The following is a 70724-nucleotide window of genomic DNA, read 5'->3' on the forward strand; positions in this document are numbered from 1 at the left end:
GGGGGAAGGACTGGCTCTCCCTGGCAGATCATGGTTAAAAATAGGCAGCATCGCAGTCAAGGGAAGATCTGGGCCTCCAGGACTCTCACACCCCTAACACCTGCCTTGTGCTTTGGCCAATCTATCCATGGGCCTGAGGCTGGGAAATAACCAGTGCCCAGCAGTGCCATACTCTCTGCACCAGAGTTCCCCCACCCTACCCTCCAGCCAACCTTTCCAAAGGCTCCAGGACCTCTTACCAGTGCTTGGGGGAGGGTCTCAGATTTTGGAGACTTCCACAGTGAAGTGTCAAGAGAGCCACCTCTCCAGCCAGCAGTGGATGGGTGGAGCATCTAGGCCTTCCAGATGCAGCCATAGCCACACCTGGAAGAATACTGTCACCCAGGTGACACAGGATCAGGGAAGAGCTGAGGGTACCCCCATCTTACAACCTCCAGGTAGTTGTGGGGCCCAAGCCTTCTGTATTCAAACTATATTTCATCCCTGAGTTCTGCACACAGCTCCGTGTTCCTGGGCCACAAGTCGTAAAAAGATTTACAAGAGGATGTTAAACTGGCAGTAAAAACAATTAACTTTAATGGCACCTCAGGTGGGTGGCTGGGTGGGACGGAGGGAGGGCCCAGTGCATCCTCCTTTCCTGACCAGGAAGCCAGGTGAGAGAGAGGACTTGCTGTCCCTTGGCCTTTTGGGTTCAGAGGTTCAAGGTTAAATGGAGAAAAAGGCTGGACTGGGAGGACAGAACTGTCCTGTTTGACAGTTCCTGGTTGAATGATCCTTCACACGCCCCTTAACCACTCTGACACCCAAGCTTCTCATCTATGAAATAGGAATCCCTCGAATGGGAAAATCTTTTCACATGACAATTTGTAAAAATAAAATAAAATAATAATACTGGCATAATAAAATGAAATGATAAATAAAAGCTCCTCGGGGTTGTCAGGGTGGCAAATGATATGTATTTATTTGGAAGCACCTCCCACATACCTGACATGTACATGCATTTAAGAAGCACGTAGATGAGTGTGCTTGTTTAATAAATGTTAGTTTCTGGAGGATCCAGTCTCTTCGGGTATAAAATGAGGGGGAGAAAACAGGCTACTGCAGAAGCCAGAACCCCCTGGTGCAGAATCCTGACTTAGCCAGCATCACTTACATGTAGGTTTCCTGCTAAAATTGACCTGCTTGTCCAGCTAGTGACCTCGGAAGCGACCCCATGCTCAGGCAGGCTGCAGCCCCAGGCCTTGAAACTGACCTGGATTTCTAGAAAGCTGGCAAGGAAATGAGAGTGGCTGGGGGCGGGGGCAAGGTCTCTTTGCCCCGGTCCAATCCGGAAAACTCTAATTCTGCAGGTCTCCCTGGCCTGGAGACAATTAGCTGTCCATTTCAGAGAGAGCTCTGTGTCTGTGTGTGGCCCTCTCAGCCAACTAGGACCAAGGAGAGATGCCTCAGCAAGGGGTCCTCCCATGGGAGGAAAACACCCACTGGCTTGGCTTGTTCTCTGCTTTGGGGAAGCAGTGGAGAAATAGGAGAGGGGGGTTAGGCTCCTTATCCAGTCTCCTCTGCGGGGGGCTATGCTGCAGGAGAGCTGGCCCTGCCTGAGAACTGCACCCCTCTCGAGGACATTTTCGGGCCCCATCCATGAGGCCCTTGTCTCTGTCCCTCTCTGGGCCAGGCACCTAAGGTCACATCACCAGACTCACTTAGCTCGGGAATGAAACCACTCTCATCAGCCTCAAGGAAGCCATCTGTCAGCAGATTGGGCACCCTGCCTTCTTCATCTCTGGGTACCCAATGGCAATTCCATGCCCAATTCCATTTATTTTATACCCCTCTCCCCCAGCAGATATATTTTCCCCTGCTTATTTCCTCTGTTTATCTTAAAAAAAAAAAAGATTAAAAGTTGGGATGATGGAATTCCCATTGTGGCTCAGTGGTTAATGACCCCAGCTAGGATCCATGAGGATGTGGGTTTGATCCCTGACCTTGTTCAGTGGATTAAGGATCCAGTGTTGCCATGAGCTGTGATGTAGGTCTCAGATGCGGCTCGGATCTGGCGTTACTGTGGCTGTGGCATAAGCCGGCGGCTACAGCTTCAATTCGACCCCTAGCCTGGGAACCTTCATATGTGGAGAGCATGGTCCTAAAAAGACAAAAAAAAAAAAAAGTTGGAATGATGATTCAGAGTTAGGTGGAGTGATGGTTAATTTTATGTGTCAACTTGACTAGGCTAAGGGATGCCCAGAGAATGTGTCTATGAGGGTGTTTCTGGAAGAGAAAAATATTTGAATCAGTACTGAGTAAAGCAGATGGCCCTCACCAGTGTGAGTCGGCTTCATCCAATCCATTGACAGCCTGAGTAGAACAAAAAGGTGGAGGAAAGGCAAATTTACTTTTTGTTTGAACTAGAACATCTGTCTTCTCCTGTCCTTGGGCATCAGTGTTTCTGGTTTTTGGGCCTTTGGACTGGACTCGGACTTCCATTACTGGCCCCCCAATTCCCAAACCTTTAGACTTGGCCTGAATCACACCATTGTTGTTCCTGATCGCCACTGAATTGGAGTTTATTCCTTACTGCCCAAAGAAACAAAAAAATTGTAATGGATAACACTTTTTCCATCTCACAGGACTGGGGTCTCCATAGGGTGGCCTTTTCAATAAATAGCCTTTGGCAGAGTTGTTTGGGGTGGGGGATATCTTTCCTCCAGGAACACCCTCTCTCTGTTTTTGCATTGGTTTTCCAGGTCAGCTTTTAGGCCTGGATTCCATTCTAGCAAGTGACACAGGCTATTCTAAGACTAGGTCCTAAAAGACTATTCAGCTTCCATCGGATTCTCTTGTTCCAGGTGGTCAGTCTCAAGATAGTCTGACCTGGAACCCAGTCACCATGGTGTGAGGGATTGCAAACTACAGGAAGTTGCCGTGTGGCGTTGTTCCAGTCACCTGTCCCAGGTGAGTTCTGTCTTTGGGTCATCCAGCTCCAGGGCCGGACATGTGAGTAAAGCAGCCTTAGATACTTCCAGGCCCCAGATGTTCAAATTACTCCCAGTCATTTATGTCTTCTAAGGTGAGGCCTTAGACATCATGGAACAGAAACAGACCATCCCAGCTCTGCCCTGTCCAAATTCCTGACCCACAGAATCTATAAGCATAATAAAGTAATTGTCTTTAGGCCACTAAATTTGAGGTAGCTTGTCTGAGCAATAGATAACCATGTGAAGGTACAATGTCCTTCACCAATTCGAGCCTCAATTTTCCCACCTGCAAAATTGGACATGAACACCTTCCAAAGGTGATCCTGGGAGGGAAGGGGCTCACACAAATAGCAGATGACCAGGCACATAGGCCCATTGGACTCTGGAGGTTAGAACTCTACAGCTCAGACAGAGGCTGGGAGCCCACATGGGGCACCCTGAGATTCTCAACCCCCACATCACCTTCTCTCTCTTGCCATACCCAAAAAAACCCAAACCAGTGCTTCATCTAGATCTCACGTCGTAAAGGAACTCCACACAATATATACACCCTGCCACCATCAACTTCCCTTTCCATGGCAAAGAATTAATTTCCAGAAAGCAAGACTGCCAACAGCAGAAATAAATCATAACTGGGCAGGAGATGAACATTTTCCAAAGAGAAACAATTTAGCAAAAATCTCTCCCCAACACATACGCCCTCCAGACCAATAACAATTTGATTATTCAGCCACCACTATAAATGATGAAGCAGCCACATGGCTTCCCTTGGTGAGAAGGAGGAAAGGAGACAGAAACCAGCCAGAAGGATGTACTGAAAAGCACAAAAAGGGAGCAAAGTGGGGAGGTTGCTTCTCTCCAGGACTGGGGGAAAGAATAATAGCAATCATTGTCATGGTCATGGGCATAACACTTTGTTACATGACGCTCTTCTGTCCATTATTGCACTGGACCCTCTGAGAAAGCTAAAAGTTTGACTGAGATGATATAATCCATCCCCACTGAACAAAAAAATGGCGCTCAGAACAGCATTCAGAGGTGATGGAAAGAGCACCCAATTTGGAGGGAGAAGAAGTTGATTTATTCATTTCTCCCACAAATGTTTTGAAAGCCTATCATGTAGTAGGCACAAGACCAGGTTCTGGGGATATTGATGAAGAAAATAAACAAAAATACCCATGGAGCTTAGATTTTGATATGAAAAGAAATATAATTGAAAAAATAAACACAGTAAGTAAGGACATTAAATGCTTCTGGAAAGGCAACAATGGCTATGATAAAAACAAGATCAAGGCAAGACGAATGGGGAGGAAGAGGGCTGCAGTGTTGGATGGAGTGGACAGCAAGGGCCTCCGTGAGAAGGAAGCCTGTGAGCAAAGGCTTGAAAGATATGAAGGAATGAGTCTCACAGCAGTTGGGGGAAAGAGCATCACTGGGGAAGGAAATAACCAGATCAAAGGGCAGAGGTGGGAGTGTGCCTACAGGTTCTAGGACCAGCAAGGAGGTCAGTGTAACAGAAGCACAGAGAGAGGAAGTAGTAGACAAGATCAGAGAGATCAGAAGGGGCCCAATCAGGCCAATGTCAGGCCTTTTGTGTTTCTTCCAAATGAGATGGGAGCCATGGGGGGATTTAGAGCAGAAGAGGGACCTGCTCTGACATAGGCTTTAGGAGGATCTCTCCAGCTGTTGAGAGCAGCCTAGAGCACGGATACAAGCTAAGAGGCAACTATAGCAAACCATCAAAGAATGACAGTGGATTAAATATCAGTGGCAAAAGTAGGTATACGAAGAAGGGGCTGGACTGTGAATATATGTTTGAAGATAGGTCCAATAGGGCCTCTGCCTGCTCTATCCCAGTACTTAGAACAGTGTCCAGAACCTGATAGATGTTCAGTAAATAGTTGTGGAATAAATTGGGCAGCTGAAAAAGGTTTCCTGAAAGAGACGGGCTCAAAAGCTGAGGTTTACAGGATGAGTAAGAAATAAAGAAAAGGGGATAGGAGGAGTTCCTGCTGTGGCTCAAGGGGTTAAGAATCTTACTGCAGCAGCTTGGGTCCCTGTGGAGGGTTAAAGGAGGTGGAAGCTGTGGCTAGGATTCAGTACCTGGCCTGGGAACTTCTTTATGCCACAGATGCACCCTCCCACCTGAAAAAAGAAAGAAAAGGGGATAGGAAAGCTAAGAAGATGGTGACTCCAGTGATTCTTGCCTCCTGGTATTCACACCATGAGTAAGCCTCCTCCCACATAAGATAGGGCCAACTTGCATTACCAATAGGATATTGCAAAAAGGATGGAGTGTGACTTCCAAGGGTAGGTCATAAAAGATATTATAGCTTCTACCTTGCTCCCTCTAGATTCTCTTACCTAGGAGGAAGCTGGCCCGCTGTCCTAAAGATACTCAAACATCCCACAGAGAGACCCTTGGGGAGAAACTAAGGCTTCCAGCCAACAGCCAGTACCAATTTATCACCTGTGTGATGAGCCATCTTGCAGTTGGATCCCATAACCCTGGTCAAGCCTTCAGATGACTGCAGCCTCAGCCAATATCATAAAGGCAACTTCATGAGATATTGAACCATAGCTTTCCAGCTAAGCCATGCCCAGATGACTTAGCCTTATGTTTGGGATAATTTGTTATGCAGCAATAGCCAACTGATACAATGAACAAAGTTAGGGGGGGAAAAAAAATACCAGGATAGTTTAACCTTTGTGTGTGTGGAAAGAGAAGCAGGAGATAAAGACCAAAGGCTCAGCGAAGACCAAATCATGGAAAGCCTTGCAGGGTACATGGAGGGGTTTAAATTGTACTTTAACTGCCCTGGGAAATCATGGAAGAAATTTTTGTAGGGGAATAACATGACCTAGATTTACATTCTCCCCACTGTGGCTGGTATTCTGAGAATGGAGAGGAGAGAAGCAGAAGGAGAAACCAGGAAACCACAAGGCAGCCAATATCACCACTTACTATCTACGTGACCCTGAGCAAGTTTATCAATAAACCTCAGTCTCCTCATCTGTTACACAGATGTCATGGTCCCTAGACTTGCTAGCAAAGATTATGTGATATATGTCAAGTGTTCCCTGGGGTACCTGGCCGGCAATACATGTTCTGCAAAATCCCAATGCATCCCCACCCCTCCTGCAAATCAAGTTCCATCAGTTACCCCCAAAACATAGAATTGGTGTTCTCATCCTAGGAACTGACAGATTCCAGGACAATCAACAAGACCAGCCATCTCTACCACACTGGGTGCCTTCTAAGTGCTGGGCCCTGTGCCAGACTCTTTCCCTGAGCTGTCTCATCCATCCTTCCCATCATGCTCTGAGGCCAGTAATTACTATCACGGCGTTAACCTCAGAGCCTCTGCGCTCTCAGATTCCCATGATGTCACGTCACAAAGCAGGTCCCAGCTGTCACTTCTAGTCCCCTAGGAAAGAGGTCGTAGATATGCAGGGCGCCCAAGAGACTGCAAGCACTGGAGGAAATCCTGGTCTTAGACACACAGTTCTGCCCCTTGAATGGATACTGGCAAAAGAAGATCCTGCCTGGTGACCTGTCTGAGCTGGATCTCATCACATCTGCACTCCAGTGTCCCCAGCTGGACTCATTGCTCCTGCCACAGGCTGTGGAGCACAGAGGGGAAAAGCATGACATCTAGAAGACAGCTAAACAGCATTTCAAGCACAGCTGGTTAAAAGCACAGCTTTGCCACTTACTAGCATGTATAAATCAGGGAAGTGGTGCAATCTCTCAATGCCTCATTTTCCCCCTCTGTGAAGTGGGGATAATGGCCACACCTCCTTTAAAGAAGTTATGTGTATTTGCAAGATGCTTAGACCATGAAAGCCACTACCCTCTGTGGAGCACAGATTATTCGGAGTAGAGGAAAGGAAGGATGTAACAAAAAAGTGAACTTCCTTTTTTTTTTCTGTCTTTTGTCCTTTTAGGGCCCCCCCTACGGCACATGGAGGTTCCCTGGCTAGAGGTCTAATTGGCACTATAGCCACTGGCCCACACCAGAGACACAGCAACGTGGGATCCGAGCCACATCTGCAACCTACACCACAGCTCACAGCAAAGCCAGGTCCTTAACCCACTGAGCGAGGCCAGGGATTGAACCCGCAACCTCATGGTTCTTAGTCAGATTCATTAACCACTGAGCCACGACGGGAACTCCTCTTTTTTTTAAATGCATTTTTTAATTGAAGTATAGTTGATTTATAATGTCATGCTAGTTTCAAGTGTACAGCAAAGCAATTCAGTTATACATATATATACAGATATATATATATATATATATATATATATATGTATCTATATATATTCTTGTTGAGATTCATTTCCATTATAAGTTATTACAAGGAGTTCCCATCGTGGCGCAGTGGTTAACGAATCCGACTAGGAACCATGAGGTTGCGGGTTCGGTCCCTGCCCTTGCTCAGTGGGTTAACGATCCGGCGTTGCCGTGAGCTGTGGTGTAGGTTGCAGACGCGGCTCGGATCCCGCATTGCTGTGGCTCTGGCGTAGGCCGGTGGCTACAGCTCCAATTCAACCCCTAGCCTGGGAACCTCCATATGCCGTGGGAGCGGCCCAAGAAATAGCAAAAAGACAAAATAATAATAATAATAATGTTATTACAAGATAGTGAGTATAGCTCACTGTGCTTTACAGCAAGTCCTTGTTGTTTGACTATTTTATACACAGTAGTGTGTATATGTTAATCCCAAACTCCTAACTAATCTCCCTCACCCCTGGCAATGAACCTCTGAATGGCAGGAAACACAGGTTGGATCCACACTGTACACAACCTATGTGAGCGAGTGAAGGACAAGGAAGGAGATTTGCCGCCCAGAAAACCAGCCTGTGTGACAGCCAAGAGAGAGCCAGTTCTAGACCTGAGGGATCCTAACTGGTTTTCTTGTTTCCATGCACTGTTTTTCTGGCACACTTGTGGCTAGTATTCCCATAGGACATTGTGATGCTCTACAGCCAGGAGGAGGTCTGAGTGCCTTTGTCCCCCACAGGGAAGCCAGGACAGGCTTCAAAGGAAATCATCCTTGTTATGGGTCACAAAGAGTTGATAATCAGCAGTGTTGTAAGGTGCAACCTCATATAATTTTGGAACTATGAAAACAATAATAATTCTAATAACGTTTGTTATGGGCTGAAGCATGTGTTCCCTGCCACCACCGCCAAATTCATATGTTAAAGCCTTCACCCCCAGGGCCTCAGAATGTGACTGTATCTGGAGACAGGGCCTTTAAAGAGGTGACTAAATTAAATGCCGTCTTCTGGATGGATGCTGATCCAAACTGACTGATGTCCTTAGAAGAAGAGGAGACTGGGACAGCAGGGCGTGTGGGCCCAGCCGTGTAAAAACGTGCCAAGGCAGCCACCTGGAAGCCAAGGAAAGAAGCCTCAGAGGAAACTGACCCAGACATACCTTGATCTTGAACGTCCAGCCTCCAGAACTGTGAGAAAATGAATTTCTGTTATTAAAGACTCCCAGGTTGTGATGTCTTGTTATGGCAGCCCAAGGAAACGAATATGGTAATTTTTTTTTAAAGACAGGATTCTAAAAAGACAGGTATAGGTCTGAGGAGTTATTCCTATGACTGCATGCCAGCCAGTGGGCTTACCCCAGCACCACTTTCTGTTCTTTTTCTTCTTTTCATTTTTGGCCGCCCTGAGGCACATGGAGTTCCCGGGCCAGGGATCAGATCCAAGCCGCCGTCACGACCTAAGCCAAATCTGCAGCAACACCAGATTCTTAATCCACTGTGCCGGAGCCAGTGCTCCCAAGACGCCACAGTCCCATTGCTCCACAGCAGGAACTCTACCACCTTCTGTTTTTTTGTGGTCCCTCTCGTCTCCTGGTTCCTCCGCCATTCAATACGTGGAGCATGGGCCTATCTCAAATAAAAAGAGGACACCCAGGACTCATCTTTAATCATGAGGAGCATCACGGAGGTGGCTCAGGGTTGGTAGCTCTGTTGTCAAAGTCACGTTCAAGGAGTTCCTGCTGTGGCATGGCAGGTTAAGGACCTGGCATTGTCTCTGCAGCAGCTCAGGTCCCTGTGGAGGCATGGGTTCAATGCCTACCACCACACAGTCGATTAAGGATCCACCATTGCTTCACTTGGGGCATAGGTCTCAGCAGCAGCTCAAATTCAATCCCTGGCCCTTGAACTTCCATGTGCCTCTGATGCAGCTGAAAAAATAGTCATGTCCAAATCCAAAGAGCACGGCCCCTGCCTCCTATTGCTTTGCCCTCTTCCACTAGCATGACGTAGATAGTCAGTAAAGGGTTTACCCGAGCCCAGCAAGACCTGGGCTTCCATCTTGGTCCCGCTCTTTCCTATGTGGGTGGCCTTGGGTAAATTCAGCCTCTAAGCCTCTGTTTCTAGATCGGCACAGAAGGCATGGACATATCAACCTCCCAAAGCTCTGTGAAAATTAAAAACCAAAGATATCAAAAGCCTATCACAATGCACAACACATGGAAAGGGTCCTGTGATTTGTGAAATCCATTATTTGTTATTTTGTGCTTCTCCAAGTTGGTAAAAGAATACCCCCATTAGGCCCTCTCTTGTTTTCTCTGATACACGTTGTCTGTCCTCTGTGATGGAAGAAGAAGGAAGAGGAGATAAAGGAGAAAAAAAGAAACTACCATTCTCTGTATGCTTAATAGGCATGTGGCATTGTTCTGAATACTATACACAGACGTTCATCTTCAGTTCTCAATATAATCCCCCATTTTACAGATGAAAATACTGAGACCCAGAGAGGTCACACAACATCCTGAAAGTCACACAGCGATTGATAATAAGATCAGCAAATTAAGCAAATAAGCACTACCTTTAAAATAAGACTCCCATTCGAGGGGGACTGGAGAGTGGCTGGGAGACACACACACTCCAAATTCCTCTCCAAGTGCGACAGCAACACACTTGAGGCTATCTGGGTGCTGACAGGTGGAGAGAGTGTTCTGTGCAGGGCTCGGCGAGCACGCGGCAGTTCCAGGAAATTCCCAGTGCACCTACTGAAAGGCACCCAAGAGTCCCCTTTCTTTGATGAAAACAGTCTCAAGGTCACTGGATGTGTTCCCAGTCAGAGGGTCCAAAAGGACAGAGGTGGGTCAAAATCTGTGTCCCTTATTCTCTACTCTCTGCCCTGCCACACACAGAGATGCATGCTGCATCTTCTCTGCTCTCCCTGGTACCCAGGGTGATCCCTGCAGATACATCACCAGCTCCTTGTCCTCTGGCTTCCGGCTGGGCTCAGTTTATGGGCAGCACCAGCAGCTGATAGGAGGCAGAGTGGATTAAGAGGATATGCCAGGGTATGTATTCCCTGCCCTGCCCTGAAAGTGACCCACCATGACTGAAGCTCATGCTGGAAAGCCCAGCTCCATGGTCCCAGCCCTCGATGGCTCCATACACCTCCTCCTGGTACCTGAAGCCCTAAGTGTTGTGATGGCTCCCACTGTCGCCAGCCCCAGAGAACCTCAGCATCCCTTGTTGGTTTCACTAACCCTACTCATCCCCCATAAATAGCTCTTATATTAAACTCCCCCTGGTTGCATCATCTGGGATGAATTCTGTTTCCAACAAGGACCTTGTCTGATCTAAAGTCAGAGGTGGAACAGAACAGAAAAGGTCCTGGTTTCTAACTGTCTCCCGCAAACCAGATTCTGGCAAAGGTAAAACAGAAGTCAAAGGATCTTACATCAGAGTTCCCTTGTGATGTAGTGGGTTAAGAATCTGGAACTGTCACTGTAGCGACTTGGGTCGCTACCTTTGTGTGGGTTCAAGTCCTTGGCCTGGAAACTTCCACATGCCGCGGGCACAGCCAAAAAAAAAAAAAAAAGATCTCGGAATTCCCATAATTCCCATCAAGGAGCAGTGGAAATGAACATTGAGGTTGCGGGTTCCATCCCTGGCCTCATTCAGTGGGTTAAGAATCCAACGTTGCTATGAGCTGTGGTGTAGGTCGCAGACCCGGCTCAGATCTGGCATTGCTGTGGCTGTGGCCATGGCCGGCAACTGCAGCTCTGGTTTGACTCCTGAGCCTCCATATGCCTCAGGTGCGGCCCTAAAAAGCAAAAAACAAAAAAAAAACAATAACATTAGGATTGCTTCATGGTTCGTGAAGGACTTCCATGGCTGCTATTCATCCATTCAGGGGAGTTGAAACTCTTAGAGGTGAAAGGACACAGCTTACAAGTGTCTCCAGCCAACTGGATCAAGAGCATGAGGCATCAGCATTTAGACACAAGGCCAGAAAAATCAGGATTTCTGAAACCAGAAACACCTCCAGTATCCACTCTGATAGGTTTGTTACTCAAGGCTCTGAAACAAACCACCCAAAATGTAACTGCATCAAAGAAGCCCAGCCTGTTATTTCTGGTGGGTGGCTGGGGGCAAAGGGTCTGAGAGATGAGGTTCCCCAAAAGAGCCTCCTCCATACATGGGGAGCTTGGCAGTAACAGCTAAAGGCTGAGACCTACCTGTCTCCTTCACACGCGTTCTCAAAAGTCAGCAGTCAAGTCAGAGCTTCTTTCCGTGGCTCCTGGAACATAGAACAGAACTCTCTGAGTGTCCAGCCTCAGAGGGCCTGCAGCATCACGTCCACTCATCCTACCGGTCAAAACAAGTCACAGGGTCAGCCCAAGTCCAAGGGGAGGGAAAATATTCCCCATCCTCTTGGGGAGGAGGAGGAGCAAAAACACAATGCAAAGAACTGTGAGGGGAATTTTTGCAGCCATCCTTGAAACCCACCAATCCATCTTCCAGTCCTCGAACCAGCCTGGCATCCCCACTTTGCTGTCCCTCACTGATTGCCTCAGTTCGCTGCAAAGTTTCCTCTTGGATGCACTTCTGAAGGCCATTGGCTCACATGGACAATGTGGCAGTTCAGCCTACAGTCTAACCTAAATCCATCCTCGGCATCACACAACAAACAATATTTCTCAGTCACCCAGGGGAGGTAAAACTTCCAAGCAAACAGGCTTTTGAGCCAGGAACCATTCAGTCCATTGTACCCAACTCCCTTCATTTGTAGATCAGGAAACCACTGCCCAGAAAGGTTGAATGACTTTCCTTAAATCATGAAGAGAAAAAGAGAAATTGAACCCAGACCATGGTGACTAGTCCCTTTCTCCCCTCCCTTTAAGCACTTGATACTCAGGAAATCACAGTTTTCTGTTTGTTTTTGTCTTGTTTTGTTTTTTGCTTTTTAGGGCCACACCTACAGCATATGGAAGTTCCCAAGCTAGGGGTCGAATAGGAGCTGCAGCTGCCAGCCTACACCACAGCCACAGTGACACAGGCTCCAAGTGACCTACACCACAGCTCACTGCAATGCCAGATCCTTAACCCACTGAGCGAGGCCAGGGATCGAACCCACACCCTCATGGATACTAGTCAGGTTCGTTACCCCTGAGCCGTGACAGGAAATCACAGTTCTAACACTGGTCCTCCCATGGGGAGCCTCAGTTTCCCCCATCTGGCTGGTGACGTTGGTCCCCACCTCACGCCACACCTTTCCCCCAGGTGTGCTGTGAGCACTCATGAGTTAACGTGCCTAAGAGCCTACAGAACCTCGCAGGAGATATAATTACAGAGAATTACCGTCCACAGTCTTCTGGGAAGGGTTTTGTCAGGGAGTAGGTAAATAAATTATATCCTGTGGTTCTCCCTTCCCACGGGCTGATTAACTCTTCCGGAGAACGTTCCCCAGTGGCCGAGGTGATGGGGCTCCTTTGCCAGCCCAGCCTTCCACAATTCAGGGCTCCCTTCTGCCTCCAAAGACTCCCCGCAGTCAGCCAAGAAACACATCTCCTCTCCCATCTGCTTCTCCTCAGGATGCATCCAACCCCCTTGTTGGAAGCCTGCGTGGGTGCCCTCTAGCTCCAGCCCCAGGTGAGCAGGTTTCTAAGGGTTAACCATCCTCTGCAGAATTCCTGGGCAAATACCATCCAGGCTGCCAGATTTATTGCCTTTTAATGTCTCCCGTGTGGTTCCATTAGCCTTCCTCTGATACCTCTATCTTTTCCATCTGACTTCTCCCCACCCATACTCCACAACCCCGGGTTATGGATTTTCCCATACCCGGTCTGGGCATTAAAAAAAAAAAAAAAAAATCATTGGGCTCCCCCATCCCCCACCCCTCCCCCCACCCCCGCATCGAAATATTTACTTAGATCCTCCTTATCTTTTCCCGAGCATCTCACTGCTTCTCTCATTTTCTCCCCCAAGTTGTCACTCTCTCCTCTCCCGCTTCTGAGAACTTCTCAGGAGAGCTGTTGACTGCTAGTTAAATTGACTTCTCACAGAGCTGAGTCCTCACCTCCTGCCCTGAACCTCCTTTTTTTGTTTGTTTCAGTTTAGCCAGTGCATGTCCTAAGCTACTACTGTTCCTAACCTAGTTCCCACAGGTTCCTTGGCTGGCCGCTGTGCTCCACAAACCTTCTGTGATTTGCCTTTGACCAAGAACACCTTCTTGATGCCTAAGGCCAGTGTTCCCTAGGCTGCTGCAGGATTGTCTAAGGGCTTAGATGCAGAGTCTGGCTGCATTCGAATCCCAAACCTGCCACTTCTTCCCCTTATGCCTTTGGTAAGTTATTCGACCTCTCTGTGCTTTAGTTTCCTGATCTGTAAAATGGGTGGATGACAGTACCAACTTCCTGGATGGTGGAAGTAGGCGAGGCTAAGGCCAGAGTCATACTGTGTGTCAGGTGTTTGACACAGCTCAGGTTATGTCCTTGATTTATTGTAAGGCTCCATAAACGTTAATCCTCCTTACTCACCAAGCAGCCAGGCACTCACGCCCTCACCCTTCCTGGTTCATAGCGTCAAGCAATTCACCATCCTCTAAACACTTTCATGGTCTTGCCCACCTTTCTATGTGCCATAGCCTCTGTCTTGAATATCTCCCTTCCCCACCAATCTGACCTGGGGAATTCAATGCATCTATATGGTCCAGTTCAAAAGCTCCCTTCCCTGCAAAGCATTCTCAGTGCCCCAAAGTTCAACATCCCCTCCTCCTAATCTCCACAACTATAGCTGACTCTTAGCCCTGCTTATCTTCTGACACTGGAATCTTCAAGACTCAGCCCAAGGAGCATCCAGCACTCTAGCATGTGGCAGATACTGAGGGTTTGGCATGTACTTGAATGAATGAATGCTAAATGCGACCAAACTAATCTTATTTTGGTCTCTACCCTAGATTCTCCCCTACTTGATTTCAGCCATCTTTGTTGAGATAACTGCTATGTACGAATTTTCTTTTATTCATTTCATGTCTTTATTCTTTCCTTCTATACTGGTCTTTTAGACCATATCAGCTGTTCATCTTAGATTTACAATATTCATTCATTGACTCATTCAATAAAATGTATTGAGGAGTTCCTGTCGTGGCACAGTGCTTAACGAATCTGGCTAGGAACCATGAGGTTGCGGGTTCAATCCCTGGCCTTGCTCAGTAGGTTAAGGATCCGGCGTTGCCGTGAGCTGTGGTGTAGGTTGCAGGTGCGGGCCGGATCCCACATTGCTGTGGCTGTGGCATAGGCCGGCAGCTACAGCTCTGATTAGACCCCTAGCCTGGGAACCTCCATATGCCGCGGGAGCGGCCCTAGAAAAGGCAAAAAGACAAAAAAAAATTTATTGAGTATCTATGATATGCCTGGAAAGGCTCTGTGCTAGGAACTGTGAATCAAACAAAAACATTTCTGAGCTCGTGGAGGTTTAGAGGGGAAGACAGATAACGACTGAACAATTCCATAAAGGTACAACTCTAATAAGGCCTTAAAGAGTGTATAATAGAAAGTTTATACCTAACCTGCAGGGTCAAAAAAGGCTTCTCAAGAAAAGTGAGCTTTGAGCAAAGATCTGAAGGATGAACAGAGGTTACTCAGGTGATACAGAGGGCAACACCTGAGGCCTGTGGCAAAGGAAGTGTGGCAAGAAGGAGTGATGAAAATCAAGGTATCTTGTATCAGTCAGCTACTGCTCTGAAACAAGCAACCTCAAAACCTGAGCAGCATCACCAAGAAGCATTGGTTTCTCATGTGTTTTCAGGTTGGCTGATCTTGGCAGAGCTCAACTAGGCTTCTCTGCCTGAAGCCGACAGTCTGAGAGGACTTAGCTCCCAAACACAGGTGGGGTTCCTTCAGCTCCATCCATGTGTGTTCTGTGTTGAGTGTGGCTGAAAGGGCAGTAGGTATTCAGGGAAAGCTCTTCCATCATCAGTAACAAACATGCAAGAGGACAAGTAGAAACGTGTGGTGACTCTTAAGCCCTGGGGTCAGAATTGGCCATTGTCATTGCCCGCTTTTGATGGACTGAGGTTGGCCACATGACCAAACCCAAAACCAAGGTCACGGAAGTTACCTTAACCTTAAGTGAATGAAACTGCCAAGATACAAGGTAAAAGGCATGAATAGAGGGGTGTGAAGGTTTGGAGTCCAATCATTCAGTCTACCACAAGGCAAGAGCAGAAACAAATGACTGAGAACTTGAGACAGATTGAGCTGCAGAAGACCTCACAGGTCTACTGAAAATTTTTGGCCTTTCTCTTAAGAACAGTGAAAGCTATGAGACATATATATAGCGTGGTAGTGGATATTGATTTGATTTGGATTCTAAAGGCATCCTCTGGCTGCTGTAAGGAAGCAGATTGGACAAGGGCACAGAGATAAAAATTCCATGTGCCCTATAGCTCTCAATTCTCTATGTGTTTGTGTGTCAGTGTGTGTTTATGCCTCCACATTCACACACCCCGTTCTTCCTCAGTGAAAGTGACACCCTAGGATTTATCTTTCCACACATCTAACGAGCATCTTATCTGTACATTGGCTGGAACAACAACAATTCTATTGCTCCATCTCTCCAGCTCCCTGAGATCCGCACGTATACAGCACGGGAAGATTTCCCATGTTTTACAAATGCCGATACATCTTACTCCCAAGAGGTATCTCGCTTATTATTGTCATGGCTGTCATAACAATACCAGCTTCCAAACATGCTGTGCTTAAAGTTTGTTGAGGATTTTATCTATGGGCCCCAGGAGATAGAACAGGAAGCTTCAACCCCATTTGATTGATAGATGCTGAGGGTTGGAGAGGTTGTCTGGCTGATGTGTTCACAACATCAGGAATAGAGGCATCTGAAACCAGTTAGTTATCTGCACTCAAAACCCATAACTAGTTTCTCAGCCACCTTGCCTGTCCAACCTGGTTATGATATTCCAATCAGTCAGGCCAGCTGATGCTGTTTTCCTAGGACTGTTTGACCAGGTGGACTATCCTAAAAGGTAGGCTCAGAAATGGATCTCTACTCAAGTCACCTACGAACTTTTCCTGGCTTCCCTCCATTGATGAAAACATCCATCTGAAGGGTAATCAGCCAGAAAAACCTCTTGCTGACAAAATTTCACCATTTTCCACAAAGACACAGACAGAGAGGGGCTGTGTGATTTGAATGGCCACCAGCCTGAGTGGCAAGAAATACAATCTGACTTCGTTCCATCACTAAGATTCGATGGCCAAGGACTACACCAGGCCACCTCGGAGGAGAAGCAAGAGGGCGAGAAGGATCACGCATCATTGAACACAGGGAAACAAGGCCGACACAGCAGGATTGCAGGTTTGCGAGGCCGGGGTGAAAACTCAAGCTGTTTCTCTCTTGTCAGCCTTTTTGAATGAGAGGGAAAGATTTACTGTTAGCATCGGGTGGATGGCCTTTTACAGCCATCACAAATGGATTTGAGACAGCAGAGCCAGAGGCTGCACTGACCGTGGAGGGACTCTAGAAGGGTCGTTTTAAGACCTGTCCAACATCACAGGCGCAAGAAAGTGGTGCTCCTTGCCAGCGAAGAGCACACGGGAGGATTCAGCTGGAGCCTTCGGGGGCCAGCGCACTTGAACACGTAGTCAAATTGCTGAGGGTTTCAAGATGTAAATGTTTTCAGTACACTTGCTCAGCCTGGCAGTTTCTGTCCATTTAGCAAGGTCTGCTTGCAGTGTAGGCAAAAGTCTTGAGGTCCAGTTGATGGGGGACTGCATTTATTATTGATAAAGGCGAAAGAAAAATGGCTTACGTCTGGGTAACACCTGGACCAACCTGTTTACGTAGCAGATATTTGTAATTTACCCCGAGCTGCCATGTGCTATACCCTTTCCCCATGGATTGCCCATTTTTGTCTTAGTTTCTCTTCTTTGATAAGGATGTTTCCTTACATGTTGAATGAAATATAAATTATTAAAAGACATTCCACATATCTTAATGAATTTAAAAAGTAATCCTGAAAAAATACATTCTGGCATGAATAACATATTTCCAAAAGTAAAAGAAAGTGATGTATCAGGCAAAACTATATATATGTTTGAATATACCCACATTAATATTAATATTAGCAGGATGGGTGTTGTTATCCATGGTCAGTTCTAAAGAGAGGAAGTAGGAGAGAATTATGGGAGAGAGAATTATTTTTCACTCAACCATTTTGTATCTCTTAGATTTGATGCCCTGTACACACAAGCTGCTCCAAAGGAAAGCATGTTTTTATTTTAACTATACGCATAGAGAGGGGGAAAAGGAAAGCAATTATTATTAGAGTTGTTACTAAGTTTTTCTATATCTTTTATTTATTTATTTATTTATTTATCTTTTAAGGGCCTAACATGAAGCATATGGAGGTTCCCAGGCCAGGGGTCAAATTGAAGCTGTAGCCGCTGGCCTATACCGCAGCCACAGCAACACCAAATGTGAGCTGCGTCTATGACTTACAACAGAGCTCATGGCAACGCTGGATCCTTAACCCACTGAGTGAAGCCAGGAGTCAAAGCTGTGTCCTCATGGATGCTAGTCAGATTCATTTCTGCTGAGCCATGATAGGAATCCCTAAGTTTTTCTATAGATTTCAGGTTTAAACCATGAACATATTTTATTTATTTTTGGCCACATCCACAGCATATTCCCAGCCCAGGGACTGAATCTGAGCTGCAACTGTAACCTATGCTATAGCTGTGGCGTCCTTTACACTGTGCCAGGCCAGGGATCAAATCCTCGCCTCTGAGCTGCTGCAGTCAAATTCTTAACTCACCAAACCACAATGGGAATGTACATATGTAATTATTTATCAAAAAAAATAAAAGTCAAAACATGTGCCTCTTTGCTTCTTTATCAATGGGTAATGGAGCCATAGATTCCAAGATTCCAAATAGTTTACGGTTAAAAGTAGGTTCACCTCCAGTTCCGGTTTCCAAGTTCAGTTCTCCATAGGAAACCAGTATCTCTAGATAAATATTTATGTGCAAATAATACGTAGGTTTTTATTTTCTAAATCATGGGTCCAGAGTGTCAATTGGGGAAATATGGTGATTAGATGTCTATAGGAAAAGGGGGGAGTACATGTGTGAGGAGGTGAGGATGAGACCAGAGGAAACATATGATAGTACTTTCAGTGCTTAAAGGTGGTTCAGGCCTGCAGATCTGCACAGCCAGGCAGTCCCCTGGGGACCAACATCCACTGCTCTACAACCAGGACAAAGTAAGTGGAGGGATCCTGGGAATAGAGGGCTGGGTGGTGGCGATGGTAGTGGTGAGAGGGCTTTGCCTGGGAGGGAACCCAAGACTGACCAGCCCCCACTGTCTTCCTTCTAGTTTTTTTTTTTTTTTCCTTCCCCCTCCATAAACAAGTGATTAATGCCTTGCAAAAAGGCACAGACACACCTTCCCCACAGCAAGGGAGCCCCTGCCAGATTCCCCAGCCTTAATTCTGCTGTTAACACCCCTCAGGGGGAGGGGTGAAGAGTAAATCCCCTCCTGCAAGAAGCAGACCTTCGGGCAATGTGGTTTGTTTAAAGTCTCTGAGCTGAGCGACCGACCTCCCATTTGCTCTGATGAAGTGAGTACTTCAAAAAGAAAAAGAAAAAAACAAAAAAAAACCCAACTCATCTTTACCTAAAGCAGCACCCAGTTTGTAAATGTCTCTGCATAGGACCCTCCCAAATGGACATGACCATGGCAGAATTTTCCCTTCCTTCTCCCAGCGCCAATGAACAGAGGGGGGAGCTCCATGAATCAACATTTTCAGAGAGTTTCACAGGCTCCTTTTTCCATTGGGTTTGCAAGGGGCATCTTGACGGAATTAAGAAATAAATTCCTGACGAACTTGTGCACACTTTTGGACAATGAACGAACTGACCACTGAGTGCAGGAAGAAATCTTAGGCACATTTATTTATTTATTATTTATTTTTTATTTATTTATTTATTTATTTTTTGTCTTTTTGTCTTTTCTAGGGCCTCTCCCTTGGCACATGGAGGTTCCCAGGCTAGGGGTCCAATCGGAGCTGTAGCTGCCGGTCTACGCCACAGCCACGGCAACATGGGATCCAAGCCGTATCTGCAACCTACACCACAGCTCACGGCAACACCGGATCCTTAACCCACTGAGCAAGGCCAAGGATCGAACCCGCAACCTCATGGTTCCTAGTCGGATTCATTAACCACTGAGCCACAACGCGAACTCCTATTTTTTTAATTTACTTTTTATTAGGGTAAGAGTTGATTTACAGTGTTGAGTCAATTTATGCTGCATAGCATAGTGACCCAGTCATACATACATATTCTTTTTCTCATATTATCTTCCATCATAGTCTATCCCAAGAGACTGTGTATAGTTCCCTGTGCTATACAGTAGGACCTCATTGCTTATCCATTCTCAGTGTAATAGTTTGCATCTACCAAAACGTTATCTCTTTTTGTTTCTATTTGCATGCAGTTAAATTATATATCATATGTCAAATTCAACAGAAGAGGTATATCTTTTAGAAACGTGAATATGTAAGTATAGCTATTGGACAGTGTCTGCTCAGATCTTAGTGTTTAACGGTATGGTGTCCTCTGGAGAAATTCAGGTGTATTCCACATCATCAGTGAAGAGGAAATGAAAGAAATGAAATACCACTGTTGTGCAAACCACTAAGGAAATAGTGGATCCAATCATGAAAATGCTTACCAGCAGCTGCTCACAAACCAAAAAGAAAGATAAATTATATGGTGGATCTCCTGAGATCAGTACACACCACCATCCATGAAGCAGTTTTGCCAAAAGGATCAACTGTGAATCTCATCAGACATCTTGTTCTAACCACTAGGTGATAGGAAATACAGGGGACAGAGAAACATAATGAATGACACTTATAGGGATGCTAATGCAAGAGCCCTAGCGATTCCATTATTTCCATTTACAGTATTTTCCAGGGGGGAAAAAATAGCACGTGGATGTAAGTGATATATAATAAAAAACAGTGTAGACACATTGTCTGCTTCCCAATCAGAACAAACCAACTGTAATAAAATAAGAAGAATAGAGATGATTGGGGAACAATGAGTATGAACTGGAAATTTCAGAATATTGCCCAAATCATTGCTTTTGAGGTGTGTATTAATAACAGTCTTGTGGTGTTTTTTTTGGTGGTGGTGGTGGTGTTTTGGTTTTGGTTTGGTTTTTGGCCATGCCTGAGACATGTGGAAGTTCCTGGGCCAGGGACTGAACCTGTGCCACAGCAGTGACCAGAGAGCCACAGCTGTGACAACACCAGATCCTTAACCCACTGAGCCACCAATCCTTATAGTTGTCTTTAAAGTTTTTAAATCTTATCTTTTGGAGACACACATTGCAGCATTTACAAACGAAATGATAGAGTGTCTGGGTTTGCTTTAAAAGAATCCACGGAGGGGAGTTCCCATCATGGTGCAGCGGAAACGAATCCAACTAGGAACCGTGAGGTTTCAGGTTGGATCCCTGGCCTCGCTCAGTGGGTTAAGGATCTGGTGTTGCCGTGAGCTGTGGTGTAGGTCACAGACGTGGCTCAGATCCCACGTTGCTGTGGCTGTGGTGTAGGCTGGTGACTACAGCTCCAATTGGATCCCTAGCCTGGGAACCTCCACATGCCGCAGGTGTCGCCCTAAAAAAAGACCCAAAAAAAAGACAAAAATAAAATAAAGTAATCCACTGAGGGTATAGAAATGAAACAAGATGGGCCATGAGTTGATGATTATTGAAGCTGGGTGATAGCTATATGGGAGTTGCTTCTACCAGTCTCTCTACTTTTTTTTTTATGTTGGAAATATTTCATGTAAAAATTAGTGTGAGGAGTTCCCATTGTGGCTCAGCAGTAGCAAACCTGGCTAGTATCCATGAGGAGGTGGGTTCGATCCCTGACCTTGCTCGGTGAGCTAAGGATCCAGCGTTACCGCGAGCTGTGTATGTTGCAGACATGGCTCGGATCCTGAATTGCTGTGGCATGGTGTAGGCCAGCAGCTGTAGCTCCATTTCGACTCCTAGCCTGGGATCCTCCATATGCCACAGGTGCCACCCTAAAAAAAAGTTTGGGAGTTCCCATCGTGGTGCAGTGGTTAACAAACCCGACTAGGAACCATGAGGTTGCGGGTTCGATCCCTGGCCTTTGCTCAGTGGGTTAAGGATCCGGCGTTGCCGTGAGCTGTGGTATACGTCATAGACATGGCTCGAATCCTGAGTTGCTGTGGCTCTGGCATAGGCTGGTGGCTACAGCTCCGATTCAACCCCTACCCTGGGAACCTCCATATGCCGTGGGAGCGGCCCCAGAAAAAGCAAAAAGACAAAAAAAAAAAAGTTTGGAAACCATTAGCCTAGACCATGAAAACCAGTAGACATTTAATCCCTGCTCTGGACCAAATGTAGCCAAAGAGCAGGTTGGCCAAAGAGGAGCGATGAAATCTAACATTTACTGGGCACCAGTTCTGTGGCAAGGATTAGAATAAATTCTCTCTCCTGAGTGATCTTGTCTTTCCTGTTCATCAGCTGTGAGAGACTGATAGGACTGGCTCCATTTTTATGGATAAGGAAACTGAGGCCCCGAGAGGCACGATCTGGTGCCAAGACAAGAACAGTCACTGATGAGCTAAGACATCTTGCTATTAGGAGTTTTTTCTCTGTGACCTTGGAACAATTACTTTTCCTCTCTGAGCCTTAGTCTCCCCAGTCTTAGAGGACTGGGCTAAGGATTCATTGGGTCCATTGTAACTCTTTGGTCTTCATCCCCCTCCTCCATGACCTTCCTGTTGCTTCCTTTCTTCTGTCTTCCCAGGAATGTGTCAGAGGCAGCCTGGTATGGCAGAAAGAGAACCTGAGTACTGAGTTCCAATTCTAATCCTGTCTTATGCAGACCTTGGTGAATCACTTAACCTCTCTGAGCCTCGCTTTCCCCGACAATAAAATGGGGAGGAAAAGAAGAACTACCTTTGAGCATTGCTGGGATGATAGAGTCGATGAATGGAGTGCCCAGTCCAGCAGGCGCGATATAGCAGGTGTTCAAGTAAAGGTGCATTCTCTGCACTGCTTTCTCTCAACTTCCCCAGTCACCCCCATGGCTTGGTTCATCCCCCTTCCCCAGGCTCGGCTGAAATGTCACCTTCTCAGTGAGGCCTCCTCTGACCACCTTTAAAACTAAATGCCTTTGGGGTTGGTAGATGCAACCTGTTGCATTTGGAGTGGATGGGCAATGAGACCCTGCTGTAAAGCACAGGAAACTATATCTAGTCACTTGCAATGAAGCATGATGGAGGATAATGTGAGAAAAAGAATGTGTGTGTGTGTGTGTGTGTGTGTGTGTGTGTGTATGACTGGGTCACTTTGCTGAACCACAGAAATTGACAGAACATTGTAAATCAACTAGAATAGAAAACAATAAAAATCTTTAAAAAAATAAATAAATAAAACTAAACCCTACGATCCCCCATTCACAACTCCATTTTCTGATTTACTTTTTCCTGTGAGACTCATCACCACCAAACATTTATTTTTCCTGTTTATTGTGTTTCTCATTATTCTCTCCCCTCCTGGAAAGTCCTTGGGAATCAGTCATTTTTACATGCCTGGCTTGCTGCTGTTTTCTTAGCCTAAGAGACATAGTGGGTCCTTGGTAGATATTTGCTGAATGAAAATGAGATGAATGAATGAATATTTTATCTGGTAATGATACCTTCAGATAATGCAGGAAAAGCACAGGGCATCGGTCTTGCACAGAGTAGCTGGGCCATAAATGCTCTTGTTCTTGTTTTATTGGGACCCCAGAATCCGCTGAAGTTACCCTGTTCAACTTTAGGCTATACTCAATTTACCTGAGGATGTTTCAACAGTTTCCAGCTTTCTTATTTCTAGTTATCCCCTAAACAGGCCTCCAAGTGCCTGTCCCAGTAGCTCAGAGTTCTCTAAGCTGTATTTCACCAAAGGCTGTAACTGTTACTGTCCCAGGGCCATTTGCAACTTCCCTTCCCTGAGCACAGAGGTTTGACTAAGTGCTTTGTTTAAAGGCAGAAAATGCATCAGCTCCCTGTCTTAATCTTTTTGAAGCGGTTACCCAGAGCTAAGGTCGGGCTTGTCTACAGATGCTTTGTGCCAAAAGAGTGCCACAGGTATTATGGTGTCGGTGAAGAAGAAAAAGCAGTCATTCTTTAGGTGGGAATGAATTCTTTATGTTTCAGAGGGGGCAGAGCTGCCCAGAACATCACCCCAGTGGTGGAGCATGGGCGTGTTAGGATGGGGGTACTGACAGACACTTTGGGGAGAAACTTGCCCTCTCTGAGCCAAACCATCCCAAGCCAGACCTTGCTCCCCTCTGGGCCTGCTGAGAAATATTCCTTGAAACGTTGTTGATAATGGCTTTCCTCTCTGTGCTAGCACGAGGTATCTGCTGAGCGAGATCCAGGGATCAAACCCGCATCCATAGACATGGATACTATGTCAGGTGCTTAACCCGCTGAGCCACAATGAGAACTCCTGCTCTTATATTTTTAATATTGCTTTTATTCAAAATTGTAATCTTAGACCAAGAAGAGAATTTTGAGGCGGTATCCACAGGCTTCATGAGATTGTCCAAAGCATCTGTGATCCAAAAAGGTGGTGAAGCCATTCTTGGTGATGGAGAAGAGGAAGGGAGGCCTTGAGCCATGATTCTGGGGCTCAGGGAGTTGCAGAGCTTAGAAACCCAAAGTGGAAGCACAGGATCCTTGATATGGTGACACCCTTAAAAAGCTTTAGGAAAGCACACTGAGCAGTATTCTCCAAAAATGTCAAAAGGGGTGTTCCCTGTGGGCCTAGCAGTGAAGGATCCAGCATTGTCACTGCTATGGTGTAAGTTTGATGCCTGGCCCAGGAACTTTCACATGTCACTGGTAGAGCCAAACCCACTCCCCCTCCAAAATGTCCAAAGGGGTTCCAGGGTGGAAGCAGAACATAGCTTTTTGTTTATTTATTTTAGAGCTGAACCTGCGACCTATGGAGGGTCCCAGGCTAGGGGTTGAATTGGAACTGCAGCTGCCGGCCTACACCACAGCCACAGCAGTGCCAGATCTTTAACCCACTCAGAGAGGCCGGGGAGCGAACCCATGTCCTCATGGATGCCAGTTGGGTTCGTTACCACTGAGTCACAACGGGAACTCCTGAACATGGCTTTATATGGAACTAAATCCCTGAGGAAGAGATTCCCCATTCTCCTTTCAGTTCATCTCAGACCCTCTCAACAAATCCAGTCTCAAAGGAGCACACCCCCCACGGCCTGTCTTGATCATCCTTCTCTTTTTCTTTTTCTTTTTAGGGCCACACGCACGGCATATGGCATGGGGAAGTTCTCAGGCTAGGGGTCAAATCAGAGCTACAGCTGCCAGCCTACCCCACAGCCACAGTAACCTGGGATCTGAGCTGCATCTGCAGCAGTGCCGGATACTTAACACCCTGAGGGAGGCCAGGGATCAAACCTGCATCCTCATGGAGACTACACCAGGTTCTTAACCCACTGAACCATAACAGGAACTCCTTGATCACCCTTCTACCAGTCAGCATCCTCAGAGAGAGAGAGGACCTCCAGCTCAGAGCCTGGAAATGGTGTCTTCTCTCCATCACTCACCATCTTCTGGCTTCCTTCTCCTTCTGGAAATTGAGACCCGAGTTTGATTTACAGTACCCAGATAAAGATTTCATTCTCAGAGTTCCCGTCATGGCTCAGTGGTAGTGAACCCAACTAGTTTCCTTGAGGATGAGGGTTCAATCCCTGGCCTTGCTCAGTGTGTTAAGGATTGGGCATTGCCATGAGCTGTGGCGCAGGTTGCAGATGCAGCTCAGATCCCACTTTGTTGTGGCTGTGGTGTAGGCCAGCAGCTGCGGCTCCAAATTTGACCCCTAGCCTGGAAACTTCCATATGCCAAAGATGCAGCCTGAAAAAGGAAAAAAAAAAAAAAAAAAGGATTTCACTCTCAACAAATTAGGTGTTTTGCAAAAGTGAGTAGATGACTGAAACATACGTTAAGGAGATAGTTGTGAAGGTGAGCACAAGATATATAAAACCGCCTCCCCACCCTCATCCAGCCACTCTCAGTTTTACCAATAAGGGAATGGAGGCCAGATATTGGCCCGGGGCCTACCACTTCTCAGGCAAAGTGCCGGGCTTTCCCTTTTGGCTTCTCTGGCAGCCCAGGGCCTGCAGTCTGCTCCCTTTCAGCCTCCTAGACCTCTGTGGGGGGCCGAGGAGAGAAAGTCGGAGACTCAAAGTTCCCAGCATGGGTGTCAAACATGCCTTCTGAGAGCCCTGGCTCCAGGGTCCCCCGTCCTGAAGGGCCCAGTTGAGTGGGCCTTTCATCGGCCTCTGAGAGGTGGCAACAAGTGTCAGGGCAGAATGCCTGCTGCCCACTGCCCCCACTTCTGCAGACCAGGCCGAGCGCTGGGAGGACTGGAAGCAAGATTCCAGAGGCATCTGGATATTATCAGTCGCTCAACTGTCTGGCCAGTGGGCCGGGGTGGGGCTGGTGGCAGGGGGCAGAAACTGGCTGGAGGGTAGTGTTAGGAATCCCACACAGATTCCTGGGGCCAGACCCAGCTCCTGGGGGGAGGGAGGAGGGTGGCTGCGAAGGGCTAGCTGCAAACCCTGCACCCTGCCCAGCCCTCATCAGGCGGTAGCACCAAAGGGATCTGAAAGTCAAATGATGATATTTGTCTGACAGAGGAAACCCAGTTGGGGGGACGGCAGGGGGTGGGGGATAGCACTTGAGGACAGCAACAGAGAAGGGGGCCGGAGGGGGGTGGGCAGAGCTTGCCCTCTGGTCCACTTGAAGATTCTTGCTTCAAAACTAACCCTGATGGCTTCCAGACAAGTCGGCACCAAGGGTCATTTCTGGAGGCTGTAAGTGTTGTGGATGGCAGCTGTAAGGACAGGTGTAAATCTGTCCGTGCATTCCTCCCCGCTCCCCCTCCCAGCTTTCTGCACCTGAAGCAGGTCCCATTTATTACTACAAGTCCCCTCAGGAGGCCTAAACACACACACACACACACACACACACACACACACTCGCTCACATAGAGTTAACACTTGGCCTGCCCTGTGGATATAATTTTTTTTTTTTTTAGTGCACCTTTAAAGCAAACGCTATCAGCTGTTTGTTAAAGCAAAACAAACACAAGCTTTGCAAGAAGAAACCACAGGAAAAGGAGGAAGAAGAAAGAAAAGAAATCCTTTTATTTGCTACCATGAAAATATCCTTTACAGGTACCTTTCTCAGCAGACTGGGAAGCCAGGCAGGGAGGAAACAGAGCAACAGGGAAGATGAGCCCTGGTTTATTTGAACCAGTTGAAGTGATGAGTTGGGGAGGGGGGACCTCCACTTTAACCAGGCTTCTCTCTAGTATCTCACCCTTCTCATCTCTCACCTGCCTCCCCGGGGTGAACAAAAATCTGCTTTCTCAGGAGGACCTGGGGATGTCCCCCATCCCCACCTCATCGCTCTCCAGGAGGAGCAGCTAAGAAATTGCATGCACACCCCCTCTCCATCCCCTCGCCAAGTGCGCTCTGGGAATCTGGAGGACTCTGGTGGAATGCTTCCTCCTCTTGGCCAACTAGAACCTCCTAACCAAATCTTCCTGGTGGGTTTCAGTGGCTGGGCCTTGGGGGAGGAGAGAGTCTTCCAGGCTAAGCCAATGGCAAAGAGAATCACAGTGTCTTTTTCTGCACTGACTCTGAAGCTCTCAGCCACAGGATTCCCCCACCCCCACCCCAAAGGCCTTGCAGGGGGCTCCTGGAAACCCCTAATGAATGATAACTTATCTCCTAAATTGCTGGTATTTGATGCTTAGGATGGTTTGGAAAACCATATTCCCCTAGGGCTGGAGGCAACTTCGGAATTGGTTGGTTGCAGTAGCTCAATCAAGATTTAATGGAAGCATTTATACTGTGCTAGATAATCTTCTAGCATGTTAAGTAAAACATCAGGAGGGTGGGCCTGGGGGGTGTGGCTGAGCCCCAGACCTCGCTGGGCTATCATTTCCCCACCATCTCTCTTCTGTCTCCTTGAGCACCTTCATTTTCCAAGCTCCTTCCTTCTGTCTCACATCTATTGTCCCTTCCCTGTGCCTCTAGTTCCTTCTCTCTTAGTCTCCTGTGTTTATCTCTCTCTGCCTCTCCGAGTCTTTGCAGGTGTGTAAGGGTCTCCATCCATCTCTGTGTCTGTCTGTCTCCCTCCCTCTGTTTTCTCCTCCCTGCCTCCTCCCAGGCATCCCTTCTCTCACTTGCTATCCCTTCTCTCTCTTATCTCCCCCCTCCCCTACCAGCTCTCAGGCTGGGAAGGAGTGGTCCCAAGCCCTAGAGGACTGAGGAAGGGGATTGTGGGTTCCTGCTGGTGATTAGGAATTGGGCAGCTTCAGTCTGGGCCTGGGAGAGGGGTCATCAGCCACACACAGCTGCACTGAGAGCCAGGAGGCATCCAGGGCCCCTCCCTGGAGCCTGAAATCCCTTCCAGCCCTGGTCACACACAGCCCCCTCTTCATTTACAGAGCTCCTCACGCTGGGGGCTGTGACCAAAGATCCAGGCACCCAATCACATTCCTTTGTTTTCCGCAAGTGCTTTTCTCTCACAGACCTGAGAAATGCTTTTTTTCCTCAGGTCAGGCTATGGAGATGGCCTGGGACAGATGGGGTTGGTGGAAAAGGCATTGGCTCTGAAGTCAGGACCCCTGGTCTCAAAGACCAGCTGGGACCCAAACTCCAGCTGCAAAAGGAGGAAAGGAGCGTTTCCTCTCTTGGATCACTTGCAGTTTTGAGATCCTGGGATCCGGGAAAGGAGCCCACAGCGGCATTAAGCCTAGAGTGGGAGGCTTGAGGGAGGATTCAGTGTAGTGTCAGCTGGGGGCAAGGATCAGGGAACCCAACTCCAGGCTGAATTGGGAATGCAACTGAGTAAGAGAGTAATGTTAACAGAGAGAGGGCTTGAACGTATGCTAGGTAGTCTTCTAAGGAAAGAAATTCTCTTAAAGACACTCTAAATGTATACAGTATATATTTTAGTATATATGTGATATAATAATTCTATACTAAATCTGTACTTTTAGTAAATACCTATATAATCTATACCAAGTATATACTAAGAGCATTTTACATACATATATATATTCCATATATATATATGGAAAGAGAGCTATTAGGGTGCTCAAACAACTAAGGCTTGGTGAGCACTTACTGTTTGCCACGGCTTAGACTGAGTGATGTACCCACATGATCTCATTTACTCCTTGCGTGGTCCTCTGCAGCCAGACCTACCATCCCCATCTTTCAGAAGAGGCAACTGAGGCTCAGTAGGGCTAAGAAACTCCTCCAAAGTTCCAAGGCTCAGGCTTTAACAGGCCACCTCTTAAAGCTCTGTAAGAGGTGTGCCAATACTTTGATGTGACACTTTGTCCAAGGCTACAAATCTATCAAGGCCAGCGGCAATCACAGTGGAGCAGGCAGCTACACGGGCAAGCAGCACTGCCTACACCCGAGCACGCAACTGTTGGCAGGGACCTGGTTTGTCTGAACCTCCAGGTAGCCAGGATCAGCCATGCGACCGACTGAGCTCCACCAGGCTGTAGGTCGCCTTTGGGGGAGGCTGGAGCCTGGAGGTGGGCAAAAGTCCATGGAGATGGGGAGCCCGGGAAGGCTGCGTAGTCCCAGTCTTGACTCCCCTCCACACACAGGAACTATAGGTTCCCCCATCACCCAATCCGTTGGCCATTCGTCCTCTCCCATCTGTTTTGTCCTCTCTGATCCGAAAGGGGCGGAGAAACTGAGGCCCAAAGCAGTTTGCGCCAAACGCGTGCGCCAAGCTCGCCAAGCTCTTGCATGCGCGCCAGGCGGGGATGTGGCGAGCGGAAACCACAGTCCCGAGCCTCCAGAGAGCTGCAGGAAGCGAAGCCAAGCGTGGTGCAGGCACCTCGGGGCCTTGAGCGAAGCCAAAGTCGGTCAAGCGGGCGAAGGAAGAAAAAACGCAGTTCCCGACTGCTGTTTTGAATACAGGCATTCATCGAATCATCCGCTGGGGTCTCTCTTAGGACCCGGTGGATGCGGCTTGGGGAGGGGTGGGCAGGCCGGTTGCAGAGCTGGGAGGGCATGGAAGGCATGGAAATTGAATCCATTCTGTAGCTCGGATCCTGGCAGTTGGTGGCAGATGGGTGTTAACCCAGCTCCAAGCCACGAGGTGTGAGCAGCTACCTGGAAGAAAGTGGGAGAGATTCTGACCACAGCTTCCAAGTTCAGATTCTATGTGCATTCGATGCGGGTGGGGAGGGGCGAAAGAGAGAGAGAGACAGATAGAAAGATGGGAGGGTAGGAGACCAAAGCAGAGGCAGCGCTAGAAAGACAAAGGAAGATGAGAGAGAAATACAGAATCAGAGAGAGGCAGAGACAGAGACAGAGACAGACGGAGAAAGAGAGATGGAGGGGTGAATTCAGGGCCTTAGCTCCAAGCTGAAGGAGGCAAGGAGGTTCTGGTGACCCTCTTCCTGTACCTAAATATTCGGTGCAGGTGCCAGGCCAGCAGGACCTCCTGAGCTCTTCGCAGGGTCAAGGGGCAGGTACCAAGTGCCTAGTCGAGGGTGAAACTCAGCCTTGCTCTCTCATTTGCTGTGTGACTCCAGGAAAACCACTCCACTTCTCTGAGCCCCTAGTTCCATCCCTTTAATTCAGTAAAGAGCACTGGCACGTGGCACCAAAAGCTTGAAATAATTGTGCTTATGATTTATGTCTCCCCTCCTTCCCTCCAACAGAGCTGCTTTGGATGAAAACACCAGTGTCTTCTCTGCCTGGGTTGCTGCAGAGCGATGGGAGGAGGTGCCGGAGGAATGAAATAAGACAGGCACACCGCAGGTGCTCAGTAGTTGCGCATGTCTTACAGGTGCGCCCCAATCCCAAGTACCCATTTTAGGGGGACACACAGGTCATGGATTACCCAACACTTTGAAAGCCGTGCATTATCTCAGAGGGTATTTCTAACCTCTCAGCCTGGATCCTCGGTGACCCAAGGATGGAGTCCTGTACCCAAGAACACACAGCAGGCCTTAGGGCTCCAAAGCCAGCGTTCCCTTCCAACCCATCTCCCCAAGTAAGGACTTCGGGGCGTCCTCAGGGCCTCCCAAACCACCCAGTCCCAGATCCTGCTAGGCGGAGGCTGGGGCTTTAGAGGGAGAAGTCCAGAGCTGAGAGCTTGGAGAGAGACGTGGCTGGGAGAGGGGGTAGGAAACCCAAAGCAGAGTTCAGGGAGCTGGAGAGAATCGGAGAAGGGGGGCCGGTGGCACAGACCGAAAAGGGGAAAGAGGAGCGGGGAGAAGGAAGACAGAAAAAGGCAAAGAGGTGAAAAAAACTAGCTAGAGCCGGCGGGAGCGCGGGAGCGCGCGAGTCGGCTCCGGGACGAGGGGTGCAGGGCGCCGGGCGCAGGACAGCCCGAGGCGCCCAAGCCGTGTTCCCCGCCGCCCCCACCCGGCCCAAGGGGAGCGCCCCACCGACCAATTTGGCTTGCACAAAACCCCGAGCCCCAGGGGCCTTTGCCGGGCCGCTGGGGCTTGATTCATTTCTTGACTAATTAACTGGAAGCTACGTCGCCCCTTTTTTCAGGTCCCAATTAATTCGCCGCGGGCGGTGGGGCGGGGGTCCTGCAGCCGAGGCGCCCGCCTGGAGCCCCTTTGTGAAGCGCTGTCTGGACCATATTGATTCTACATACACACACGTCCCCCTCCTTCCTTCGGGAGGAAAAAAAAAAAAAAAGTCTTGAAAGCTCTGGATTTCCCACTTTAAGAAGGTTTGTCAGATTCCAACCAACCTCCACCACCCCACCCCCACCTACGCATTGCACTTGCTTCCATTAGGAAGGGACCAAGGGATCCAAGCGGTTTCCAGACCTGCCTGGGAAAGGATTAAATGGAAGGTCTCCTTCCTAAAGAGAGAAGTAAAAGAAACTGCCCCCCTCCCTTGTGTACCTACTGAGTGTGGGTGCAGAGCTCCTACTACCTTGTCTTTAAAAGCCAGCCAAGGAGTTAGCCAATCCCCAGGTTAAATCTCAGCTCCACGAGGGACTAATTGCGGGAGCTTGATTAAGTCTGTATCTCTCTGCGTGACTCAGTTTCCTCATCTGGGAAATGGAGATCACTGAGAAGGAGCATGCCTCCTCAGACTGTTGTATCTGATGAGCTGATGTGTGGAAAAGCCTTTAGAACATTGTCAACTTCGTGGGTATTTCACAGACATTCTCTCCGAAAAATAGTATTTCATAACAAACCCATTTCACAGATGAGGAACTAAGAACTAAGGAGACCGGACCCGCTGCGAAAAGATGCGGGTATCTGGTTCCAAGGCGGAGAAGCTCCAGAACGAAACCGATAAGAACTTCGAGAGCGCTGGGCGGGCTGGGTGCGAGTGGAGAGCTCTCTGCCGACCTGGCCTTCCAAGGGCCTCACTTGCTTGAGGCTTGAGGCTTCTTCCCGCCCACCTACCCCTATCCTTCCTCCGGTTCTGTAAAACTGCGCGGGAGCAAGGGGCGGGGGGCGGAGGGGGAGAAATCCTGAATCCCAAAATCTTTTGGGTGGAACCCAGCGCGCAGCTATGAATGCAATTTCTGAGCGGCCGTGGAAGACGGAATCGATTGTATTGACCTCACAGTGGGTCAGCTTGTCTCCTCCATCCATCAATCCAACGAAGTCTAGAACAAAAATATAGAGGGAAGGAAATCACCGCCTTCTTCGTAAACTGGGGGGAAGTGGCCTTGAGGTTCGCAATAATGCGAGGATGCCCAAGCCTGTCCCAGCCACACGAAGAGAGTCAGGGAAACTAGCTTCCCACCTTACTCCTTTTTATTCGATCATTGATTATTTTTGTTGTTGTTGTTCGTTCTATTTTTAAAACAAAGAAACTAAACAGGAATGAAGTTTATTCAGTCAATCCACATTTGATGAACACCCCTCACATGCCGCATGGCATTGAGCATTGGGGTACTAATTCAGAGAGGGGTCTGCCCAGAAACGTAAAACCCTGGCGGGGGAGGGGTTGTAGAGGTTTCTTTGCTGTCACTTTTTACCAATGCGACCACCTTGAACAAGGCTCCCTAGCTATCTGTCCCACAGTTTCTGGTCTGTGAGGTGCCTCAGTGCTTCTCGGTTAGAGGCAAGGCATTATTCGCTGAATGAAAAATAAAACAGATCAGAGAGTCTAGGGGTTAGAGTCCCAAGCCCAGAGTGCCAAGGTCAGAGCTGGGACTAGGAGATCTGGGGACAGCCTTTGCGCAGCTGAGGAGGGGTAGAGACTTCTGTTCCCACTTAGCCAGGTCCCGGAGATTATCTTGCCACCTGGGTCAGTTGCACCACCAGGATTTCCTGGACTCCCAGACACTGCCTCTTCCCAGGAGCGAATGTCACCCAGCCTTTCTTCTCCCCAGCACACAGAAGACTTTAGTTCAGCCTTCCTGCCCTAAGACTTTGAACTTAAGCTCTCTCCTTCATCACCCTTCCTGAGCCTCGACTTTCCTCATCTTTAAAATGGGAATTATTTCTCTCTCTGTCTTTTTTTTTTTACTATTTATTTATTTATTTACTTATTTATTGACTTTTTAGGGCCGTACCCCATGGCACATGGAGGTTCCCAGGCTAGGGGTCAAGTTGGAGCTATAGCTGCAGGCCTACACCATAACCGCAGCAACACAGGATCAATGGGAGCCACACCACAGCTCAGGCAATGCCAGATCCTTAACCCACTGAGTGAAGCCAGGGATGGAACCTGAAACCTCATGGTTCCTAGTCAGATTTCATTTCCACTGCGCCACGACGGGAACTCCTCTCTCTCTCTTTTTTAACTGCAGTGAGCAAAGCTCAGGGCCATAAACCTCAAGCTGGCAAGGACCCATCTCTTCACCCACATGCCTGGGGCACTTAGCAGAGCACCTGGATGGATAAGCCTCTCAGTCAGTATTTGGAGAATGACCAAGGGAATTTTCTACTCCTTCCACCAAAGTTTTTTTCCCACTACCAACTTTCTCCTGTCTCAATTTATAGATCAGAATCTGTTTGGGGGAGCAGCTAACAAATTTGATGCTTTTTTTTTTTTTAATGTTCTTTGGAAATGGCCATTTGGGTTTTTCACATGCACAGAGGAACCTCCCCACAGTTTGTCTCCTTCTTTCCCTTTCTTCACTTTCATTTCTGTATTGAAAGACTGTGTATTGAGCACCTACTGTGTACAAAGCTGGAGAGGTGATGAGTCCCATCCCTCTTGGAGCTTGCAAGTGCAGGACTAATATTGGACACTCCTATCCAGACCAAGGAGCCAATTAACTTCTTTGATTAAGGTTGATTCCCCCCCCCCATTCTACTTCTCTAAGTAACTTTTGACATAATTGCAGTGTCAAACGCAGTGCCTCATACAAAGTAAGTGCTTAGTAAGTGTTGCATGAATTTATTCTTCCCCAAATGGAAGGCCATACCTTCTTCTTTGGCAGCAGAACAGCCAGCCTGAGGTCTTAGGTGCCTTCAGAGAGACACTCTTAATGAGAACGAAGTCAGGTAGGTCTGGCAATGTGCATTGCCCAGTCCCCAAGGAGCCTGAGATCACAGTGCACCTCAGCCAAGAGAGTTCCAATTCCAAGTACAATTGGAGCTGGTAAGGCCAGCCACTCAGGTTTCCATGGAGCATACCTGGGCCTGGAGAGCACCAGGTTGGTCTTTACAAAAGGGGGCACCAGGAAGGCGAGGTTCTGCAAACTGTGTACCCTTTTCACAATCTCCACTGCTAGCTGGCTGTCCACTTTCCAGACCACCACCCCCCAACACCCACCCACCCACCCACCCCACACACACACACACATCTTTCCTGGTAAACAGGAACTAGTGCAGATAGCACCTAAAAAATGAGGCACCAGTTTGCCCTGAGAACTGTCCCTACGTACTGGTTCTTGCCCAGCCTCTCTGCGTCCAAGTTCCAGATCTGGCGGACTCTGGGTGACCCTTTCCTGAGCCCCAGCCTCTCAGAACCCGCCTCCTGGTCCATCTGAAATTGCCACTGCAGTAGCTCAAAACTGAGGTCCTAAAGCCGAGCATCAGCGGATATTCACTCAGGCCTTGCAGGGTGCAGGGAGGACGACTGTCCTCCGGCAGCCTCATCTCCCCGCAGCGCCATCCAGCGGTGAGACAGCAAGGGCACCCTGGGCAGAGATTGCTGACCAGGCACCCCTGAAACCTGGTGCGGAGGCTTCCAAGCCTGAAGCCGTCCCTTCCTTCATCCACCCCACCCCTAAAATTAGGACACATCTATCTCCTGCACCTTCCCACGTACTCCCCGAAGCGCTTAAGGCTGGATTCGGGTTCACCCAGCGTTCAATCCCTCCGCCCCTCCTTTTATTTATGCCCAACATATGTACTGGACAGGAAAGTTCTTGGGGGGGGGGGGGACTTGGGGGAGGGATAGTGTTCGCTAGCCACCACTGTTTAGAAACTTCCCTGTAGTAGCTCAGAGGTTTCATCCGGGCCGAGTTGACACTTTCTCTCTTTTTGCTGCCGATGTGTTAAGTCCTGTCTTCCTAGTTCTACACCTATGACCTTATATTGGCTGGAGTCAGGCGACTTGATTCTCTGCCCTTGCACGCAACAGGCTGGAAAGTCTCCTCCCCCGAGATCCTCTTGGGTGTCAATCCCCCCTCCCCCCACCATAGGTCTCTAGAGTGGCAACTCAGCCACAGACCGAGTGTACAGGCAGAGGGAGAGAAACACCACTCTTCATACACCCAGAATGTTATCGCTAATTTTTTGGAAAAGTGCCTGTGTACACACATATTACATATATTATTGAGCGGGTTAGTGCAAGGCTAAAAACACCCAACAACGGTTGGGATGCGAGGGGGGTGCATATTCTCCAATTCCATGGTAATTTGTAACAGGCAGACTTTATTGCTCCGAGAGAAAAAGAGTAACTGCTTAGCAGCAAAACAAATTTAACTCTGTCTATATTGATCAAATGGGAGTCTGCCCGTGAGGTGTGATTATAATGCAGTTTTAAATCTCAGATTTAATTTCATATTTGGGGCTACTTGAAAGTCCATCTGTGCACACTTGTACCCACATAGAATGTTTTAGAAACACACGTGCATACTCTGTTTAAATAATGCAATAGAATATGAATATAGCCTTGAAGTTGGGCCCACACATTGCTCAGTTAGCTCTCCAAACATTAGGAAGATTTAAATTGAAGCTCTAGAGAGCACTGTGGCTCTGCTCTCTGAAAGCCAGGCCACCTCTTCTCCAGATTCGGCTTGGGGCAATGTTCTGATATCCCAACTAAAGGGAATTTCCTTTTTTTTTTTTCTTTCTGATCCCTTCCTCCCTCAATCTCTATAACTAAAAAACTCCAATATCCCTGATAAATAGAAATCTGTCCCACTCCCTTAAAAAAAAAAGAGAGAATTCATAACCTACACTGAAAAGGTTTTAAGTGAACTCCAACAATTCTCAGTTTAGATGGAGAAATGAAATAGAGAAGCCTGTCCTGGTTGTCCATGGCATTAATACACGGACATTGAAGTGAGTGCAACATCATATTTTAATTATCTAATAAAAAAAATCCTAGCTCTACTGCACCATCACTCCCATCCTCCAAAGTAACTGGGGGGGGGGGGTGTGTGGAAGGGGGATTGAAACGAAGTCTCTTGGAATGGGGGGGGAAAGCAAGGCATTATTTACACCTGCAAACTTTGGATGGTTGTATTCGGCCTCAATTGGTTTAATTGTAAATCTTTTCCGCATGGCCCCAACTCCTGGACTGAGCGTCTGGGTTTAATAACCCGCCCGGGCACCCCGGCAGGGTGGACTGAAAAGACAGAATCCTCCGCCCCACCCCCAGTTCAGCTCCAAGGTAATTAGAGCAGCCCCCACCCCCCCACTACCCTAACCTTGCTTGAGGTACCAGAAGACCAGACTCAGACATATGGGGAACTCATATTTTACCGTCTGAAGACAAGAGAAGCTATTTCAAAACAGTCAGAAGTGGGAAGAGGCTCACCCCTCCTCCCCTTCGCGTTTGACTTGTACCGGGGCGAGGAAGAATGAAAGGCGTCTACACTGGAAGCCAGAGACAGCCTCAGACTCCCTAGGCTGGCAGCGGAGGGCTGACCTGTTTATAGAACTTGCTGCTAAGAAAACATGTAAAAACACACCCCAGCGGTGGGAAAGGAGATGGCTCCCTCCAGCCCACCCTACCTCTGCACGAAGGAAATCTCTCCGGGATCAGCCTGCTTCCCTCTGTGCCTTGTTTTTCTCCCAGGAAGCTATCTCTTTGCAATTGTTTCCCCATCACTTTGAGAGACAGAGAGTGCTACCGCGCTCTTATTTTTGGTACCCGCCCCCGCATCCTTAAAGTCTTTACTATAGACCCTCTCCCCATAGGTTCTTTACAACCGGGGTGTGAGTTAGGAATCAAGGCTGCAAAAAAGACACCTCGGGCCTTCGGGGGAGGTGAGGGGCTCCTAACTGAATCCCTGCGATCTTAGGTTTAGTTCTCACAGAGAAAAGACGCGAGTTCCGCAGACCGGGCCGGCCGCTCTCCCACCAGGGAAGCCGGCCTCGCCCCGCCCCTGCAGCGGCAACGGGAAGGCAGGTAACCGGCGCAGAGCCAGTGCCCGCGGTCGCGGGTTTCCAGGCCTGGGAGGGACCCTGTGGCGACCGAGGGTCAGGACAGGCCAGCCGGTCGGGAAACCCCTTTGCTTCCCCGCGGGCCGGTATGGGCGATGGGGGCTCCCGCGATCCGAGCCCCGAGCCCCTCCACCCCCCGGGTGCCGGTGTAATCCGAGGCCGCGAGCGGCTTGTCTTCTCCCGAACTGTGCTGGGCGAGGCCTGGAGCCGCAGGGAGGCACGTCCAGCTTCCGTATTTGGAACCAGGGTAAGGGGGGAGGGGCGGCGGTAGGGGACCCACCCCCCGGGGTTGGGGGGTGGGGGGGGACTGTTGCCAAAAGGACCTTACAGGAAGCCCTAGGCTCTCACCATCTCCCACCAATTCCTGGGGCCCGAAGTGTTCCTTTCTCAATGGAAAGGAGACAAGGGCATTGCCAGGAAAGGCAGGGGGCAGGTTGATTCCTAGACCAGGAAGCCGGTTCCTCTCTGCCCTCCTGCCCCGCTGTCCAGAAGGATTTTTCATATTTGGCTTGGAGATGAAATGAACTGGGGCCTGGGCGCCAGCAAAAGCAACTCTTAGGAAAAGCTCTCTCACAATTCCAAACATTCCCTCTTTCTATGCATGTGTGTCTCTGCCTCTCTCTCTTCTCTCTCCGAAACATAAATGCAAATTTTAAAAGAAAGGAAAGCCCTCCTGTATTCCAAGTGCAAGCTGGAGACTTTTTAAAGGCTTCTGGGCTCTCTAAGGTCACAACATTCATCCAAGCATTCAGCTCTGGTGGAGAGCCGGAGAACTGTCCCTCCGGTTCAGTCGGATCACCCCTAGGATGGTTCTACTACGCAGGATTTAGGTGCTATTTGGAGGCAAGGACGATTGGGTTGGAAGCAAGACATCTCCGACTTAGAATGAAGTCACATCGCTGAGGCTTCTAATTTCTTTTACTGACACGGAGGAAGAGGCTCCCTCAGATGGCCAGGTAATTAAGACACAGAGGGGCAGCGACCCCTGCCCAGTTGTCTGAATGGCCCTGGTACAGGGTCAGTGATCACAGAATGCAGAGGAGGTAAAGGAGCTGGTGCTTGATTCCAAGTTGGGAGAAGTGTGTTTGGCCGGAGAGTTGTCAACCGTTCAGTGACAGAAAGGCTAGGTAGGCCTGGAACTTCGATCCTGCATCCACAACCCAAATCCTGGCCTTAGAAGCATGTTTGCAAATCTCTCAACCGCCAGGCAGGCATGCCAGGGGAGCAGGTGAAACCCCACACTTCTCCCACCCTGTGTCTTAGAACCACAGAAAAGTTTACTGTTCATAGGATTAGGCAAGGGAGAAGGGATTTTATCAGTTTCCAGTAAGACAGTATAAAGCCTGGAACCTTAAACGTCCATGCCCCTCAGATCCCTGCAGCCCCATGCCCACACAGGCAGAGCAAACTCCTCCCCAAAGTCATCGTCCCCTATCCCCACCCCCAGGGACCGCTACATCTCTTGGGGGCTTCACTAGTATGAAAGAATCTCTGTGAGTGTGACCTCCTTCCTCATCTCCTCACCCTACTGCGTTTGGGAGACATTAAAACATTATTGTTGGGAAGACAGGCAGATTGGCTGGCTGGCCAGGAGCAGTGGTGAGTTTATAAGAAAGACATGGAAAGAAAAGAGGACAAACACACCCACCCTCACCCCCAACTTTGGGCTTTCACTGTCCCTTTCATTTATCTCCTGCCTTCCCTCTTTTCTCTCACCCTCTTTAACTGAAACCCAGTATGGGAAATAGTAATGGATATTGTGCTCAAATTGAGAAAACGTGTCTGTGGCTACCAGGGGACAGTTAGTTCAGCAGATTTGGAGGAGCTGATCTTTCTTTGCCCTGTCAACCTCCCTGACAGGAACGGTCATTTGATTTGCCATGCCCTCTCACTTACAAGGTCTCCCTGGCCCCTCTACCCTGGCTTCTCTCACAAGGCAAGACCCCACTTCCCCCATGCCCCCATGCCCACTTCCCCCATGCCCTTAGAAATAAGGGACAGAAGCAAAAGCAGGAAGTCACAGAATTAAGGGCTCCTGTTCAGTTGACACCCCTGAGCTGCAGTTGGGGATTGGAGAATATATCATTATATTTCCCTTCACCCTTTTTCCCTGTCCCTAAGATCCTCACCACCACCCCCTAAGCCACATTTCTGGGCCCAATCGCTGAAAGGCTATTTACACCCTTACCTGTCTCTGGAAAGAGGAAGGTGAAGGAAGAAAGATTTGTAGTGGTCACCGGTGCCCGAAGCTGAAGTGAGTTCTGCCCCTGCCTCTTGCAGATCTGGGTCAGATAAAATGAGAGGGAAAAAGAAAATCCCTGGCCTCTTCCTAAGTGAATTCATTTCTGCTGGACTAAGAAATGTCCATTGCATTATCCTGATTTTTTTTTTAAGTAATTGGGTAAAACACAAAGAGAGCATTGAAGATGCAGATTGGTTTGAAATTAGGAAACCACAATTAGTTCCTTTTCCTGACAGAGAGAGAGGGGGGGAGAGAGAGAGAACCTTCGCAGATGTGTGAGAGGCACTCTCCCCAGGCACACACACACTTCCTTCATCTTTTCCCTCCTAGTTTCCCTTCCAACTTCTCTAAATCACTCGCTGTTTACAAATTTGCCATTTCGCAGAGCGATCAGCTTTGATGAAAGGTGGGTGCTAATAAAAATAATGCAGAGAGTGAAATCTTTTCATTTCGCCTCTGCCAAACACATATTTACATTAAAAGGAGGTATGATAAGCATGGATTAAGTGTATAACGAATGATGCTCTGGAAACAGCATAAACCAGCTGGCGCCAAAGTGAGCCTCTGTACTAAAAATACTGCTTCCCCAAGCTAGACAACTTTGACAATCTTCTCTCTCTCACACATGTTTCAGACTCTTGCACTGAATCGGCCTGATCAATAATTTAGAGGGCTGTCAGAGGACAGGGAAATGTGCCTTACAGGAAAATCTTATGCTGCTGGAGTGAGACAGAGGCGAGGAGCTGGGGCTTTAGGGCCCGACATGCTATGCTTCATCCTGTGCTCCTACCTTGGAAAGGAGGGGAGAGAGAGAGAGAAAGAGAATGGGGATCAGAATCTTGGAACAGGGGTGAGAGCCAGCTCTGGGAAAAGGGATGATTTTGAGGCTACCAAAGGCAGCAAGAGACCTACACAAATGGGCCCGACACTTTTCTATCTCTCAGGACACCTTATCTTGCTGGCCAAGGGCAGAAGGGGAAGGTGTTTGCTTGAAACCAACCAAGGACGAAGTAGTATCTCCAGCCTGTCATGGTCCCTGGAAAACATGGTGGTGGTGGCAGTGGGGGGGTATACAGAGGCAAACCAGAAATACAGAAAGGCAGGAAAGAATTCAGGAAGGACCAAGAAGGCCAGAGAAAATAAACAGGGAGAAGAAAGAAGAAGAAAGAGAGTAAATCAAAACCAGAGAGAATAAGAGGAGGAAAGGCTGGCGGGTGAGACTGGCAAAGAGGCATAGAAGCCAAGAATAAGAATGATGCCAGGGAGGGAAGAGAAAGTAGAAGGAAACAGGAGAAGAAAGGGCAGAGATTGGCAATCACAGAATATTGAAAAACATGGACAGAGAAGAGAGGGAAAAAAAAGGAAGGAAGGAAGTGGGGAAGGAAGGAAAAGAAAAAAGAAAAGAAAACAGAAGTGAATGCCCTCTCTGGTCCAACCAAGAGTTTTGTGCCTATACCCGGGGAGGGAAGAAAGATGGGCAAACTGACTCTTAGTCAAAGAAATTGATCTGGAAGCCTCCAGACCTGAGAGCAACTAGGCTCTTAAACCAAGTTGGGGTGGGGATGAGGGGGGAGATTCGAAACTCCAGAAGGAAAATCAAGCCTCCCAGGTCTGGAGTCCTCCATTGACTTCAGAAGTGCTTTGGAGAGACCTAGGGTTTGGAGTAGTGCAGGGGTGCTAATGTGGGGAGGAGGGTGCTAGCCTATTTGCAGGAGGAATCCTGTAACCTGGGCATCCCCCTGAGGGAGTGGCCTCCATGAGGTCCGGGACCTGAAAGTCACCTCCAGTTAGGGGTATTGAGCCGGAAGGAGGCTGGGGATCCTGGAGCAGGAACCTAGTCAATTTCAAAGCTTGTCAATATCCAAAGAGCCTGGGATCTCAGGAAGGGGACACCGGGCAAAAACAGAGAGCCACCTCTATCCAGAACCCCCCCTCAAAAAAAAAGTTTATGTCTGAACCGACCCCAATTGGAAACTCAGGCCTCAGACCCCTGGAGAAACCCCTGGATGTCCTTATGTCAACAGAGTTCCAAATTCAGCGACACCTCCGACGGAAAAAAAAAAAAAAAAACAAAAACCTCCGCGGCAAACGGCGGGTGAAAGTTTAAGAGGGAATAAGCGTGTAATAGTCCCTCGCCAGACCTCACGCATGCCAAAAAAAGAATATTTACAGCAAACTTGCCAAAGTAAACGACCCCTCCTACCCACCATCCTCCCCCCGCCTCCGCACATTCCCCCCCTTTTTTGTAAACTTCAGATAAACACCATTCGGTCACAAAGGGGTCGATTTGCCCCCTTTATAGTTCGAGGCAGGCGGCGCCACAGGGAAAAGTGGGATCAGCAGAGGCTTCCCGAGAGCTGATTCTTCGGTAAAGCTAGCTTCTCTGCGGCGGCGTCTGTGGCCTGCGCTGAGGCTAGGTGATTCGGCTTCCCGTGTACTTACACTTATTCTGAGGCTCCCCCTGCCCCTTCCCCACTTCAACATCCGCATTTACAAGACTTCTTCGCCTTAAGCTTTGCAGACATCACAGATTTGGGGAGGGTTTTTTTTTTTTAACGTTTTAAAAAATCAGGCCTACAATTAAGTGAATACTCTTGGCAAAAGATGGAGAAATATTGGGGGTACACCAGGAGTTTCGGACCGCATCTTGGATTCAAATTTTGGCCCCTTTCCCCCATTCTTTTAAAGCATGGCATCTCGGGCTTGGCCGAGGAGCAGGCTCCTTCAGTGTTCCGGTCTGTCTTTTGTTGAACATGAGGCGGGGAGAGAGAAGACCGAAGGGGTCTGCATGGAAGGAAAAAAAAGAAGATCGTGTAGAGCCCGAGGCGGGAGCCTAAACGCCCGGGGCCGGGTGCGCACTAGCCTGTGAGTTCTCCCGGCCGCCAGGCCTGGCACAAGTCTTCGGAACTCGCTAGCCAATGTTTAACCCGAATGCGGTGGCCACCAGGCCGCTTTTGTTTGTTCGCAAATTAATCACCCAGCGCACGGCCGGCGCCAGAGTGGGTTTATCACCCACCAGGAGGGGGGCGCGGCGGCCCCGCAGAGACAAAGAGGAGTTCGCACCTTCCCGCTTTTGATCCCAAGTTACTGCAGCCTCCCTGCATAATACGAGCCTCCTGGGGCCGAGTCTGGGAGGTCAGTCATAATTGGCGGAAGTTTGCAGACCATTAGCAAGATGTCGACATTTTCGATTCAGAACCCCGCAAACTTCCCCCCCCCCTCCCACGCCCTTGTGCGCTGGAGTGGGAGTGGGGTCAGGAGTGGCAACGGGGGTGACCCCAGGGTTAAGTTAGAGCTACGGGCAAAAAATCGGCACGTGAGGGAAGAGGCCGAGGGGGAGCAGAACTCAGTCTTGGTCCACCCCCACCGTTGAGGCCAAAGGCAAGTGGAGATATTTACTAGTTAAATCAGCACGCTCCTCTCCCACTTTCAAAACCGAAGTAAGCCAGAATGCAAAGGACCGAGTAAAATGTCTGTCTCCTGGGCATCTGGATGCTTGCGGCGCCAAGTGGGTGAGAGGGCCGGGGGCGGGGGGGTGTCGGTCATTTCATGGTTGCAGAATTAGTCTCCTTTTACTGGGAGCGGGGGAGCAGAGGTTGGCCGAGAAGTGCAGGCAAAACCGGACCGGGGTTTGTGGGCCACTCCAGAAAGCGCAGCTCTTCAGCCCCAGGCTCAGACAGCCAGCACTGTGGGGGAGGGGGCGGGTTTCAGCCTCGGGAGACTGGTGAAACCCTGCGGTGACCTCGGTGGTCGGTGTAAGGAGTGGGAAGGCCTGGTTTCTCGCACCCTTGGGGATCAGGGCCGCCTGGGACGAGAGAGGGGGCGTTGTGAGCCGACACCCCGGCCCTCATACTCCACCACCGCAGAGAAAGGCCAAGAGGACGCCAGAGAAAGACCGAAAGGGAAAGAAAGGGGCGAGATGGCGAGCCAGACGGAGTTCGCAGAACCACTCTATTCTCTCTAGTGACTTCAGGGAATTCTTAGCGCTGGCGCCAAGCGCTCTTAACCATGTGCGTCAAAAATGCGAGGCTGGAAAATCCTGTCGCCTCAAAAGTTCCACCCCTATCTGGCGCGGGTGACCCACAATGGAACTGCATTTTCACCCTCCACTTGCTCCCACTTCGGAGTATGGGAGCTTGGGGCTTAGGGGCTACACCAGGCAAAATGTAAGAGAGGACTGTGCTGGTTTTCCACACACAGAGACACACATGCATCCCAAGCCTGGGGTTTCTTAACCCCCTAGGCCCCGCAATCAGCCCTTTCTTCCTTCCCTTTCCATTCGGGGAAGCTCCCTACTCAGGAGGGGTAAGAGTACTGTCTCCAAGACTTCCCTCCATCTAAGCAGGGGCGGCCCAAGTCTTTGCCTCCCAGAAGTGAGAAATGTCGGTTTGGGGAATCCTCTGACCTGGTCAGGGACATGAGGTAACAGTTACCAATTCCACGACGGGTCTGATAGGTAAAATCCAGTTGCCTCCCTCCCCTTCACCCTTGCTGAGGTCCCCCCCCCCACCCTACCTGAACTGGAACCAGTCACCTCGCCTCTGGGGTGGGGCGTTTCACGGTTTGTTTTACAAATTCAGCCCCCGACTTCTGGCGAGATAAGTCCCCAGGGTGGAGAAAGAACTGAGGCACCGAGAGATAAGTGTGATGCCTGGAGAAGATACAGGGCTGGCGCACCTCCCCCGACCAATTCGCCCACCCCTTTCCAGCACCTCTGCACCGAGCCGGGCCGCCGCCGAGGGGGAGGTCAGCGGCCGGTCGGGGACAGGCCCATAATCTAGCCCCTCTTTGCGCTCACTTTGTTCGGATCTCCCCTCTACACTCACACACATATTCAGGTGGAATACCGGGAGCCTGAATCCAAATGGAGGACGAGATCTAAAAGGGCTGGTAAACGCACTTCAAAACAGCCGAAGTCCATCTCCTAGAGTGAGCTGGGCGCAGTCCCGCGCAGCTGTGTACGTGTTTGCGTGTACATGGTTTTTGCGGCTGGCTGGGTCCCATTGAGCTGGCCAGTGTTTGCCTACAGATGTGTTGAGGGCGTTTGGGTCTCCGCGCACAGTCTTGGGTGGGGCACGGTGGGGAGGGAGCCCTCACTCGCGTGGGCTAAGATCTGGCCGCACCCCGTGTGTTCGGGAGCCCGCGAGCCCTGCTGCCGGGGAGACCGGCACCGAGAGTCACCCGAGCTCGGGAGCCCTTTAGCGGCGGCCGGGCGGAGCTTGGCTCCACGTGGGGCTGGAGAGCGCGCAAGCCTGGAGACTCGGCGGCGCTCGCCTCTCCGCGGCTGCCGGCTTTTGTTGAGCCTGGCGGTTGGATGGCAGCTCGCGGGAGCTTCAGCCTTACGCTCGGCTCGCCCGAGGCCGAGTTAACAGGGGGAGAGGGAGAGAGAAACAGCTGGGGCGGCCGGAGAGGCGAGCCTAGCGCGTGAGAGGGGAGCGCCCCGGCCAGGCGCCCGGCGCGCTCTCCGCCTTCCTGGCCAGGCTCTCTCGCTCCCGCCTCCCTCCCCCGTCCTCCCTGGCCCTGCCTCCTCCCTCGAATGAGGGCTGGATGACTGAGGCATTTCAGACGTGGGCTGAGCCAGAGCTCGCTCGCTCTGGGGTTGCGGCGATCTCTCGATAAGCCACCTAGAGGCGACTCTGTGCGGCGCTCCCCAGTGGCTCCCCGCCCTCCCTCTGATCATGTTGACATATTCACAGGACAGGCAGTAGTACCGGTGCGGCGCTGCGACGTTACAGTTTCCGACACCTTCTTTTTATAACTCGGCTCTATCCCCCAGCACTCGACCTGTGAAAACCACGCCTATGCAGCAACACAATTGGTCCGAAAGCGTCAAAGAGCCAATCAAGAGGCCTCCGGCTCCCCGCAGCCCAAGGCAGAGCCCGACCTTCTAGAGCCGCCGAGCAGACGCCCGGGGAATTCTAGAGGCGGAGGAGGGTGGCGAGGAGCTCTCGCTGGCTTTCTCTCGCTCCCTCCCTCTCCTCGCGCTCCCTCTCCCACTTGGTCTCTCTCTCTCTCTCACCCTCCCTCTCTCTCTCCCTTCTTTTCATTCTCCTCCTCCCCCCCCCCCAAATCCTCCCTGCCCTGCGCATCTGGACGCAGATTTAGGAAGCGAATTCGCTCACGTTTTAGGACAAGGAAGACAGGCGCGGGAGAAGAGCACAGCAAGATTCGGATTGAAACCCAGACACCCTCCGGAGGTTCGGAGCGGAGGAAGGAGGAGGAGGGCGAGCGGAAGCCAGTTTGCAGTTCAAGTTTTGATAGCGCTGGCTGAAGAGGGCTTCAATCAGATTTTTTTTTTTTTAAGAAGAGAGACTTTCCACTCTCGCTCGCTGGTCAAGCTGGTCTAGCGCAGTTGCAGACGCCTCCTGCGAGCCGAAGGGAGAGGCAGAGATAGGGGGGCGGGGGAAGAAGAAGGAGAAGAAGAGGTAAAAAGTCTCCTAGGAGAATTGTTCGCATTTGCAACAAAGAACTGGGGGCTGGGGAGCGACTGCTGGGACCAAGGGCTGGAGTGTCTATTTCGAGCCAAGCGGCAGGGCTCCGGCGCAAGTCCAGAGCCTGCTCGCTCCCTCGCCTCTGAAACCGACTTCCAGGAGCGGCTTTTTGAAAACGCGAGAAACAAGGACAGTCACCACGCGACTATGTCTCCTGATTTCTAGCTTTCCCCACTTTAAAAGAGACGTTCCTTCCCCAAAAGAACCCCCCTTGAGGTGCCTTATTTGTGATTCTCCCCCTTTTTTTTTTCGTGTTTTTTTTTTTTTCTTCCAAACTATGTGCTGCTGTTAAACAAAAACAAAACAAAACAGCAGCTGCGGACTTGTCCCCGGCTGGAGCCCAGCGCCCCGCCTGGAGTGGATGAGCCTCTCCATGAGAGATCCGGTCATTCCTGGGACAAGCATGGCCTACCATCCGTTCCTACCTCACCGGGCGCCGGACTTCGCCATGAGCGCGGTGCTGGGTCACCAGCCGCCCTTCTTCCCCGCGCTGACGCTGCCTCCCAACGGCGCGGCGGCGCTCTCGCTGCCCGGCGCCCTGGCCAAGCCGATCATGGATCAATTGGTGGGGGCGGCCGAGACCGGCATCCCTTTCTCCTCCTTGGGGCCCCAGACACATCTGAGGCCTCTGAAGACCATGGAGCCTGAAGAAGAAGTGGAGGATGACCCCAAGGTGCACCTCGAGGCCAAAGAACTTTGGGATCAGTTCCACAAGCGGGGCACTGAGATGGTCATTACCAAGTCGGGAAGGTAAGCCAGCATCGGGCCCCCTCCCCCAAGCTACTGAAGGTTTCTTTACTGGTTTTATCTCTCTCCTTCCAGAAGAGTCGGTTTGCCAGTTATTTCTGCTTAGGGAAAAACTTGGTTCCCCCGGAACTGTGTACTGAGTTTTCCTGGCCCTGCCCCTGTGGCAGGAAATCTCACCTTACCTGGGCGTCTGCAGCCGGCCGGCAGTTTTTCCTCCCTGGGTCTGCATCCTGGGATCCCTACAGGATAGATAGAATTTTTTCTATGGTGCACAGACATCTCTGCAGGAAGAAGGAAAAGCACCCCCATTGCAGGAAGTTCACTGATCAAACCTTTCTGGAACAACCTTCTTTGTAGATGTTGTATTTTTGTCTGTTTCATTTGGGTCTCTGAGAGAAACACTTAACAGCCCTTTTGGTTTGCGTGGTAGTGGGAGGCCTGGCAGGAGCAGCCCTTGCCCTTTCTGCCCTCCAGCTTAGCCTCTGGGTCTGGAGGGGGCCTGAGCCTACCCCTGCCAGGGTTAGAGTGGAATACAGGGGTATTTGGGGTTTGTCCTCACTGCTCCATGTGTCTGTAATCCAAGAGAGAGTTCAGCAGGCAATTTTGGATAATTAAGATTATGTTTGCAGTCCCAGGAAGCCAGTGGAGAGACGCAGACTGCTGGTTTATGTGTGAATATTATCAACCATATTTTACCTAACATTTAGAAGGCCTTGCCTGACCAAAGCTTGCCTGTCATTTAAAATTACTGATTTTTTTTAAAAGACATTGAAGTCTATCAAGGCATACAGTTGAAGGAATAACAAGAAAATCCCTCTTTTGATGCCTGTAGCTTTCTGTGTCATTCTGAGCTGTAAGAGGCCAAAGTTTGGCATAAAATCCTCCAGCCCAGAAGACATTCAGTCTCACAGCGACGCGCTCTCTGCTCCCTTTTAAGTCAAAAGTACAGAATGCCAACGCTTCTGGGAAATAAAAAAGCAATTTGGTGGTAGAGTCAGGCACTTTTGGACTGGCCCAAGCAGTTGGGGGTGTGTGTGGGGGGGAAATGTGGTTAACGGCTGCTAGGCAGGCTGGCGATCAGGCCTGGGAGTCTACCCCAACCTTCAGAATTCGTTTTGAGAACTCACCCAAGTACAGTTTCATTTCGCCAGCAGCGGGATTGCTGTTCCACAGCAGAGAGGGGTGCAACTTGACATTTCTTTGCCTGATATGTTTAACATTTTCTCACCCATGGGTGGTGGAAAACTCTAGCCTTGATTGACTGAACTTGACTCAAATCTTACCCCAAGCGGTTTAGAACTAGACACCCATAGGAAAAGGCAGAGGCAAGAACTCCCCTCTAAGGAGGGTAATCTATAAAGTCATACAAGAGACAAAAAAAATCATAAAAAATTATTAGATGATGTGGAGATATCCAATGCCACAATTCACTTGTTTTGAATCTTGGGACATTTAAAATAGAGATATTTGAGTGTATTTCATCCTTCTCTTGTGGAAGGAAACAATTTTGGACCCAGTTGCCCTACTGTGAGTGGTACAAGCTCCTTGATTGCAATAGAAAGTTTTAAGTTTGATTTACACCTTTTAGGATAGGGGATCAAACCCAAGATTTTGAGTGATTTTTTTTTTCTTTTTTTCTTGTCTCTTCCTCTCCCTTGTAGGCGAATGTTTCCTCCATTTAAAGTAAGGTGTTCTGGGCTGGATAAAAAAGCCAAATACATTTTGTTGATGGACATTATAGCTGCTGATGACTGTCGGTATAAATTTCACAATTCTCGGTGGATGGTGGCAGGAAAGGCTGACCCTGAAATGCCGAAGAGAATGTACATTCACCCAGACAGCCCTGCTACGGGGGAACAGTGGATGTCCAAGGTTGTCACTTTCCACAAACTGAAACTCACAAACAACATTTCGGACAAACACGGATTTGTAAGTTTCATTGCTTCCCTTCGTAAAATTTTCTTCTCCCTAGCAAAGGCAGTGTTTCCCCCTTTCCTGTAAAATCAAGAGTTTCTCCCTGGCTCTCGATTGCAAAGCCTAGCAAACTTGTTCGATCCACAGACAGAGCCAAAGAGAGAATTCTGGGGTGTGTTTCTCTTCGGGTAATGGAAGGCCAAGAATTCTAAAAGAAATGAGGGCTAGAAAACTTTACCGGCTCCTGTTCGATGGCAAGTCCAGGTTTTGGTAACTGCTTGACCTGACAGGGAAGTTAAAAACCGATCGTGAAGCTAGAAAACCAGTGTTAAGGATAGGTGTTTGTAAAGAGCTTGTTTTACCATAGCACACTTGTATTTTGAAACCAGCCATCCTATTTTTTGCTTGGGAGAATTTTAAGATTAGAAGCCTTGACTGCGTTGCGAGAGGGTGTGAATACATTTTTTTGAAAGATTTTTTTCCTTGGACTAAAAAAGAATGGGGCTTAGGCGAAAGTCATATTTATTAGAAATGAGACTCGGGTCCCTCAGTATAAAACGTGTGTGTGTGTGTGTGTGTGTGTGTGTGTGTGTGTGTGTGGAGTATAAATATGGATTCAGTAAGGGAATCCCTAGAAACTTGCTGGAGATTGAGATTGCTTGTAAAAGTCAAGCAAAGGACCTTTTGCCCCCTGCTCCTACGCCTCCCCAGCATTTCAATAAAATAAACAGAGTGATAAGTGAGGAAGAAGCAGAAAGATTAGGCCCAGGAAGACGTGAATGGCGTGGAAATATCTTCAGCGGGCAGGAATTGCATTTGAAGCCCTTGATTTGATTAAGGCATAAATATTCCTCTCTAGAGTTCAGCCTTTCAGGGCTTTAAGTGGATTGGGCTCGTCAATTAGTGGGAGCTTAAAGGACTGAATCATTTTGTAAATTAAAATGCATGTTTTTCTCTATCTTTTAAGACTTTGGCCTTCCCAAGTGATCAAGCAACGTGGCAGGGGAATTATAGTTTTGGTACTCAGGTAGGCTAGGGTTCGAGGTACGAATCCACCTTAGATGGTGAGGGTGGGGGGGGACCCTTTGGAAATCAAGGAGCAATTTGGATTCTCCAGAAGAGAACACATGCGGGGCGAATGTTCCCTCAGAGGTCCTCCGAGGAGGAGGTGGGCTCCATACCAGCCTGGTGCCCTTTGGTGGGGTAGATGTCAGCCTGGCAGGGGTCCGAAGATCCCACTAAATCCTCCTGTGATGTGTGTGTCTCCTCTTGCTGGCCCCTGCAGACTATCTTGAACTCCATGCACAAATACCAGCCCCGGTTCCACATCGTGAGAGCCAACGACATCTTAAAACTTCCTTATAGTACTTTTCGGACGTACTTGTTTCCCGAAACCGAATTCATCGCTGTGACGGCATACCAGAATGATAAGGTAAGCCCGGGCGCTTTTCTTTCTAATGATGATATGAACACCCCCTCCCCTCCTTAAGCTGCTTTCCATCGAGGATGAGAACGTTTACAGGAGCATTGAGATGGGAGTCTGATTCTTTCGGTGTGACCTTCAGCGCAACTTGTGGGAAAGGGGCACTGGTACCTTGCAGAGGCAGAAGGGAAGAAAGAAAAAAGAAAAAAAACAACTTGACCAGCTAGGAATCCAATGCTGAGTGGGGAAAAAAAAAAAAAAAAGGCCAAACTAACTTGGCCAGTGAGACGAACCTATAACCACCCGTCACTTAAGTCGCCTGCCCCACCCCCACCTGGGCTTTCTCCTGTTGGTTGCAAGGTTCATCCTCTTCCCCTTCAGGAAGAAAGATCCAGCAATCAGGTTTGAAAGGGAACCAGATAAAAATTGAAGGCAAAAGCCATTCGGGATCTGGGGAGGAGAATTCCAGCAAAGACCAGATTTTTCCCCTAGCCAGAAATCCCGAGTAGCTGGTCTGGTTTTTATTACCTTTTATGCTGCTGTGTTTTTTATGATGTGTGTGTGTGTGTGTGTGTGTGTGTATGTGTGTGTGTGTGTGTGGAAAGACCTACTCTGATCGTAGGGTCATGCTAATTGAGTTGTCTGCGGCTTTTGAGATGAGATGACCGAAGTCACCACTTCATTTGAAGGGTTTTTTTTTCCCTCCCTGGGGCCTGAGGCCTGGGGTGAGGAGTACCCCCAAATGCAACAGCAGGCAGAGCCTAGTATGTAAAGCAATGGTGCCCTGAAGGTCATGGGCATGTGTGCAGAGAGACACAGAGAAAGTGACTCTGGCTGCCTATTCACCAGCAGCCAGCTTGGCTCACTGGGAGGTGGGTGTGGGGATGGGGGGGGCGAACCTGAGGACCCCTGCCCTTCAACTTCTGAACCCTGGACCACAGGGCCAGTCCAGCTGACTGGATGGACAAGGCCCTACATTTTGAATTCAGTATCAGTCTGGGTGGGTCCTCTGCGGCCTGATGATGGGGGTGGGGTGTTCCAGGTCTATTTCCTTAGTCTGGAGACTTAGGACATCAGGACCTCCTCTGCCTGCGAGAAGGGCAAACAGGAATTCATTCCAAGAACAAGAATCTATCCAGGGGGCCCTTTTTCCACCTCTAGAGAACTCTGTATACAACCATCCCTTTCCCCGCTCCAGGGAAGGGGTTTGAAAAATTATCTACTATTTTTTCCTCAGCATGTGAAATGCATGCTCCCTCTAGACCCAGAATCCTGAGAATCTAAGTTGTTAATGGAATAATAAAATACAACATTTTTGCTCAGAGAGGCCATGAGCCTTCTCCCTGTAATGGCCGTGGCAAAGTATATCAAAGAAAACAAAGGTTTCTAGTGGTCATTCAGTCCTTTTAAATCTGTAATTGTCAATATTGTAATTCCTCAAACACACACTCCCTACACCCAGCAAAAATAAGCAAACCCCCTCCAGCTCAAGGGTAGTGAAATGCCATAAATCATTTTATTAGATTTACAGAAAAGGTTGAAGGGTGTGCTGTGTGTATGTGTGTGTGTGTTTTGGGGGCAGGAAATGTATCGTAATGTATTTTATGACCAATTGCACTGTATAAAAAAGTCGAATTAAAAGCATAATTATAAGATCTACAAACAGGTTGCCCTTTTGACAGCTTTTCCATTTGTAAGCCCAAGCTGTCAGCTACCCAGGCAGGATCATTTCAGCCTGGAACCCTTGGTTTTGGCCTCCTGGGGAAGATGCCAGCCATGGCAGCATAGCCTCCATTGGTTTTCCTCCGAACCCCCTCCAAACTTCCACTGTGGTCCCTGCTCCATTCTCTTTAACCTGGCATATCCAGGGGACTTCTTCAGTTGGCTGTCAGATGTCTAGTAGATTGTTGGGTTGGGAGGGGGAACACTCCCAGAACATTCTAGAAAATGAGGCTAATGTCTCTTTCTTGCTTGTGTCTCCTCCTCTAGATAACACAGTTAAAAATAGACAACAACCCTTTTGCAAAAGGTTTCCGGGACACTGGAAATGGCAGGAGAGAAAAAAGGTGAGCTGAGATGGTCATTTCTCTGATAATTTAGAAAATCACTTTTCTAGGTCCCAGATCTCAACTCTTAGAAGTTGGATATAGGCACTTATATGGAGAAGGGTGGGGGAAGGGTGGAAAAAGGTTTCCTCCCCTTGGCCAGAGCAAGAGCTTACTGCTCTCAATACACTACTTTTTCTACCTCCTCCACGGTACCTTAAAGGAAGTTAACCACGCCACCCCATAGATGTCTCTGGAAGAAAAGTACCAGGGATAACAGATTACATACAGATGCCTATTAATTAATTCCTAATTAATATAAGTTCATCCTGGGCAGGTCCCAAGAATGGACTAAGCTATTCATAAAATGCTTTGGAATTTTTGCAGTCTTGTCTTGCAAAGGGTCAGACAGAACCGAGGCCCCTGGAGTCTGTGTCTCCCTCCTTCTGTGGGGACACGAACCATTTTGCATTAAGCAGACAGCCGGATGGTATAGAAAAGAAGCTCTCCCTCCCTCCCCCACCAGCTTTCAAAGAAATTCGAAAATCCGGAAAATCAGCCCCAATTTTTTAATCTATCCTCTTGGGGGAGGGGCGGGCATTGAAAAATAATTTCTAACATCTAAATAGTTTAGCTTTTCTTTTTACTCTGATTAATGTGTTGGTGAAACAATGATAGTAAAATGCACCATGAAATAACCACTTCCTCTCAATCTTAGCAAACCAGTCTGAAGTTGGAAGGCAGGTTGTGTTCACTGGTTTGAGTCCTCGATTCCCCTTGGTCTGTAAGGCCGGCTGTTCAGCTGTCTCTGGCCAGCTCCAGTCTCCCCTCTTGCTCTTTGTTTTTAAACAAGATTTCACAGCCCCAGCCAATGCCCCCTCCCTAGAGAAACCTCCCGGTCTTGAATAAACACACTCCGAAGCCTTTTTCCTTCCTCCCTCCCCCCAGGCCACACTCTTCAGCCCGGTGGCAGGATCCAGAACAATGTTTGGGTCCCCGTGGCTGCCCCAGGGTGTGCAGATTCCAGGGAATTAGTGTTGTCCGTGGGCGCAGGCTGGGCAAGGTGTGTGCGTGCCTCTTTGGAGAGGCTGAGGTGAGCAGAGAGGGGAAATGCCTGTTCGGATTGGTAACACTGGGTGTGGGCTTCTGCCACAGAAAGCAGCTCACCCTGCAGTCCATGAGGGTGTTCGATGACAGACACAAAAAAGAGAATGGCACCTCGGATGAGTCCTCTAGCGAACAGGCCGCCTTCAACTGCTTTGCCCAGTCCTCCTCTCCGGCCGTCTCCACTGTGGGGACATCGAACCTCAAAGGTGAGCCTGGCCGCCTCAGATGTCTCAGGTTTCTCCAGGTCCTGGAGGCCTGAAGAGTTGGGGGGCGAGGGACAGGGACACCCACCGGGGAACCTGCCCCTTCAAAGCTTTAGACCCTTCTAGAAGTTTGTAAGCAGGAGCCAAAGCTCAAAAAGGGTGATCAGGTGTGTCCCTCTTCCTGTGCTAGTGTAAGAGCTCAGCCCCTTTTCCCCAGACATTGATGTGTCCAGGAGGAGAGGGTGGCCTCTGTCCTAAGTCCTCTCTGGGTGGGAGCCTGGAGCGCCCCTCTCTCTTTTCCCTCCTTTTTTTTTTTTTTTTTTTTTACTAGCTTTGAACTCTAGGTTAAAATATGTTAGGCTGGGTTGGGGGTGGTGGGATATTCTCTGCCACCTGGAACAGGGAAGGTGGCCCAGGGAACACTCAGCTATAAAGCAACCATTGACCTGTGAGTGGAGATGGGGCCCTGGGAATCTGAGTGGGGGGGGGGGGGCGGGTAGGAGATGGGAGGGGACGGGCTGTTCAAATCTCCAGCCGGTTTCCTGTGTTTAAAGAGCAAGAACTATTTATTTGGAAAGACACACGTGCTCTCAACGGGAAGAAACCTGTTTTTTTAAGTGAAATAAAATGAAAGTCCTTTATGTCTTCAATCCATTTAAGCTTTAAACACAAAATGGGATCCTTTTTTTCTTTTCTTTTCTTTTTTTCTGGTAGGACACCCACAGAGGGTGTGGTGAGAGCAAAAGAGAATCTATGATTGTCTGCAGGCAGTGAGTGGGCTGCCCATCACCCATCTCTGTCTGCAGAGACAGGGGCAAACAGAGAAGGTTCCGTGGTGTGTGTATGTGTGTTGGGGGAGGGGTGTTCGCTTCCGCCACCACCAGTTCAGATGTTAGGGTTCTCTCCAAACGAATCCTTCTGAAAGAAGCCACAAATCTGTGGAAGGGGCTGACCTCAACCACTCTTTGAACAAAGACAGAGTAACTGCAAGGTGCTCCAGCAGGGAGATTTAGTGTAAGTCAGTTTTTATTTTTAAAAAGTGAATTTGCAATCCAATGGGAAAAGGCCAGGAAAGGCTTTGACCTAGTAGGAGCTCAGTCCATGCTTTGCTGTAAAATAATAAAATTCACAGAAGATTTGGAGAAGGGGGTCTGTGTGGGGGGGTCAGCTCTCTAAATCCTTGAAATGCAATGTTAACTTATTGAGTCCTTCCACTCAAGAATGAGGTACCATCACTCCCACTTTGCAGATGAGAAAAGTGAGGCACAGAGAGCTTAAGGGGCTTGCTGGGGTTATGCAGCTTGCAAGTGACGGAGCTGGGATTTAAACTGGGGACCTTGAGTTCTACTGGCCTGGATTTTAGAGCTAACTCCCTTCCGCCTGAATTTTGTTCCCCTCCTACGGTAGATCTGTGTCCCAGCGAGGGTGACAGCGACGCCGAGGCTGAGAGCAAAGAGGAGCACGGCCGGGAAGCCTGCGACGCAGCCAAGATCTCCACCACCACGTCAGAGGATCCCTGCCGGGACAAGGGCAGCCCGGCGGTCAAGACGCACCTCTTCGCAGCCGAGCCGGCCGGCCGGCCCCGGGACAGCGGGCGTCTGGACAAGGCGTCGCCCGACTCTCGCCACAGCCCGGCCACTATCTCGTCCAGCACCCGCGGCCTGGGCGCCGAGGAGCGCCGGAGCCCGGGCCGCGAGGGCGCGGCCACTTCCAAGGCTGAGGAGGCTCGTGCGCTGCCGGGCAAGGAGGCCTTCGCGCCGCTCACCGTGCAGACAGACGCGGCTGCTGCGCACCTGGGCCAGGGCCCCCTGCCTGGCCTCGGCTTCGCCCCTGGCCTGGCCGGCCAGCAGTTCTTCAACGGGCACCCGCTTTTCCTGCACCCTGGCCAGTTCGCCATGGGGGGTGCCTTCTCCAGCATGGCAGCTGGCATGGGGCCCCTGCTGGCCACCGTGTCTGGGGCCTCCACCGGCGTCTCAAGCCTGGATTCCACTGCCATGGCCTCAGCCGCCGCGGCCCAGGGACTGTCAGGGGCGTCTGCGGCCACCCTGCCCTTCCACCTCCAGCAGCACGTCTTGGCCTCACAGGTATTTATCAGCCTCCTCTCTAGCCCCTCCTTCCATTCACTCTGGTTTGCAAGCCCTTTGATAGAACATCCTCACCCAGTCCGCCTGCTTAAGTTAAAGGCGACTACTTTCTGTCTGACTTGAGTGGTCTTGTGATCACCTCCACCTTCTAGGTGAAAAGGCAGAGCTCAGAAACGTTGAGTAACTTTTCCAAGGTCACACAGCTGGTAGGTGGTAGACCTGAGACTCCACCCCAAGCAGTTGACTCCAGGACCTCTTCCAGGGGCTGTGATTTTTAGCTTCTTAAATGTTTCACAGCCAGCCCTCCCATAGGAATTAGATGAGGAAGAGACCATAGCTGGGGAAGGGAAGTGACTTCCTGGCTGGTGACTTAAGTCTTGAGCCTCCAATATGAAGCTATTTCCCTGCCCAGCCCCCACCAAAAGCAGGCCAGCCTGTTCCCCAAGGGGTTAATGGTTTGAGCACACGTGGGAAATGTCAGGGAAGAGGGACCGGCTGTGGCTGTGGCAGGCCTGGCGGCCTGTGTGTGGCTCAGACAGCTGTGTTGGGGCTCCAGCAGCTGGGAAGAAGTCTCAGGCCGCTGGAAATGCTCTGAACCCGGTCGAAAAGGTTCTGTGGGGTTTTCTGTGTGCTCTCGCCTTTTGTTTTGTCTGAGCACATTCGTCTCCCTTCCCTGAGCCAAGAGGCAGGAACAGCCTCCCCCTCTGGGGGGAGGAGGGGGCTGAGAAAAGGGCTGGCTTCTGGCCTTCCTCCACACCTCCTATCTCCTGTGCTATCCCTCTCTGGAGACCCTCCTGTCATTGGGGATAGGTGGCCGAGGGGCTGCCCAAGTAAACAAATACTAATGGTACCCAAGGCAGTGGGTCAGAGAGAATTAGCTGAGGGTCCCTGGATTTTAATTCTATTTTTGGCCACTTGTTAGCTGATTGACTTCCTGCACCCCCAGGGCCTGCCTCAGTCTCTCCAGGTGTAATACCGAGATTTGGGGCTAGGTGATTTCTCTCTGTTCATAGCAAACACCCTTTACTCTCTCCCCCTCTAACCTGCCCCACCCCTCAATTTCCTTTTGCTTAAGGATCTTCTCTGGATTTTTTTTTTTTTCATTTGAGAAACTTCTGGAATGGAGGGGGAGGGCTGAGGGGTGGAGCAACAAGAATGAAAAACTTTTATGTCCAACATTTTATGCCCTCTGGCTTTCACCCAGCCACTTTTGTGGGGTAGACTGACTGCAGCCCCATTTAACAGGTGAAACAACTGACTCTGATGGAGAATTCCCAACAGTCTTATTGGCCAGGGGTCCTGTGTGAATTATTTTGCTCATTTAATAACCCATAAAGTCCCCGATAATATATATTATTGAATGTGTCCCTGTTTTTGTCATATAAGAAAGCTGAGGCACAGGGAGTGAATACTTTGGCCTAGGATGGCCCAGCTCAGATTTGGACCTAAAGAAGTCTGAGTGTCCTGAGCCCCCGCCCCCCGCAGCTTCGGGATGAGTACCGGGGGGTGGGGGGTTGGGGAGGGGTGGCAGCTGAGGTTGGCTCCTCCCCACTGCGCAGCCCCGGGCCTCTGATTCTCCGCCTTCGTTCTTCTCCTTCCCCAGGGCCTGGCCATGTCGCCTTTTGGAAGTCTGTTCCCTTATCCCTACACGTACATGGCCGCTGCCGCCGCCGCCTCGTCGGCCGCGGCCTCCAGCTCCGTGCACCGCCACCCGTTCCTGAACCTGAACAGCATGCGCCCGCGGCTGCGTTACAGCCCCTACTCCATCCCCGTGCCGGTGCCGGACAGCAGCAGCCTGCTCACCACCGCCCTGCCGACCATGACCGCGGCCGCGGGGCCCCTCGACAGCAAGGCCGCCGCCCTGGCCGCCAGCCCGGCCTCAGTGGCTGTGGACTCCGGCTCGGAACTCAACAGCCGCTCCTCCACGCTCTCCTCCAGCTCTGTGTCCCTGTCGCCCAAACTCTGCCCGGAGAAGGAGGCAGCCACCAGCGAACTGCAGAACATTCAGCGCCTGGTCAGCGGTTTGGAAGCCAAGCCGGATAGGGCCCGCAGCACATCCCCGTAAACTTCTCCCCAGAAAAGTCTCTTCATTCCAGTCCAGTCCAGTCTGCAGTGCACTTTGTCGGAAGTCAAATAAACCAGGGGCGTGCAGTGAGGTCAGCCCTTCTTTGTGCAGCCCTGTCTGGGAAGGGGTGCAGGACTCCCTGGAGAGAATGTGCTAGAAATGGGCCCTGTCTTCCTGATGTGGTTTATACATCCAGGATCTGGCTCAGAAAAATCTGTCGCATAGAGCTCTTGGGGGTGGGAGTTAAAGCCTTGGTGTCCAGAGCACCTCCTTCGAGGCTGGTCTGGAAGCTGTGGGAAGATAAAGGTAGGCAGGCCCCGGGACAGGAGGTGTTGAAAAGCTTCTCCCCCAGTGCAGATTTATATATATATATTTTTTTTCCTTCACTCTGTGTCAAGTGGAAACACAAAATTAAAAAAAAAATAACGGGGACAAATGGATACATGAACATGATTCTGTTTGTGAAGATTAAAAACTTTCTAGTGACCTGCGTATCCGTTCTAAATAAATTCCTGGGCAGCATTGTTTGAGGGAGGGAAGGCCCTACCACCCTTGTTTAATCTCTATTAAGGAACTCTGTGTCTTTTTAATACTCTTGTGATGTTTTAAGAGCCGCTATAGGCCTCTTCTTGCATGTTCCACAGTAATGTATTTGTGGATTTTATTTTGAATGCTTGCTTTTAGAGAGAGAAGAATATGACCCCTTACCCTTTTCCTAGATTCTCCGAAAACCCCAAGGGGGATGATTTAAAGGGAAGAGGTGGGGAAAACACAAAAAATGAATTTATTTTATCTAAGCTCTGTAGCAGGATTCATGTTGTCCCTCTGGCAGTTCTTTCTCTTTCCTGTATATGCAATAACAAGGTTTTAAAAAAAATAATAAAGAAGAAGCGAGACTATTAGACAAAGTATTTATGTAATTATTTGATAACTCTTGTAAATAGGTGGAATATGAATGCTCGGAAAATTAAATTTTAATTTATTGACATTGTACATAGCTCTATGTAAATAGGATTGCAGCTGTCAGGTTTTGTGGTTTTGTTTTCCTATAGTCAGTTTTATTTCAAGGTCACAGGATTGCGTTTAAAAGGAGAAAAACACTCTGCACCGACACCAACACACTTTTCAAGAGTTGTCTGCAAAAAAAAAATTTTTTTTTTTAATGTCCAAAAGTGGGGAAAAGTGCTATTACCTATTTTGCCCAAAATTGGGGAGGTGGTGCCATTCCCAGCCCCACCTTAAATTCCTAAGCGTGGTTCTGAGATGGCTTGGGGGCTGGAGGGGTGGGGAGTACAGAGGCTCTGAGTTTGACTTTCTAATTTTTCTTTCGTATTTGTACTTGCTAGTTTCTGATTTCTTCAAAAAAAGAAGTGGAATTGACTACTTACTGTCTTCAATGTTGATGGTGTTTTGAATTGTTGCCTATAGAGATATATTCACAGTTCAAAAGTCAGGTGCTGAGAAATTGTTTAAAGACAAAAATTCATGAAGGTATATTTTGTGTTATAATTGTTGATGAGTTCTTTGGTTTTCTGTATTTTTTGCCCTCTCTTAAAAATATCATTGAAATTTCAATAAATTTTTATTGAAATGTCCTTGGGCCTCGTGTTAAGTGTTTTCCTTAGGGAACTTTCCGGAAGGTGGCGAGTCAGTCTCTTTCTCTCCTGGCTTCCTTTAGCCCCTTCCTTTTGCCTTTAAATAATTAAGACCGCCCCCACTGAACCAAAATGAGATGTCACTCAAGTTACAAAGCTAAAAACAAAAGTCCCTTACCCCGGGTGAAGGGAACTGCTTAAATCCTGAAATTACTTTTCCTTTAAATTAGGAAGCAAAAGGAGAGACCGAAGGGGGCTGATTAGAATTGGATTGAATAACAATTTCAGATACTTAAGTTTTAATGGAAAAAGAAGGCTCGCTCCCTAAGTTAGAGTTTCCCACACGAATCCAACCAAAAATACGTTGGAGGACTGCAAACGTTTGCATTTTAGGCTTGCTCTCCCCTTGCACATTGATCTGGGAACGCCAAGTCAAAAATACCTTCTTGCCCCCGTGTGTGGGGTGGGGGGGCGCGGGGGGGGGGGGCAGCTAGAAGGCTCTCCTCGAAGCCAGTCCCGGCTTGGGCTTGGCAAGGCAGCACTTCTCCAGGCTGCAGGAGAAGGGGACGAAATCGAATGCCCCCCTGCAGTCTTTGGTGTCTCAAGTTGGACCAGGCTGACCCAAGGCCACCTTCCGAGGCCCCAGCCCGAACTGTGCGTGTGAAGCGCGACCAGCTCTGTGCAAACTTTGTGTCTAGCGAGGGGGGAGGGCAGTTTTCTCTGCAAGGGAAAGGTAATTCCAGGGCGCATATTTGACCCCCTCCGAGGGAAAAGTCACCCAGGAGGCTGACACCCTCCTCCAGTTCTTCCCTCCAACCAGCCTCCAGGCTGCTTGGGGAGTTGCCTTTTGAAGTTCGATTTATCTTTGAAACATTCAATAAAAAATGGTGGGGCCGTGACAGTCTTTGGTCTTCTGTCCTCCCCACCCCCAGCCTCGCCTCGGAGGTGTATTTAAGCGTGTGTGTTGGGGGCGGGAGGGGGTACGCGAAGGTTCTCCAGGCCTTTGCCTGCCCCGGGGGCCTTGACGTGAGGACTCAGCCGGAGCCTGCCTGGCGGCTGCCGCCCAACCCCCCTCCCTGGAGCCCGCCAGCCCGGCCCCAAGTCCCTGTCACCTTCGGGCCTCTTGAATGGCCGGCGAGGAGGACCCCCCTCCCCCCCCTCATCCTGCACTTGGAAGGGGATCGAGGTCGAGACCTTTTGGAGAGGGAGGCTCGGCCCCTTCCATCTCCAGCCAGGCACGTGGGGAGCGTCACAGCGTCACAGCACGGTCTCCCGGGGCGGGAGGGAAAAAACGGGGTCGGAGGTGAGTGGGTGGGGGGCTTGGCATGCCCTGGGGGCCTCTGGGGCGCTAGATCTCCCGAGGGATTGAAGATTTCCAGGGTACGCGCCCTCCGCGAAGCGGCTGCCTCGGAATAGAGCAAGTTGTTGTTGGCCCAACGATTCCGCGCAGTGCCTGCGTCCCGAGAAGGTGGCAGTCGGTTGAGGGCGCCCAGCAGCGCACTCCTGGACAGGAGGGAAAAAACAGCCTCTGCCTCAAGGAGGGAAGGAATGCTTTTCTTCCTCCGTCCAGATTTGCCCACCCCCACCCCCCAAATTCTCAGAAGTGTGTCCTGCCTCTTCCACTGCTTGCTGCTTTTTCTTCTTCTTCTTTTTTTTTTAATCTCCCGTGTATCTTATTTGTATATAGTGACGTTAATGAGTAACTCTTGTGGCGCTGATGGACTGGGGGTGAGCGGCTTGCAATCTCCCTGGATTTCGTTGCCTATTACTCACCTGGCGCCGGTCGCAATCTCGCCGCGGGCTTTATGGTGGCGGCGGCCGCCGCGGAGGCCACTCGGGGCCGGCGCCTTCGCCCTTTTTTCCGGGCTTCGAGTGCCACCTATCTGTCTGGCCCACGAGTGCGCCCCGGCGGCGTCCGCTTGCTCGGCCCCCAGCCCCTCCCGGGTTCCGGAGTTTGAGCGCTTCACCTTTGCCCCCGTCTCATCCTTGCCACCCCCAGCCCGGGCTCCCTCCTTCTCTGCACACCCCCGCCCCCCGCCTCCATCCCAGCATCGGAAGGAGCAGTCGTCGTCTCTTTCCTGGATATCACTTTCACTCCTGATTGGGTCTCAGATGAGAAAAACAGTCCTAACCGACTCTGGGTTGCCAAAGAGCCTTTGGAAAATCAATGAGGGGGACCCAGTCTCCTAGTTTTCTCGCCGGGTACCTTGCTGCTCAGTGTAGAAACCTCTAGTAGTTCTTCCCGACCCTGCCAGACACGAGTTCAGGCTGGGTAGACTGCGAGGGAAAGGTTTCCCTCCTCCCCAGTATACACCACTCAGATTCTACCCGCATGCAACTCTCCTTTGCTTGATGCGCTTTCTATTCCTTGCAACTCTGGGTTTTTTTCCGTTTTTACCCTGGTCACGTCTAGAGGGACGAAGGGCAAGGCTCAAGAGAGCAGCAGTCTGTAAAAGGCCCCGCCCGCCCGGGGTCAGCTACCGCAGACTGCAGGGCCGAGAGACTTCGTGATTTGTAGATTTAAGGTGACAAATGCGGGTGCCGGCCGGAGCCCTCGCCCCCCGCCCCTTGGGAAGGTCGGCTCCAAGCCTGACTGCGCCCTGGCGTCTGAAACTGGCGGAGGGGGAGGGGGTGGGCTCGCCTTTTGCTGTGCTCCGAGCCGCGGGTGAAGGCGTCCGGGTTTCTGCTGACCTCCTGGCGCTAATTGCAGGGGCCGAAGGGCGCGCTCCGGCAGAGGCCCGGGTCACGACCCTGTGCTCCCTCCTCCCGGGTCCTGGGAAGCCCGAAGGAACCGGGTGTGCGCAGGCGTGCGTGCGTATGCGAGTGTATTGTGTGCGTGTGTGCATGTACGTGTGTGTATGTGTGCATAGAACCTCCCCCTGGATCTGCGCTGTCCTGGAGCCTATCCGTCCTTCCTGGGGAAAGTTCCCGGCGTGTAGGCCCTTACAAAAATTCCATCCAAGAAAGAAAACCCTTGTTCTGACCTTTCCCCTAAGCCGGCAGACAAGCAGCCGCCTTCAGGCACTGCAAGAGGCTTGAAACGCTTCGCGTCCGCGAGCTTTCTGCCTCGCTGGTTTCCAAATTTGACCTCACGGCAGCCAGCCAAGAGAGCGGCTGCTGAGGTGTAGATGCGGGCCGGAGATCGCAACCTGGCTCTTACATACATTGCTCTGGAAAGTTCGTACCTATGCGTAGCTGTTCGGGTGTTTGCGTTACAGGTGTTAGAAGGGTATGTGTGTGTGCGCGCGTGTGCTTGTGTGTGCTCCATCCGTAGCCGTCTCTTCCAATTTGTATTTCGAAGTTCCTGCTCCAGACAGTTCCGGATGTAGATGCCTTTGGTTGTTTTATAATCAAGATGCGTATAATCAAGATGTATATGTTGCAGATGTCGGCGTTCAAAGTACACGTAACAACAATAATAAAAAGAGCTGGTGTACCGGGGGCACGTGCACGTGCCAGGCACTTGGTCCAGGACCCCACAAAAGATATCTCCTTTAACAGCGTCAAAATTAACCCTAGTGTGTGTGGACCATCTTTATCTTCCTTTCACAAAGGAGGGAACTGAGGCACAGAACGGTGAAATCGCTTACCCCAGAGCTCCCGGGAAACTGTGGAGCGAGACCAAGTGGGCTCCAGCAGCCACTTGAATCACTGTTTCTAGTTCAGGTAGAGGTGTACGTACCTGAGGCACACATATCCCGGATGTAGAGAAATCTATGGGCGGGTTCCGGATTTGAGTGTGTGTCTCACGCGCTTTTCACACGACATTTCAAGTTTCTTCGGGCGCCTGTCCTGCAGTGCAAAAGTGCGGTTTCTATCGCTGCGTCCGGTTCCCTGGCCCTCTCTCCTCGGTGCTGACACTGTCCGAGAGGAGGCGGCGCCCTTGGGGCCATTGTTCTCAGGCGGGAGGTGTAGGCGAGGGTGGGCCAGGGACAAAACCGCATTTACAAATGTTTGCGGCAGGCCCAGGAGCGGATCTCTTGTTCTCGTCCCCATCTAAGTCTCGAGGGACAAGGAATTAGAACCGCACCAGCCGTGCGCCTGGGATGCCGGGCAACCACACTAACTCCAGTTTCCCTCTCTTCCCCGCTGGGAGAACGAGACCTGGACTTTGGGTGACTCGGGCTGTTCTCCACCGGCCTCCGATCCTTTCCTTCGTCCCTAACAGTTGCTGTGATCCCTCTGACCAGGCACGAAGGCCAGGGACCGCGGGTGGGGACTCTGCCGGCTGGAGAATTTGTTCCTTCCTGGCTCGAGCTCAGCTTCCAGGAACCTAAGCAAACTTAGTTTCTCTTGCCCTCTTTCTCTCAACTCTTTGGCCCAAGCTCGAAGGCGAGGCACTGGTGGGGAGAGAGATCTGCTGAGAGGCAGGAGAAGGGGTGCACAGGAAAGGGGTGCCTGGTTATGCCCCAGCCCGGACAACAGTAGGCCCCACGCACCTGGGGAGCCCGAGGCCAGAAACTGGCTGTAGGCTGGGCTGGGTGGGGGTGGGGGGTGGGGGGGGCTGTGCACACAACATATTGCTGGGGTAGCGAGTAGGGAGGGACCCTTCTCCCCTGCACCCAAGACTCTAGGTGCTTTTTGCCCCTCTGCTGAGATGAAGTCAGGGGGCCTGTGGCGGTCGGATCGCGGAGCTTGGGGGTTGTCCCTGGAGTGGGGTTGGGGAGGGCGGTGAGGACTTAGAGGACGTGGGTAACCTCTGAGAGTTTGGTTATCCATAGCCGCCCCACCCCACCCCACCCCACCCGACCCCAGTCCAACTATCCCAGTCAGCCAGTCTATTTGAGCTTTTGAAATGCGATCTCCAGCGCCACTTCGGTTTCCCGCTAATGACCTGGGCTCTGGTTTCGGGTTGGGGAACTGCACCCGGAGGAGAGGACTGCCTCTCGGGCCGAGCCAGTCCACCCCCGCCTGGGCTTTCTTTCCGCCTGTGCCGTGGGCCCAGGAGGACGGGGTGCCGCCTGCCCCTTCAAGGTCAACAAAGAGTCAAGGACAACCAGGCACAGCCCTGACCCTGTGGCACCACCTTCCTTCCTGCTACTTTTGCACTTTGCCTCCACCCCAGTCCCGAACATCAGCATCTTTGATATAACTTTTTTTTTTCTTTTTGTGCAGGGGTGGGTGGGGACCAGACCCCCTTCGCTTTCACAGGAGCTCCGGGGGAGCCACAGAATCATCACTGATCGCCCCTGCACACTAATCCTCTCAACCAGACCTGTGAACCTGTTAGAGAGCCAGCTCTTTTAAGGCATCTGCTAATGGTGTACCCACTACCCCAATCAACCCCTGGCTACCCCTCCCTCCTTGAAGTCCCCACATGTAGTGAGTGGACCATCTTTAGGGTGGGGGCTTTTAGCTGAAGGCCAGAGCTCCTGACTTGAGTGACTCCCCAGAAATTAAATACAAAAGTCTGTTACTGGGCAGACTTGGGGGAGGGACCCCTACAGTTTTCCCAATTTTCCTCAGTTCTTCGAGCATGCATTAATCTAACTAAATTAAGACCCACTCACTGCTCTGGAGACAAAAAGACAAGGGGGAAGGATTTAGGGTGGATTCTGTCTGTCCTGGCCAGATCGAATTCAGCTTTAAGGACCAGCTCCATTTCTCTCAATTTCTCCGACACTGTTTCCTTCCTGATTTTGAAGCTAAGCCTCTAGACCTGGAAGGACTCAGGCATTGTCTCATTAGCTGACTAATTAATGATATTAACTTATCACCCAAATGATTATGAACAGTCATTATCACTCCCAATGAATTCTGTGTTAATTTCCTGTTGCTAAGGTCACCCCCACTTGACTATCACAGGTAATAAAAGGAAACCACTTTTCATAAAATGAAATTACTTTTTACTACACACCTTCCTCCTACCTCAAGATCCAGGGCAAGGGAAGTCTCAGAGGAGCTTCCTTTGGGGAGACACTATTGAGGTCCAGGTTGGGGGATTCCTTTGTCTCTACACCCCCTTACTGGTCCCCTCTGCAGATTTCATCTTTATTCAAATCTCTGGAAGGACGTAGTTTTTGTTTTGTTTTAATTAAAACCACACCTGATGGAACTGGGGGCCTGAATTTTGGAAAATAGATGTGAATGTGTTGGCAGGGGGATAACTGGGAATCTGAGGGTCACCCAAGCTTTTTCCCTAGGGCAAAAAAAAAAAAAAGAACATGGTGACACCTAGGACCTCTTTCAATGCAGAAAGTGCCCTGTATCTTTATCACCCAGCAGAGCCTAGAACAAAAGTAGGCACTTACCCAAAATGTGTGTGAGGCCGGTCTAAACATGCTCAGGAACCCCATTAACTTGTAAGGCAGAGGGTAAAGTGGATACATTTTAAAACGTCGCCTGCCTGCATTTTTCTCTGTCATGCCTCCCTCTTTTGTTTTATTCAGGCAAACACACCAAGCACACATGAAGATTCATAAGCTCTTAAAGAAATATCCTAGACAGCACAGAAGGTGCGAGTGGAGAGGGAAGGGATTCCTGTTAGCTCTCTGATAAAACGGGGCCCCTCCTGAGAGGGGGCCTCATCACCTGAGGTTTTGCCTAAGTAAATGTTCTCTTTTGGTCCTAGTTGGCCACGTAGCCATGGATTTCATCCTGGAATCAATAAGACGGGCTTCGTACAGGATGGTGTAAACAGAGACCACCAACTTCTCTCCACCGCTGCCCTCTCAGCCCCCCTAAATCAAAAGATTCCCCACTACCTCTACTTCACTCTCTCCCCCAAGACTTTCTGGCAGGTTTATCACAAGCAACATGTGGATGGTGAGGCCAGTTTTGGTGACAGCCTGTACCTGCCTCAGGGAGTTGAGGACAAGGTGGTTTTTATGTTTGTTTGTTTCCTATTTGTTGATAAACAGGCTATCTCTGAGCTGGGTTTATTTGACATAGAAATTCTCTTGGTGTTACCCCCTGCCCCTTAGGTGAAAGAGCTCAAACAGGAAGAGGGGACTGCAGTAAATCAACACTAACTCTTGGTTCCTGCCGGGAAACAAAACAAAACAAAACAAAACAAAACGTCAAGCTACCTGTTTTGCAGCGCTCAGGGATGGGAGGCTACAGAAATAAAGGCAACGCAGTTCCAAGTGCCGGCCGGGGCTTTTGCTTGGCCGTTCCTTTGCCGCCATCTGCTGGTTCTATGAGAAAGTGCATGGGAACTTTTTCAAGACTTAGCAAGACGAGTCCCTCATTCATGCACTCATTCACTCATTCATTAATCATTTTTTTATTCAAAAAATAACCATGACTGAGACACGGTCTCTGCTCTAGTGAGATTAGCATTCTAGTAAAGCTAACTTTCATGGCCATTCCCTGAAGGTAAGGTACAGAGGGAACAAAGTGTCAGAGGAAAGAGCCTGGTCCAGACTGTCACCTGTTTTCATGTGACCTCTAAGCTAGGCATGTTATTTATTTATTTATTTATTTCAAAGTATAGCTAATTTACAACATTGTTCCAATTTCTTCTGTACAGCGAAGTGACCCAGTCATACATATATATACATTCCCTTTCTCATATTATCTTTCATCATATCTATCCCAAGATACTGGATATAGTTACCTGTGCTATACAGCAGGACCTCATTGCTTATATGTTCTAAATGCAATAGTTTGCATCTACTAACCCCAAACTCTCAGTCTGTCTCATTTCCTTCCCCTTCCCCCCTGGCAACCACAGGATTTTACATTTTTAAATGGTTGGGAAAAAATTAAAAGAATACTCAATGATATGTGATAGTCACAAGTTAGGATTCAGAAATAAAGTTTTATTGGAATCCAGCCACATCCGTTCACCTACATATTCTCTACAGCAGCCAGAATGAGTTGTTTCAACAGAGATTGTACAACTTGCTGAATCAAAAGTCTTTATTATGTGGCCTTTTGCAGGAAAGGTTTGCCAGCCCTACGTCTAGCAGAAGGGCTGGCTACCACACCTCATTTTTCAAAGTGGAAAACCGTGCTGCAAATCCCCAGAAAGTTCCCCCAGGACTTTGGGGGAACAAAACAAAACAAAAGCAGACTGGGTTCCCCTGCTTGTGTTAATCTCAAAGAGTTTCTTTGAAATGGAACTGAGTTACAGCCTGAGAAGACACCCAGCACTTAGTAGGTCCTCAATAAAAGAGTCACCGACAAAAGGTCACTTCCCCAGGGCAGGAGCACAGGACTGTGGAGAAAAGGCACTGGCTGCTAGGTAGATGTAGGCAGTTTCGACTGACTGAAAAAGACTGGGACAAATGTTAAAAATAACAGATTGTGGGAGTCCAAGGGAAGGGAACGAGGCAGGCACAAGGTGAAATCAGCTTTGTTTTGAGATTCCACGGGGGCCTGAGGATGGGGCGGAGGAAAAGCCATAAGACAAAAGCTGTGGCAGGCAGCAAATGACTTTTTTCGCGATTTGCTTTTCTTGGGGCTGAACGGAGGAGAGGACCTAAGGTCACATTTATTCCTTTCTAACCCTTTTTGGATTCGAAACACAAAAGAGGCTACACCCATTTCTCTCTGTCTTTCCCTCTCTCTCTCCTTCTTCCTCCCTCCCTTCCTTCTCCCTTATTCCAGATAAGTCTTTGCTCTGAGGGTCAGGAGAGGAAACTGAGGCTTCCAGACGTTTCTGCTTCTGAGGCGTGACTGAACCACAAAGCACGGGGCTCCCCCCGCGCCCGCCCCGTGTCCTTTCTCTAATGACGCCTGGCCTCTCCCGTCAGCTCGGCCTAAATGAGAGCCTCTTTATTTATCATGTTGAAGCCCCCAGGATTTACAGAACCCAAATCCGAGCTGAAAATGGAGGCAATTACCCAAATAATTTAGGTAAACGTCGGGGGTTGTGTTGTGAGTGTTTTAACATCCATGTCTGAATTATTGGCGTAATTGTTTCCACTCCTCCTCATTGTGCTGCTGAAGAGGCAATTCTCCCTCCAGCCCCCTGTTTGTTTTGTCCGGGTTGAACAAGGCCCGGTAGCTAAGGGAGAAGAGGCAGAACAAAACCCCGGGGGAGAGAGGCCAGCCGGGCGAACTCTGGAGGGCCAAGGCAATTTGTGTCTGAGGTCAATAACCTTTGTGTTTCCATAAAAACCCCATCCAGGAGGTACACTCAACCCTGAGCGATTCGACAGCGAAAACGCCCCCAACGCAGGGAACATCAAAGCTGCCATGGCATGGGTTGCTGTGGGTCTGCGCATGCGCGCGCCTTAGACAAGACAATGCCTCGGATAAAAGGAGAATGTTTTTAAAACACTGAAAATTAATCTTCTCTAATTTCTTAGAAGATGAGAGTGAATCATGACTTCTTTTTGTCCCCCTGTCCCCCACCCCCACAACACACCCAGGCTTCCAACTGGCTTGGGAGGAAAAAAAAGTTTAAGCTCCTGGAACCTTAATTCTCCACCTCTTAAAACAGGGCTGATGATAATCCTTGCTTTATGGGGTTGTTGGGAGGTAACATAGACCCAACAAAGAGTCGGGGCTGGCACATAGTAAGTCCGCCACATGCCTGCTGTGAGGATCTTGGATGGGGATCCTGCCTGCCAACATGAACACAATCACATTTCCAAAAACAAGGCAATTTACCAAAGGGGACAGGTGGGGGCAGCAGGGATGGACTGGGGGTTTGGGATCGGATCGGCATATGCAGGCTCTGGTATGTGAAATGACCGCCAATGGGGACCTGCTATGGAGCACAGAGAACTCTACCCAATATTCTGTGATCATCTATGCGGGAAAAGAATCTGAAAGAGAATGGATGTGTGTACAGGGTATGACTAAATCACTTTGTTGTACAGCAGAATGATCACAACCTTGTAAATCAACTCTACTTCAGTAAAACTTAAAAAAAATTCAAAAAACAAACAAAAAACCCCAAGATAACTGCTCCCAGACCTCTCAGCCAGCGTCTTTCCTGGTCAGTTAGGGCTCACAGTGAAACAGGAAGGCTGGTGCCCCCACAGACACCCGAACAGTGGGAAATCCAGGCATTAAAGTTTTATAGACGGCGGTCGTTCAGTTCAAAAAGAACAGGCTCTGGAGGAAAGCAAGTTGGGTCCAATGACATCAAGTGGAACCCGGAGCCCTGGGTACATCAGCTTCTTGTCTCTGTTCTTATTTATTGTTCGCTTCTGCTCACCACACCAGTCCAGGAAGCAGGAGGCTGGCAGGCTTACCCCCTCGGTTAGAGATAAGGAAACAAAGGCCCGGAAGGTCAAGGTTTTATGTCACGACCTGGAGCCATTTCAGGGCCAGAGAACTCAGCGTTTGGTAAAAACAAGGCCAACTCAGCCAGCAAGAAAGAGTGTAAAAAAGTGGAGTGTGGATCAAAACACTTGTGGCGACGATAAAAAGCAAAGAGGTGTGTCTTCTCCAGTCCCTTCGTGTCTATGGCAATCCTTCATTTGAAACAGCCGTTCTCCTCCCCATTAGACATCAGATTCACCTGGGGAGGGGGGCGGCTTTTAAAAGGTCCCAGTCAACCCTTAGGCTCCAGCATCAGACTGGCTGAATGAGAGTTTGAACACGGGGGACAGGCCTGGACCTTGGTATATTTTAAAGGCTCCTTGGAGTTCCCGTCGTGGCACAATGGTTGATGAAACCGACTAGGAACCATGAGGTTGCAGGTTTGATCCCTCGCCTTGCTCAGTGGGTTAAGGATCCGGCATTGCCGTGCGCTGTGGTGTAGGTTGCAGATGCGGCTTGGATCCCATGTTGCTGTGGCTCTGGTGTAGGCCAGTGGCTACAGCTCCGATTCAATCCCTAGCCTGGGAACCTCCATGTGCCGAGGGAAGTGGCCCTAGAAAAAGGGAAAAAGACCAAAAAAAAAAAAAAAAAAAGGCTCCTCCCAAGTGATTCCAAGGAACAACTAAACCATTTGAAGCTACTGATTATTTGATTATCCCCCCAGGTTCCTCAAGTCTCATTCATGAGTCATATTGAGGAGTGCCAATAGTTTCTACTTTTTGAAGCAAAAGAGGGTTTGAGCACGCATTTCAGCAACTTAAAAAAAAAAAAGGAGTCCCCGTCATGGTAAGTGGAAACAAATCCAACTAGGAATCATGACGTTGCAGGTTTGATCCCTGGCCTTGCTCAGTGGGTTAAGGATCTGGTGTTGCCATGAGCTGTGGTGTAGGTCGCAGACGGGGCTTGGATCTGGTATTGCTGTGAACCGTGGTGTAGGCCAGCAACTGCAGTTCCAATTAGACCTCTAGCCTGGGAATCTCCATATGCTGTGGATGCAGCCCTAAAAAGCCAAAAAAAAAAAAAAAAAAGGCTTTGAAAACAAGAAGGAAGGCATAGAACACCAATTCTAAAATTTAGGTAATTAAGGAGTTCCGGTTGTGGCTCAGCTGGCTAAGAACCCGACTAGTCTCCATGAGGATATGGGTTCGATCCCTGACCTCTCTCAGTGGGTTAAGGATCTGGCATTGCCATGAGCTGTGGTATAAGTCACAGATGCGGCTTGGATCCTGTGTTGCTGTGGCTGTGGTGTAGGCCTGCAGCCGAAGCTCCAATTCAACCCCTAGCCTGGGAGTTTCCATATGCGGCAGGTGCTGCCCTAAATAGAAAAAGGGAAACAAAATTAGGTTGTTAGTTTTTTTCCCGGGGGTCTGATTTCAGTGGAGCGAGGATCCCCTGACAGAGCATGCAGAATTGGCTGATGATGTAAGAGATGGGCATTTTTTGAGGAAAATGGCCCATGGTTTTCATCAAATTATCAAAGTAAATGGGTAGCCCTGACTTTCTTTCCAAAAGTTGAAAGGTCACTGCTCCAAGATTAAGTCAAACTAAGGATATTCCAGGAAAAGAGAGTGTTGAGGGATCAAACTGCACCTCAGAGCACTAAA

At 49.6% G+C, this 70724-nt stretch overlaps 1 protein-coding gene across 2 annotated transcripts; it reads left to right on the top strand.

The window, feature by feature from the left end:
- Positions 1 to 44926: 44926 nt before the first annotated feature.
- Positions 44927 to 58899, top strand: TBX3 (T-box transcription factor 3). Of its 2 annotated transcripts, XM_047760981.1 has the most exons (8): positions 44927 to 46466; positions 48125 to 48392; positions 49345 to 49404; positions 49663 to 49809; positions 51790 to 51866; positions 53001 to 53158; positions 54563 to 55239; positions 56843 to 58899. In XM_047760981.1, the coding sequence occupies exons 1-8, from the start codon at positions 46078 to 46080 to the stop codon at positions 57302 to 57304; spliced, it is 2238 nt and encodes a 745-aa protein (XP_047616937.1). In that variant the 5' UTR covers positions 44927 to 46077; the 3' UTR covers positions 57305 to 58899. The 2 variants fall into 2 exon arrangements, with proteins under 2 accessions (XP_047616937.1, XP_047616938.1); XM_047760982.1 differs by lacking the exon at positions 49345 to 49404 and having other exon boundaries at positions 44932 to 46466.
- Positions 58900 to 70724: the final 11825 nt, after the last annotated feature.

This window comes from Phacochoerus africanus, chromosome 15, assembly GCF_016906955.1.
Source record: "Phacochoerus africanus isolate WHEZ1 chromosome 15, ROS_Pafr_v1, whole genome shotgun sequence".
NCBI lineage: Eukaryota > Metazoa > Chordata > Mammalia > Artiodactyla > Suidae > Phacochoerus > Phacochoerus africanus.

Coding starts and splice junctions, on each gene's coding strand:
- TBX3 (XM_047760981.1), top strand. CDS start 46,078: ATGAGCCTCTCCATGAGAGATCCGGTCATTCCTGGGACAAGCATGGCC. Junction 48,393..49,344: donor TTTCGGACAAACACGGATTT/GTAAGTTTCATT, acceptor CTATCTTTTAAG/ACTTTGGCCTTCCCAAGTGA. Junction 49,810..51,789: donor CGGCATACCAGAATGATAAG/GTAAGCCCGGGC, acceptor CTCCTCCTCTAG/ATAACACAGTTAAAAATAGA.